We start from the raw sequence: 72,089 nt of genomic DNA on the forward strand, positions 1-72,089 counted from the left end.
TGTGTCATAGCCACTTTTCATTACTCACTAATAGAAGGCAAAGTACCTTCTAATCAACCAATATAGAGAAATTAATTTTATAAACATTGCCTTTTCTCCTAACTTTGAACACTATGGACTTGTCATACTCATTCATGACTATACAATTATTCTTATTAAACATGACTTCATAACCACTGTCACTAAATTGACTAATGCTCAGTAGGTTATATTTTAGTCCACCTACTAACATATATTACTAATAGAGATAGAGTAATTACCAATAGTCTTCGTACCAATGATATTTCCTTTTTGGTTTCCTCAAAATCCCACAGTTCCTCCCTCTTTTGGAGTTAGGGTTTGGAATATAAGTTTTTCTCCTTTTTATATGTCGTGAGCAGCCACTGTCCAGGTACCATGATTGCTTCTTTGCTTCTCCCTAGAAGAATATTTGTTACAAAAACAATTTCAGATTTAGGTACCCATAGTCTTATGGGTCCTTTGGGGTTACTTCTGACAGGTTTGTTATTACTTTGTATCTTAGCTCTCATATAGTAAGGCTTAAGATCATTCAAGACTTTTGATTTAAAAGTTTAATATCTTGAATGTATCTTGGCCTTTGGTTCTGATCCTTTCAGAACCTTATATCCCGATGTCTTAGGTTCTGGTTTCTTTGGAACCTTTTACTTTAGATTCTTTGGTTCTGGTTTCTTCAGAACCTTTGACTCAACAGTTTTATGTTCTGACTGGTTCGTAACCTTTACCTTATCAACAACAGGTACAAAATAGGAATCTAGCCCTTTTTAGTAGAGCTTTAAGAAGAAGGTTTTATTGGTTTAATCAAGGTTTCAAGCCATGAATTAAAATGTTTTTGAGAATAACCAAGACCTTCTCATTTGCTTCTACCTACACCATAAATCATGGATGCAAGTTTTGTTTTGTAAAAGCCAGTTATGATAAACTCCCGAAGAGTCATTTCATGCTCATCAAAAGGTTTAGCAGACATTTATTTTACTAGAGAAATATAATCTCTTTCTAAATATTCATTTATGTTTTGAGAAGATTTGAATTCATCTTTCAATAGATCATATTGCTTTTTCAAGATTTTCATATGTCTGCCTTTTTCTTGACACCGACCCATAAGGTATTGAATAAAAGTAATCAAATAAAAATGAGATAGTTTATAAACTATCTCATCCTCTTTTTTAGAATTTGAACCAGAATCTAAGTCAGATTCCATGTCTGAAGATGTAAGAGCCATCAAAGACATATTGTCTTTTTCCTCATCTTTTTATTATTCATCTTCTTTATCAAGTTCATCCCATGTTTCCATGAAGTTATCCTTCTGATTGCTTCCTTTCTTTAAGTTTTCTTTTTGTAAGTCTAGACAGTCAGTAATAAAGTGACCAGGCTTCTTGCAGTTGAAAAATCCCTTGTAATCATCTTTCTTGTCTCTTGAACTTGATCCTCTAAAACCAATTCTTCCTGAGAATCTTTTGTTCTCCTTTTCCAGATATTGAAATCTTTTAATAATAAAGACCATTTCCTCATCATCTGAATCTTCTTCAGAACCTTCTACATGAGAAGCTTCTTCAGACTCCCAGACTCGAGGAGCCTTAGCAGATTTAGCAATAGATTTCAAAGCAATAGACTTTGACTTCTTTGAAGGTTCATCTCCATTAAGCTCCATCTATTGGCTATGGAGGTTGCTTATAAGGCTTTAAAGACTTATTAGGTTTAAGTATTTGGCCTCCTGGATAGTTGTCACCTTTGGTCTGTATTCGACAGGAAGACTCCTAAGAATCTTGTTTACATGATTAGAGGTTGTGTAGCTTTTGATTAGAACCTGAAGTCCATACACCGGAACTTGAAATATTATTGAACCAAGAGATAAGACTTTGTTTCCTTTACTTATTGATTTCCTTAATATGTAGCATATAGGGTTTCAAAATTTATTTTAGAAGTAGAATTGTCAATAATCATGATGTGCTCAGGGTGAGGTAAAGCATAAACCAAAATGCCTCTAACTCTATGATGTTTCCTATAAGTATTTTTCTGAGTACGTGTGAGACTTTTTTGGTCAGTTACCATTCCAATTCCATTAACTAGAATATCAATTCCATCCTCAAGAATGTCCCACAACTCATCATCAAGACCTATGATGTGAGTTTACATATTGCTCTTCCACCATTCAAACTCTGTAAAGTCTCTACCAAAGGTTGGAGGTCTAGTTGCATAGTTATTCTTTTCAGAAATACTATAATCATGACTAACATTAACATGTGGGGTAGGAGTACCACTACCAGTCTTAGATAATTCAGACATGATTTAATATATTTTTCTCTCGGGATCTTTTATCTACCACTATTAAGTGTTTAGTGCAAATCGGGCTCTGATGCCAATTGAAGGTGAGAAAAACAAAAGAAGGGGGTTGAATTATGTTAGACTTTTTATTTATTTTTAAAACTCTAGTCATATTCTAAACACAAATATAGAGTCTGAATCAGAGACGAGTGATAAATAGCAGATAAGGAATGAAATACAAAAGGAGACACACAAAGTTATCCTAGTTCCTCTTATAAACCGAGACTAGTCCAGTCCTCTTTTACTTCCAAGGGATTTCACTATAATCACACAAGATTACAATTTGCTCAAGCACATAAACAAGAGACTTTTAATACTCCAACACAAAGTAAGAGGCTTCTAATACTTGGAAAGAGACTTTTAAAAAAGTCTCTCTCTTTCAAAGAATAAAAGAAACCATGATCATTTTAAGAGAAAACTTCAAAAGCATTAAATAAAACCATAAATAAGGAGATGAGATTATTTCCATAAGGGGGGTGGCGTTGATGGTGGCAAAAGTTGCAATGGTCAGAGTGATGTTATTCTTCTAGTGTGTCGTAGTTACGTCGGAGGAAGGTTTGTGTAACGTGTTGCAGCATGTTTGAGAGAATATTTACATGTGTTTGTCGGCATGGTGCGTGTTGTGGTCCTATGGGTGTTTGGATCGATGTTTTTTTATGAGTTATGGGGTGGAAGTTTGAGGTTGTGCAGCGAAAGTATAAAGGTTGATGTATGGTCTTTGTTGAAGTTTGTGTTCGTATGGTTTTAAAGGTGGTGAAGGGTGGTGAAGGAGGAGTATGAGAGATGTGATTTTTTTCATGAGTTTTGGTTATTAAGTTATATAGTAAAAAATGTGAGATAAAGATATAGTGTACTAGTTATATTATTAATGTGTATGGTGAGGTGAGTGATGTTTGTTTTTATGAGAAAAAATGGTTAAATATGAACTTGTTGTTGGTTTTGATTTATGGAAAGTGGAGTTTATGGTGGTTTTACATGAAGTTTGTTTTGAGTTTATATGAAGGTTGTAAGAGAGAGTGTTATGTGGAAGTTTATGTTTGAAAAGAGAGAGTTTTTATGGTTGTTGGAATGGTGATGCTTGGTGGTTTGTATGAAATTTGTAAGGGTAGTCTATAAAGGTAGTAGAGATGTGTGGGTTTATGCTATGGTGAAGAAGTTTGTATGATAGAGGAGAAAATACTAGGGTGGTGGTGTTGAGGATTTTGTTGCAGGAAGTGTTTTTGTTTTTGTTTTTTATGAAGAGGCTATCAATTATAGTGATGTATGTGGGTTAGAAATATAATGAATTTAATGGTAGAAGTTGATGAAGATGAAGTAGGAGGAAGAAAAAATGAGATTGATAGAGAGAAAGAATATGATTATCCATGGTGTCTATGTCTTGAATCATCATTCTGCATCTCAGTTTTTTCAACATGAAAAAAAAATTCTTTCTTTCCAATTTCAATTTCAATTTTCATACTGAGAGAGAACAAGTCAATGGGTGGGTGTCGCTCATATGCGTGATTGGTCTCCTACCCTTATTTATTGCAAGCATTAATTTATATATATATATATATATATATATATATATAATATATATATATATATATTATATATATATATATATATATATATATATATATATTCCTATTAAGGTTATTAAGTTTCAAAAATGTCAATAATGTCCTTAATATTTATTTTAGAGACAAAATCAATTAAAACTAGTTATAACTAAATAAAATTAAGCACCTTAAAATAATTAAAATAAAATAAAAATAAAAATACCAAGTATTCCATTTATTTTTCTAAATGCTTTGACAAAAACACAAAATGATCGAAAAATGCTCGAATAAATAAATTGAATGCATCAAAATGATTAGCACGAAATAAACTTCTCAGAAACATACATGTTTTGACCAAATTTTGAAATAAAAAATGATCGGTTAAAATGCTCATACTAATCAAGATGTGATCGAAAAAGTAGTCAAAAAAATAAAACGAGCACGCTAGGTTAAACTACGCAAATCATAGCTTAATAAAATTAACATCTAGAAGCTCGACTTTAAAAAATTTCGCCCGATAATTTCACGTACCTTTGAAAATTGATTCAACTGGTTTGTTTGTAGGTCCAAAAATTTATTATGGTTGACATTTCAAGCATTATGCAAAATGAAATGCATGCTATGATGTGCAGATGATGCGGATGTCATGATGTATGTATTGATTTGTTGAATGAGAGGCAAAATTGGGGTATGACAGTTGTCCCTATTTAAATATCTTCGACCAGAGAATATGAAGAACGTTACTCTTCATTTGATCATGGTAGGAGATGGTTAAATATTAAAAGACTAAAACTTTTTCTCTGAATGCAGATGAAATGAGATGATATGAGATGTAATGAATGCATGAAGGACTTTTTTTTTGCTTTACTAGGAATATGATGTGGTATGAGATGAACACTAGCAGGATGTTTTATAATTGATGAAGAATGAAAGGTGGACAAATGACAAAGATAATGAGAGTGAAGACTCACTAGGGATAACGAATTAGGGGAGAAAAGAATGATAGAATGCCAGAAGGTGCTGGACTTTTAAAATGAAATTCGAGATGAAACTGGACTTAACCGAAAGTGTAACATCCCAGATTTTTATCCGAGATATTAGTAATATTAAAATTTTACGGGTATTTTTTTTAATATTTGTAAAATAACTAGAGAAAGTGAACTTAATTAAAATTAAGAAGTCATTTGAATATTCATAGCGGAAAGATCCATGTCCGCATTTCTAAAACGAGTTTAAAAGTCTCAATATTTATTCAAATAAAAATAGTGTACCGTCACATTTTATTTATTACATAAAGTACTAATATTTTGAAAATCTCTGTTTGCCCCTGTGCACGCTTCAAGAAACATATTCAATAATTCCTTTTTCCGTCTTTACCTAAAATCATAATCGTAAAGGGTCAATTTCCTTATCCATATTGATTCATACTCACCATAAAAAAAAGTCATAAAATAAAAACAAAACTTCATCAATTCAAAATATAATTATTAGTTCTTTTATCTAAAAGATGATTGTTGTTTATGTCATATGAAATGTAATGTGACTATAACAACTACATGAGACACAAATGATCCAGATAAATAAAACCAATTCCAATAGGAAAACTGTCACACAGGATCCTGCCACAAAGGCCGAAAAGCATCAATATAAAACTCATTCCAATGGGAAAACTGCCACAAAGGTCGAAAAGCATCAATATAAAATCCATTACAATGGGAAAACTGGCACAAAGGACGAAAAATATCATTCTTTCCACAAAGGCTACTGCCACAAAGGCCGGAAAGTGTCAACTTGCCACAAAAGCATAACACAATGACACCTCTATACATATCATATATGATGCATGTCCATATAATATAAGGAAATCATTTCCAACAAACCACACATGTGACCATAAACTAATCTTCTTGACATATATTTTTTACAGAGCAAAAGGAAAATATAACTTATTTCACAAAGATCAATATCGTGTCTATCCATAGCAATATATAAAATAAAATGATTATATTAGTTATCTTATATTTGCCATGAATATAAATAGATCTTAGATATTTTCTATATGCTTATTTATTTTGTTTCTTTATAATGCTATCTATTTCCTTTTTATTTACAAAAATGATACTTTGACTCAGTTAGATAATATTATATAATATTTTTCTAGTATGTCAACCACCGATAGAAACAAAAAATAGAGAAAGTACGCCCATTAAGATAAAAAGAGTACTTACATAGTGAAAGTTTTAAAAAACACATAGTAGCAATTTAGTGACTAAATAATAACAATAATGATAGTAATATCGTAACACTAATAAAATAATTTAGATCAAAGAATTCACTATATCATTTGGTAAGGATATTTGATATTTGCATTTTTATTATATTATGCTAAAATTTATAACACTCTTACTATTAAACTGATTCATACAAATAAAGTATAATAATATCCTAATAAAATAAAGTTAAATATAATGATTAATTTAAACCACAATTGATAATGAAATCTACATGTATTAATGAAATCATAAAGTATTATTATTTTATTTCTTTTTCTTTATTTGTTTATAAATGTATTATTATTATTACTTTAATTTAACAAAGATTCTAATATCATCTCACAACATAAGTACGTAGTATGAGTGTATGGAGAAAAAACATTTACCTTGTGCGCTTTCTAACTTTAAACGATCAAGTGCTTAGTACTCCATTTTATTAAGAATTTCCGCAACATAGAAATGCACAAGATAGGTGGTAGTAAAAAGAGAGTAATTATTTTATTTGTGTAATATGTGCAAGATAGGTGGTAGTAAAAAGAGAGTAACGATTTTATTTGTGTAATTTTTCTTTTCTTTTCGCATGTGATATATGAGATGAATTTCTCAGAATTTATAGGAATGAAAGTTTGATAAGAAGAGGAATATGAGTGACTCCTAATAAAAGAAGCACTAGAAAAAACTAATTAATTAAAAAATTTATGATAGTGGAATGTGTATAGTACCATTTCATTAAATTAATTCAATATTACTTTATTCTAACTATTCAATTCCTAGGGATTATAACACACCTATATAAGAATTAATCATTCTCACTCATATGATGTTTCACGTTACTTTTTTATATACATGTTATGTATCATTTTATTTTCCCCACTCATAATTGTTCATTCATAATTCATATAATAATAGCATATGCACTACTTAACTCCTTCAAACTTAAATTAGGAAATAATAAGACACATATTCTTTTATTTTAGAACTATTGAATATATTAATTCAAACTTAATTTATAAAATGCTACTAACAACAACACACATATTCTCAAGTTTTGAATTATTTGTTTTCCCTTAAACTTGTGAATAATTTGATTATTTATTTATCATATTCACACCAAATTGACTAATTTAAATAAATGAATAAAACATGGGTTTTACTTATTCAATAAAAAAATAGAGATATGTAATTCTCACTAAATTAATTATTATAAGTGATTAAAATATGTACTTTTACTTAAACAAAACAAATGGTGTTTCAATTTACTAAATTAACCATTTGTAAAATAATTCTAATAATTCTAATTTCAAGTACAAATAAATCATTTTGAGAAAAATATACATATTTTTAAATCAATTTATCATAATATAATAACTTATCAAATAATGTATTATGTTAGGAAAAATATTGTATCACCACCACTCTGAATAAAATAATAAAATACATATAGTGGATAGCTTTGAATTTAAATAAAAGTCAATTATTGTAGAATTCGTATTTTTCATCTCATGAATAAATAAACACAACGTATATTAATTTAATAAACTTGATGGTTTAAAAATTTGTTTAAATTTATTACGCATAAAATAACTCATCTAATAAATAATAAATCATAAAAATTACTGAGACAAATATTTATAATTTAAATATCTAAAATTTTGGGTGTTACAGAAGGCATCAGTAAAATATATATCGACTACAAATGGTGAAATGTCAGAAGAGATTCGACTTAATCGAAGGCATCAGTAAAATATATACCGACCTCAAATGGAGTTTTCCAGGCAAGACGGGAATTAACCGAAGGCATCCATAAAATATATATTGGCTTCAAACAGGGTTTTCCAGAAGAGATTGGACTTAATCGAAGGCGTCAATAAAAATATATATCGGCTTCAAATGGAGTTTACCATATGAGACTGGACGGGTGCTTGCGAAAACCAAATTATGGTTTAAGCACGCCAAACAAAATTGCACTTTGAGGATGAACTGTCAGATGAGAACTAGACTTGAAGGGTAGACTACCATACGGGGACTATTATTTTGTTTTTTGTTTGTCAGATGAGAACTGACTTTCAGATAGTCTACTAGATGAGAACTGGTTATGAAAAGAAAACTAACCACTAGACAGGAACTTGAGTTAAAGATAAGCCATCACACGGGAATTGGTTTACAATCGGCTACCAGACAGGAACTAGTTTTAAGAAAAAGGCTAGCAGGAGGGAACTGGTTTTAAAAAATGACTATCAGACGAGAATTGACTTTCGAAAAGCCTACCATATGAGAACTGGTTTTTTGATGTTTGATTTTTCATGCTATGGCCATATGCTCGATGAATGAGATGATATGCATGGTTTAACGCTAGAGCGAAATGACATGATTAATTCATGAGAATGATTTATGAAATGACTTGAAGGTTTCCAAAGATACCAGTGTGATAGGTAATGGATGAAAGGTTTCTTTTGCAGCAAAGCTTCTTTATCAAAAGGCAAAGGGTATAGGATGGGGTGCTAGCATGATTTCCTGACACTTGTCTCGAACTTAACAATATGGATAAAAGGTTTCGTTTGCATTAAAGCTTCTTTGTCAGAAGCTGAAATCTTCATTTTGATGAAACGGTAAAATAATATGTATTCATTGAAAATAAAGATGAGCCTTGTGTCTACAAGGTTAGTGGGAGCATGATCGTCTTTCTGATATTATATGTAGATGACATATTACTCATTGGAAATGATATCCCTACCTTATAGCAAGTGAAAACTTGGATATGGAAATGCTTTTCTTTATATTAGGAATTGGGATCTATGGAGATAGATCACACAGACTTCTTAGCCTAAGTCAGAGTATATAAATAGATAAAGTGTTGAGACGCTTTAATATGCATGATTCTAATAAAGGATTCATATCTATTAAACATGGCTTACGTTTATCAAAAACACAATCCCCTTTAAATAAGGAAGAAAATGGTCGCATGAATAAGACTATGTATGCATCTTCAATAAGACCTATCATGTATGTCATGTTATGTACTCGACCATATATCTTATATGCTTTAAGTGCAACGAGTAGGTACCAATTTGATCTTGGTGATGCTCGTTGGGTTGATGTTAAGAATATCCTTAAGTACTTAAGATGGACTAATGATTCATTCTTGATATATGAAGGTCAGGAAGAGCTCGTTGTAATTGGATACATCGATGCTAGCTTCCATACAAATAAGGATGGCTTTAGATTGCAATTTTCTTATGTGTTCTACTTAAATGATGGCGATGTGAACTACAAATAGCAAGATAAAGTTATTGATTCTACAATCGAGGTCGAGTAAATTGTTACCTCAAATGCAGCAAAGTAAGTTGTTTGGATCAAGAAGTTAATTAGTGAACTTGGCATAGTCCATAGCATTATGGATCCCATTGATCTCTATTGTGATAACAATGGTGCCATCGCATAAGCTAAGGAGCCTAGATCTCACCAATGATCCAAACACATACTTAAGTGATATCACCTCATTCGAGATATAATAGATGGAGGGGATGTGAAGATATGTAGATTACCAACACTTGAAAATGTCGATGACCCACTAACAAATCTTCTTGCGCAACAGAAGCATGATGGTCATACTAGATCTATGGGTATTAGAGGTATGCCTGATTGGCTTTAGTGCAAGTGAGATATTGTTGGTGTAAGCCCTAAAGGACAATAGTTTTATTAGAACTTAATATTTGTATTGAATTATTTATTAATAGTTAAAAGGCATTTCTTTATTATGTTTGTTTTTCCAAAATAATAAAGTCACTAAAATATCTAGCACGTTTAATGAAATATTAAGTGTAACTTAATCATGAGATCTCAATAAACATAATGACATTATTCTTAAAATATTCTTAGTTGAGATTTATTGTGAAGTGGGATAATATTAAAGCACTAAGAGTATTATGTGGATAAACTGATGATCACATATCATGGATCATGAATAAAGACTTATCAAGTCTTAACATAGTTATGAATATTATGAGTAATATTTAAACCAGGTTGACCTGTTATGAGAACTTCACATAGAATGTTATGTAAAGTTTCATAAGTTATTCTCATAGCGATAATGGTGTATGTCACCCTTCGACCTGAAACTACTATGGACCCTAGATATTTAGTCAAGTGCTTTATTATTAATCAAATGTTATCTGAACTGAATGACCATAAAGACAATTGATGGGTACTCCACAAAGCATGCTGAGAGACATGAGTGACCTAGATGGAATTTTCCCATAATGTCTAATAGGATAAATGTCTAAGGGCCCAATATTGAACTAGACAAGGGTGACACGGTTTATGTCTAATGTGCAATATAGTCTGAAGGGAAAAAGGGGAATTTTACACAATAATATTATCCCGAAAATATTTTGTCATATCATATGACATTTTCGTGACTTGGGTAGTGATGTGTACTAGATACCGCTCACTATTTATTATATTAAATATGTTATTTAGTATAATTGTCAACGTCACACGAACCTAGAGGGTCACACACATAAGGATAAATTGAGAGATAGAATGAATAAGTGAAATATGGTACACTGTAAAGTATGGTGTACTTGAGAGAATTATGGAACACCGTAAGGTACGATGTACTTAAGTGAAATATGGGACAACGTATATTATAATATAATAAGAATAGTTATTACTATTATTATTATTATTATTATTATTATAGTTATTAATTATAATAATTATAAAAGTGTGTTTATTATAATAATAGTTATTATAATAATATAGTATTATTATTATACATATGGTTCCCTTAAGTTGGCTTTTTTAGCTTATTACTCATACAAGTGGTTCTATAAATAGAACCCTTGTGTAGAATCTTTCACACTTGATAAAATTAGGTTTCTGAAACCCTTGTCGTAATCTCTCTCTCTCTCTCTCTCTCTCTCTCTCTCTCTCTCTCTCTCTCTCTCTCTCTCTCTCTCTCTCTCTCTCTCTCTCTCTCTCTCTCTCTCTCTCTCTCTCTCTCTCTCAAAGTCTTAATTTGTGGCAGATAGCACTGAGGATTGAAGGATCCATGTTTATGTGGAATGAGTATAGGCGTTGTTTTTCATTTAACACTCGTGATCATTACTTCGATTATGCATAAAAGTTGTTAATCACCACAAGAGGTAATTATTCCATCACTAATCATGAATCATTAGTAAGGATCAACTTAAGAGGAATTTTTGTTTTCCGATGCATTTTATACCGCGATTTCCCTTCACATAGGGCTAGCACCTAATAGCCCAAAGAAGGGGCGAGAGCCCCTGGGCTAGCACCTGATAGCCCAAAGAAGAGGCTGGAACCTCCCCCCCCCCCCCCCCCCCCCCCTCCCAGGGCTAGCGCCTAATAGACCAATAAAAGGATAAGCCCTCCTTGCTGGACTCAAGTTAAGATACCTAAAGGGCCAGTAAAAGGGAGGACCACTTCCTTGGTTATGGAGTTATGGCTAACCTCCCACTAATTCTACAAGACATGCCTAAGAGAGCCTCTATAAATACATCTCCCCCTAAAGAGAAAGGGGGACATATCATAGTTTATACTTATCACACCCTTCTTACGCTTACACCTAAGCATATCATTCATCTATAGAGCCTCTCACCACACGTGAGCATGACTCTTATAAACACCACCATTATACTATGATATACCTCATGTGAGCAGGGCTTCTCGCCGTTATGGGTAATCCATAACAACCATTATTTGTTATACAACATAATATACCTACTAAGGCCTCTGAGTCCCCCTTCCCTTACAGGAGGAAAACACATACTTATTCATATTAACAAGTACAATGACGTCCACCGTGAGGCCCCGATAAAACTAATATGGGCGTCACATATTGTTACCATCACCAAATTCATCATCGATGGCTACTAAGTATTGGTTTTGCATTTCTGAGAAGGGAAATAAGTTCTCTCACTCCTTTATTATCCTCAAATTATCATGTCTTGGTTTTAATTGATATTGATGTTTGTAGGAGGAACATGCACATGTACTTTTTAACCAGTACAACGTTTTATGCATTTTACTTTATGTACATTAAATTCATCCTAAGAACATACCACATCAATAAATTCCAAAAATAATATCAAGTTAATAATTTTTGCGCGAAAATGAGAAAAATTGGGCAATCCTAATTCACCCCCCTCTTAGATTGCATCTCATAGCTACATGAGACAAGCCTCAGCCTTACTAACCATGTGATGCACATTTCTAAAATGCTATTTGTTCAAAAAAAATAGATTGGCCTTCAATTTCTTGAGTTTTTAGACAAGAAAAACATAGGGTACCCTACAATCTTCACTTTCCAGCTCTTCTTAATGACATCCAAGCAAAGAGGATGTGCAGACAAAATTTAAAGGAACCTCTACTAGGAAGGGATTGTAATATTTGAAAACTTGAACTCAACCTTTAAATCATAGTTATTATATCTGATCTTGGGGAGAGTTTGGCAAGCAACCTGTGTAATCTCTTGCTAGTATGAGCAACTCTAAACTACCATTTGACCAAGTGTGGAAAAAGCATGAAGTTTGCAAGTGGAAAGCTCTTTGTTTTTTTCCAATCCTAGAATTCCTGCATAAGCAACCTGTTAAGGGTTTAAGATCCTTTATGCTCATGAGCACCCAAAACTACATTGAAGTCTCCTATCAAACACTATGGGATGTGTTGATTATCAAGAATAAGATAGAGCTCTTACCACATGTATCTTCTTCTAATGTAATTAGTTGAATCATATATGGAAATCAACCCAAAAACCTTATCTTCCAAAGTAGCAAAAAAGGCCACATACTGATCACCTACTGCTAAAATCATAGGGTTAAGGGAGCATCTACAAAACCACTATAAGTTAGGGGGTCGAATTAGGTCTTTTATTAAGAGATACTAACTTCATACCAAGTCATAAAATCCAAGCCTATGGAAACATGTCATAGCTCATCCAAGGTTTAGGGACAAAAATAAAATCAGGTTTATTAGTTTGGATCATTCTTCTTAGACCTGGAATTCCAATATATACAAACCCTTTCAAAGGCATGGAGTGACCAACCTTTTACCTAGTTCTATATCTACTTCTATTTTTCAACATGTTTCTTTTTTCCCTCATAATAGTGAATCCCAGTTCACTATGAGGGATGGAATCACCATCAATCATTTCTACTTCATTACCTTCACTCTCTACAAGGTTGGCCCAGGAATCATGAAGGAATTTATGATTGTTTTCTACCTTGGTTGTAGGGGAGTTTTCAATTGAATATGTTTCTTCCTCAATTAATTGAGTAGCATCAAAAAATTTGTTACCTAAAAAATTGTCATTTAAATCTTCAACTGCTTCATCCACCATATTGAGAAGAGCATTAAATTTTTTCTTCAAAGTTGGAGTCTTAACCACCCCACTAGACTCAGGTTCACATCCTTTCTATGTATTGATTTATTGTTAGTTGCATTCACCAAGGTATCATTTATGTTCTCAATGAGTTTCTCTTTTCCCTTTCCAATTGTTTCCTTCTTCTTGTTACCATTATTAACTTAGACATATGCCTTGTAGGTGTCATTCTTGCTCACAGTGGCTTTAGCATCAAGGTTTATCTTTTTACAAGCATCTATAGTATGGCCAATCATATTACAATGAGAGACGAATTTGAGTATATTTTCATACTCAATGTTCACAAAGAAAGAAAAACCTTTCCTCCCAGCTAAGACATTATATGCACGTGTTATAGAGAAATCCATGTATATAAGCACCCTTATATTTCCCAAAGGTTAAATAAAACATGGGTTTTAAAGCAATATAATTCATGCAGATTGGGGTTATCACGCTGTTAGCAATTGTAAAAAGGATGTTTGGTCTCCAATGTTTATGAGCCAGGCCAAACAATTGAATCCACACATACGTCTTTGACACCCTTTGCAAATTAGGGTTGAAATCTAGAGTCCAAAAGAATAACTTCAAAGTCCCATGCTTTAAACTCCATGAAAAATTTGACCTAACATCATCACATTCTCCAATATTGAGAATGAGAACTCATTGAAACCCTTTCCTAAGGATGTGATTCTCCAGCCTATATTTTTCCACATAGGGAATAACTTGTTCTTTAAGGAAACCACGTTGACCCTTTTGGACATATGACACGACTAGGAAGATTGTGTTTGCATGATTCAATACCTGCAAGATATTCCTCTTATGGTATTAAAATGACAATATGATCCTTTGTAACAAGGTTGCGGTATTTAGGAAGTCGGAATGCGACAAACATTATTATTGGTGTTGATTGCTTGCGTACAAGTTTTTTTAGGTATATTGTTTATGTTATTCTCTAAGCTATTAAAGAATTCCTTGGTGGTTGGGAGGCATGACCAAGATATTTGGAATATTGACATTATAGGGACCACCGCTCAAAAGGCTACTGATTGACCTAGATCGGTGAAGCAAGAAGATGATGAACATTGCTTTACGAAAACTAAAACAAAATATCAATGATAAAAAAGACATATATATTCACAAGAAGATTTTTTTTTTATATAAAAACTAAACAAATATAATATATTGTTAAATTGAATATTCAAGTGAAATTTTATCTAGATGTCACTTTATTTAGATTAAAGAAACCTTTGGATAGCTTAAAGTTATATTTATTAATATATAATAATAATAATAATAATAATAATAATAATAATAATAATAATAATAAATAATTTATTATTATTATTATTTATAATTATTATTATTATTATTATTATTATTATTATTATTATTATTATTTGTTCTTGGCCAGCCAAAGACCCAAAGAGCTAAGGCTCATATTATTGTCAATACATTCTAAATGACCCGGGATATAAAGTAATTCCATACGAAAAGATAAGATATACTTTATGATCTCCACTTTTTATTACACCCATCTTGAATTCTGAACAAACTTGGGCGTTGGAGTGCTAACCTTGCAGGTTCACCCTGCACTGCCGTATTGGAGATCAACAACATCAGTTCAAGATTCTTCATCATATATTATACCTGATTTGAGGTTTAAGAACAAAATATTGGTTTTGTATATGGGGAATAACTTCTTATTCCTGCCAAACTCCACGAGCAGATAATATTCAATCGAAAATTAGATTTATATTAGAAACATTAAAATAGAAGTAATGTCTCCATTATCCATGTCAAGGAGATCAGTTGAATCATTTGATTCAAATCTCCGCCAATTATCACCTATGAGTGAGAATTGTAAGGCAACGACATCCATTGTCGATCCTCCATTAGAGTTCCTTTCGCTGATGTTAAGTATTGTTGACCAGTGAAATAGAGATTGATTGGCGTTAGAATTTCTAGATTGTGATAAGATTGATTGAACTTCAAACTTTGACCTACCATTAATCTTGGTTGTCATCATTGTTGATCGTAATATGACAGGATTCCTTGTAGATGATGGAAACTCTTACAACATCCTCTACATGGATGCATTAGAGAAATTAGGCCTTTAACAGCCAAATCTAAATCTGTACTGCGGTGGAAATATGTTTGACTATAATGATTTGCTAACTCGTTCTTATCAAGCGATAAATCTTACACTCTCATTGTCAAAAGGAAAGCGGCAAAAGAAGATAACTTTTAACTTCCTTATAATTTTGTGTAGAAGTGCATTCAAAGGTATCATGGGGAAATGCTTCTTGGAAAAGCTAAATGGGATGGCTTCCCCAGTCCACCTCAAGATAACATACCATGATATGGAAGTGAGGTCGATTGTGACCAGCGTTGACGTTGAAGAAGCAAGGCGAATCAAGGAAATTATTGTGAATGACATCCTCACGTCATTGGCAGAACCAGAGGAAGGACCAGGGGGTGTTAATATGTTCGATCTGGACACTCTCAAGGGTGTAGTTAGGCTTATCCCATATAGTGAATTCGAGACCGTCCAGTACTGTGATAATCATGTATGATCGGTGAAGATAAGATATGTGTCTCCCATGAAGGTAAGGTCCACATTAACTGAATGTCTTCAAGACAAGATAATTTTTTCACTACCTCGCTGCACAAGATGCCCAACATTTACCCCATTGTGGCTTGTCATCAGCTGAACATTGACCCTAACACCTGTTATGTCTCCCAACGGTGAAGAAGGTAGTCCCTTAGATAAAGTTGAAGCCACCATGAGCATGGTGAAAGGCCTATGTAAGATTAATTTCCGAGGTGAAGTATATATAATGGCTATCCAACGTCGTTCTAGTAAAGAAAACCTCGTGGAAATGGAAGAGGTGCGTTGATTATATGTATCTTAATATAGCGTTTCTGAAGCACTCTTATTCGATCACGAACATCGATAAGCTTGTAGAAAACTTATTTTATTACAAATTACTATCATTTATGAAATATTACTTTGGGTATAATCAAATACATATGTTCGGGCCCAACTAGATAATGATAACATTCATGACAGAGCAAGCCACTTACCAATACAACGTCATGCCTTTCGGATTGAAGAATGATAGTGCGACATATCAGAGGATGATGAACAATATATTTCAAGAGGAGATAGTGGAAACATTGGAAGTATACATGGACGACACGATTGTAAAACCCAGTTAAGAGGAATTCCATGCTCAACACCTCCAAATGGTATTTAAGAGTGTCTAGTAGTATAACATGAGACTCAATCCAGAGAAGTGCACCTTCGAGTTAAGAGTTGACTATTGGAACAAAATTGGTTTGTATCATATCCCTTAGGTTTTGATGATAACAAGGTATTTAAAGAATAATTGGGTATACTAATAATTGTTCAAGGGTGCAGGACCATAAACTAAAATCTTAGGAATACTCTAAGTATTGGTTCTGTATTCAACATCTAAAGAGAAGCTTATAGATCTCAATATGTAAGATCAAAAGTCAACTTCTGAAGATCATACTCTGAAGAGGTCAATGCCTGAAGACCGGAGTCTGAAGAAGTCAGACTCTAAAGACCATAATTTTAAGAAGTTTGTCTCTGATGATCAGAAATTAAATCCAGTCAAAGCGTAAAGACCAAGGTAACTCTGATAGGTCATTATCAGACTCTGAGCCTACTCTGTCTTCGTCTCTGATCACGTGAAGACCTAAGTTATTTTTCTTCATAAAGTCAGCTAAGATGCAACTGATAATTCCATTTGTAGCAAAGAGATTTCAAACAAACTTTCAACGGCATTAAACATTTGAAGAAATATCTCAACATCTCTATTCAAGCTTCTCATGGAATCTCTTATGCAAGCTCCCCAATGACTCTTTTCCTTCTCTATTTAAGGAGGTGAAGACTTGAAGAACAATAACGAGCCAATTAACATTCAAAGAGCAGTTACTATGTCAAAACATAATCACAAGTTTAACTTAAGATTTCTTACCTTTGTATATTCTAGAAATTTCTAAGTCTTAAAGAGGTCTTCTTGTGTTGTATTTTGTCTTCACCTCTGATTATATATCAAGTGTATTACCCCAAACAATATTTTATATGTTAGGTAGATTGTTAGAATCTCTTACTTAGTGTTTAGGAATTTAAAGTCTCTTGCTTGTGTGTTTGAGCATAAAAGTATCTTACCTGTGTGCTCGAGAATTAAAAGTCTCTTGCTTGTGTGCTTAAGCATAGAAGTCTCTTACTTTGTGTTTAAGCATTGGAAGTCTCTTGCTTGTGTACTAAAAAAATTGTAATCATGTGTAATTATAGTGAAAATCACTTATAAGTCCAAGTGGACTGGATTACTCTCGGTTTGTGAGAGGAACCACGAGAATTTTGTGTGTCTCTCTTCTTTCGTGCATTACTTATTTGCTTCCTATCTCTTACCTTATATTCATATTCTATACTTTGTGTTTAGAATCTTATAAGAGATTTAAAAGAAAGAAAAAGTCTAACACAATTCAACCCCCCTTCTTGTATTTTTCTCACCTTTAGTTGGCATCAGAGCAAGGTATGTGCTAAACACTTAACAATGGTACATAAAAGATCCTGAGAAAAATATATTGAATCACGTCTAGAGTTTTTGAGTCTGATATTGGTTCTTCTGAGTGTCATGCTGCTATTAACCATGATTATAGTACTTCAGAAAAGAATAATTATACACCTAGACCTCCAACTTTCAATGGAGACTTTACTGAGTTTGAATGAGGAAGATAAAGATGTACGCACATATCATAGGTCTTGATGATGCGTTATGGGATATTCTTAAAGATGACATTGATATTCTAGTTAATGGAGTAGGAATGGTAACTGACAGAAAAACACTCACACCTGCTCAGAAAAAGATCGATAGAAAACATCATAGAGTTAGAGGCATTTTGGTTGATACTCTACCTCACTCGGAGTATATCAAAGTTATTGATAAATCTACCGCTAAAACCATTTTTGAATCCACATATGCTACATATGAAGGAAATCAACAAGTTAAGGAAGCAAAGGCCAACCTAAAGGAGAAGCAAACACAAGAAATGGGGGTTTGAATTGGGTTTCCAGTATGATAAATTTTTGCTTCCCAAAACAAACGCAAGAATAACAACAACAATGATAAAAGATACAAGTGTTTTATCTTGTTTCACCATTAACTAGGCTACTTCCAGTCCACCCACATGGGCGATTTTACTTAGCTAAGAACTTAATCCAATAATCAACACTAATTACAAATGCAATGACAACTTGTCACTAATTCCTTAAGAGCCAGACCTACCTAGTCGCTTAAGTAACCCCAATGGTCATTGACTCCTTAAGATCCTGACCTCTTTGACTACCTATCAAAGCCCTCTCAAGAACCTGACCAACATGGTCACTTGAGGAATATAACCACCTAGGTTATAACAATTATGTGTTTACAAGTGTGCTTCTTGAATAAGCTGATAGCATAAGATAAAGACCAAATTAATACACTTAAGAGATATACAATGAAAGTTCTAAGTGTTTCTATCTTTGTTGTGTTATGGTGTTGTAGCTTCAGGGTCTGGTAAGATTCACACACATCCATGTGCATGCTTGTGTCCACCCACTCTCCTTTCTATGATCTTCTCTCTCACTCTTGTTCTTGTCTATGTGCACACCTTATATGTTATTCTTCCTCATAATATATAAGAGATGACTAGATCCATTGGAGTAGATATTTGTTGAAGGGTAGAAAAGGAAATGACCTTAAAGTATTTGCTGTATGAAGGTCACTTCATATGCAGCAATTGAGCGGAGCTTGTAGTAGACAGTTGTTGATGATGGGACGTGAGAAACCTTCTTTACTTTGAAAGTAGATTTGATTTTTTAACTTCTATCACATCAAACAATATCGACCTTTAATTTAAATCTATTATTCAGAGGCTTCTTATGCAAGTGGATTGAAGCTTGAGTAAAGATAAGAATTTGTCTTCATAAGGAAATCTCTTTTTGGTTGTTGTTTCCTTGAGTATACTTCTTTGTCATAATAAGAGGCTTCCTACAAGATATGAGGTAAAGCTTGACCAAAGTATAGATCCTATATGATGTTGACTACAAAGTTTATTCACAGTGAGGCTTGAAATTACTATAGTCTAGAGTAAATGTGAACAAGAAATGCATAAGCATTTACTAGTTTGTTTAGATCATATGCAATGCCTATTTGAGAATATTTCCTTTGCTTACCAACCTATAGTCATAGGCATCTAATATAATTTGATGAAGCTTGACTAGAGTTCTCATAATTTGTCTTCAGCACTTGGAGAGACTTCAGAGTCCTTTAAGTATTGGGTTCTGAGAGTTACACACACACTTGTAGTCAGAGCTTTTATCAGAGCTTCTCTGGATGGTTTATGTTCATAAATGTTTATTTGATAATTGTCATACCCCAATTTTGTCCGAGCATATTTAAATTTTCATAGAATTGATTTTATTTTTATTTTGCATCATATGTACAGCATGACATGCATATCGTTCGGCCATACAAGTTTGTTAAAACCTAGTGTGATTAAATTCAAGTGCTGATCATGCCTGTTTGATTCAGGATTGGTGGTTCATTAAGTTTATAGCTTGGTTCATTAATCATGTTCATGTGATCAGTTTGGATCATGTTCAAATATATCATATACATATCTAGTCAAGGCTTGGTCCAAAATCCAATTTTATACTTTTAATCCATCATCCAATTCAATTTCTTATTGTATTTTTAATCCAAATAAACTCAAGTTTTCATCATCCATTGTCCATAAAGCATCTTATCAAACCTGTATTATAAGCCAAACATTCATTTCACATTCCATAACCATTTTCTATTTACAGTTCACTTCACAAAACAATTTCATGCACCCTTAAAAAAATCACACAATCACAATTCAATGTTCAGAAATTCCATACAACTCATCCATCCTATCAAAATCACATAAAAATTCCACTCATTTACATTAACCAAAATTCAATTACAAATTTAAAACTAAACCATTCAATAGGCCCTACGCATCATATTCTATGCAACAACTCATTACAGTGTGTTAAACCAAATACATCCACCAGGTGACTCCAAGCCACTATTCTCAAATGCATTCAAAACCCAAAGCTGAAGTTACATCCTAAGTTCCATCGATACCGCTTCAGTAATTTACATTTCTCTACAATGCATAACTGTCATAAGACATTGAAAGGGACCTATGGCAATACTTTGGATTACAATTTGCATAAAGTTCGGTTGCCATGGATTTCACGAACTCTTGCTCTCCCGTTAGAAGACAGAGGTTCCGCAGTGTGGCTTGTTCTTCTGAAGGTTTATGCATTTTGCTTTCCATAGCCAGCATTGAGCATAACCTGTGGAATAACCAAAACAACAGCATGCACAGAACTAAGCAGTGGCACATCAGTGAAAAGAATCCAAAGCTGCGAGCGAAGCCACAACACCGAGCCACTGCACAAAACATAAGGCCAAAAGTCAGACGCCGTTGCAAGCACAATTCATTTACAGTTTAGTTTTGGGTTTCCATGAATGAGGCCAAATAGCATAAACCAAATGTAGTCACCTGTTGGTAATTCAAACATCAGTAAATCCACTGCATCGTTAACCTGCGACATATCCACAAACAACAATGAACAATAAAATGCAAGAGTAAATCGAAATGAGAAATTCAGTTCCAAAGGGATAATTCACATGGTCACAATTTACCTAGCTGTATGAATATCGCATTACTTGTTATCGCCTGCTATCGTTATTGGTGATATTGAGCACAGGATTGGCAATACTATGGTGAGTTGGAATGATAGCATCCCAATGCACTAAACTGCAACGCTTCATGTTGCGCATCCGTTGATTAACTGCTAAGATCAAAACGCAAATCCGATGACAGTTTGCAAAAGGCAGCATCCCACGTGATACAACAGCGATCCAAGCCACAAGCGAAACAACCAACGAACCTGCATAAATAGCAAGACACAACAAGAAGCAACTTATGTCTTATTCATACTAAGCAAAGATTCATAACAGCTTTTGAATGGCATTGGTGCCAAGAGTTAAAAGCCACACCACGTATTGGCCAAGTTGAGATCGACTTCGGTTAACTCATATACAAGTGCAATGTCTCGGTGTACCATCAAATGTAGCATTGTTATCAAAGTTAATCCAAAAAATTTGTAATGAAGTTCATATTCTTTTCAAATATATACACATCTGCTGACCAGAAGGGTGAAGGAAGTGTGTCTGATTCTTGTCCCTCTGAAAAGAATCGAGTTCAATAGTCCAGCGAATCCAGTTTACCAGTTGAGCTACCTAATCCAATAGAAACACCAAGGAATGATGAAATTGTGCCTGACTCCATGCTCTCAGATAGCAGCAAGCTAGAAAACGACTGTCTACAGAAGCAGACTCAAAGTCTCAATTAACTTCTGCAATGGATGTGGATGAAGTTTTCTACTTCATTGCCGGCAAGGATTGACTCCCAGTCAGTAATATCTTCCCAAGGGGCAGTTGGAGATCATGCAGGAAGTGTTATAGAAGTGAAAAAATGATGACACAAAGACCAAATAGGATAACAGCCAAGTCCAACCTGCAAGCAACCAAACTAGTGAATCAAGATCAACCTTGTTGCAACATTGTTAATTTCAGCAACACAAAGAAGCAATTGAAAAGTGGAAGGAACCACAACTACAATACAAACACATACACAATCACATCCTAGAAATGTTTTATCCATTCCACAACAGACCGACATGGACTGCATAACAGCTTCATGCGAGTGCAATAGAATCACGTTATTTGCATAAACCAAGAGAAGCTTAAATTTCTGGAAGTTGTGAGGAAATGCCCTGTCATATCAGTTGACAGAAAAAGAAGACCACAATGGCAAAAAGGAATAGTTAAGGGCCATAAGTGATTTGAGGATGAAATTACATAACAGTAAAAATAAATTTTTCTTACCACAACAAGCATACATTTTACTGCATCGAGGGTTTAAGAAAGGAGTCAGCGGAATGGGTCACATTTTTGAAGCTTTCGCTACAGACAAAACCAAATGCTTAATATCTTCATTTTGGGACAACTTCCGCTTGGAGGAACCACACAGAATCTGTGAGAGATTTTCTCTAACAGAAAAATCTTGATCCACTCGCCAGCTCATAGGGGGTGATGAGGAAAGAAACCTCGTACCTAAAGGCCCTATATAAAGAGCATCCCAATCGCTGCAGGGGAGGAGATTATCCGGTACCGTTACCCTGCACGAAAATTGACCAAAATCCAAATCAAAAATCATCACCAAAGCTCGATTAATCTCCGTTTCAACTCTGATTTTCATACCGAAAATCAGAACTTGAAGAGCTTAACTTCCATTACCACCACTACAAGAAGCTATGCAAGAACGAAAGAGAAAGAGAAAGGCGAAGCGAATCGGAAAAGAATAGCTACCTGTGAGTCATCTCGGTAACATCTGAACTTGGTAGAACTTTGTTTAAACGATGTTGTATTGTGATTCTTTTCCTTCTGTTCTTCTGATTGTACATGTAATACCTTGGAAATCATGAAATTGGGGTTCAAGGGTGTGGATTGGGGATAAGTTTTTGGTTTAGCTTGTTTGTGGTCTACATTGATTACTGTCTCGTTATTGTTCTGTTTGCTTGTTAAATTTTGTTTATGAAATCCGTGTGTGCGTATGATATTTCCTGGGTAGAGTATTTGTTGGTTGAGGATTTGCATCAGAATTTCCATATTGAATGAGGAAAGTTAAGGTTTTGAAAAGTGGGTGAGGAGTGACGTTTTTAAGTTTTATTGAGTTGGTGATGATGAACACCATGAGGTGTTCATCCGTGGTTCTGGAGTTTGGTATGCGTTTCAATTTTTCGTTGGGTTTTCAAATGGGTTTAGGTTTGGTGTTTGTTGAGAGAAGATGAATGAATGGCTTTTCAAAGAAGGAGGAGAAAAGCATGATTTGTTGGGTTTTTGTTTCTTTCTGCAGATGCGTAGGTTTGCCTTTAGGCATTTTGATTGTTTTAATTAGTAATAGTATTAATGAATGAATGACCGTTTGTTTGGTCTACCCAAAGGTTGATTGTGACTGAGCATTCAAAGGTTGGTTTTGTGGTTCCCAATCATAAAATGTTTTCTATTATTGGTCATTAAGGGTTAGCCTTGATTAAGCAAAGTGTTGGTACATTTAGGGGTGGACAACGGGCCGGGTTGGGCGGGTTCGGGCCCAAAAGTGTCACCCAATCCAAACCGCGGTTGACTTTATAAGACCCATTACCGCCCAAATTTGAAATCGGATTTGACGGATTGGGTTTAATCGGGTTGCGGGTGCATCTACACGGTTCGTGCGGGTTATGAGATTGACCACATTTTTAGGCCCAATAAGATTTTTTTGCCTTTTGAAACAGTTTTAATATACTTATAAATTTAAAACTAAGTAAACTTAATATTAATAAATTTGTAATATACCAAATTATATAAAATTTAAATAAACTATTTACTCATTAGGCTCGAATAAGTAAATTTAACATTAGAGAACAAAAAAAAATCATTACTTCTATCAACATATGAATATAATATAAACAGGTTAATATGAAAGCAACTATTCATCTTTTATTGTATATCTATGTATCCAATATTTTACAGAACTTTTATGATATATCTTTTTCAATTCCAAGAATGTTGCTATGCAACCATATCTTCATGAGCCCTGTCATGTACATTTATTAAAAAGAGTATATGTATGAACTAGCTAAAGGTGACCAATTAGATACCAGCAGAGTATATGTATGAACTAGTTAAAAGAACAAAGTGTAAAACCATATATATAACTGAGCTTTTTAAAGTTCATGAACCATCAACAAGTAATAAACAAAGAACAAAGAACAAAGTGGAAGTTATAATTTTTATAAATAATATATGAACTAGCTAAAAGAACAAAGAAAAAAACTGCAATTAAGAAATCCAGAAACACAGTAGTAGCACCTTCAGGTTTTAGCTTTATTTATCTCTATATAACATTGTAAAAATGCCAGCCATTTCACACTACATGGAATGGACCCTTAAATTAACATGGTATAAAAATCTCTTTGGACACTCCAAAAGGTAAATCAAACATCCTGTTTAGCTACTGTCATGCCAAATATTTTGGAATCCAAATCTTGATTTAACGAAGAGTGATAAAGTAGCTTTTGCACTGAGTTGGATATTTTACTGTAAGTTTTACATCAAACCAACTGTTTAAGTATAAAATCACTTGAACATTAATTACTGTACTTTAAACTCAATTGTAACCAAATCAATTTGGCAAAAATAATTCTAATCAAAATCACATTTATAGAGCAGTTGCCCAAACAAACATTATTCCCATGGGAGTCTTTACCTTTATTTCGTCTACTCCCCTCGTTCCTAGTCTCGTGTCAACATCACATAGCAAGCTACAGATGAGATCCTTAGCTTCAGCTGATATCTTAGGTTCTTCGGGGAATTTCAGGCATGCTCTCCAATTCACAATCTGACACAATACAGGAATATCAGCTTGTTAGAAATAATTAATTTAGAAGTTATAGAAAAGATGGATAATTCAATCAACCGCAATACCTTCCGGCAGGTCATTCTTGGATCATCAGAACAAAATGGAGTATATCCAACAAGCATCTCATACATGATTGCCCCAAGAGACCACCAATCACACTCTATTCCATACCCCTTCTTGAGCAAAACTTCTGGAGCCATGTAGTCAAGAGTTCCAACAGTTGAATATGCCTGATGAAATGCAAAAGTTGATAAAGTTAACAGACTTCGTAGTTTAAACATCAAACAAAATTGCCACTTAATATTAGCGGAGGCGTGATAAAATTTGAATAAAAGTTAAAGCATTTTTGGATTTGATTATTCTCTGTTTTTAAAGTAAAAAGTGTTCCCTAGAAGATTTTGATTATAAACAGTTTCCAGTGCCAAATAAACTACTTCAAACAAATATTAATCCATATACTTCAACTATTTGTCAGTTACACCAATAGGTACACATTACATACTGTGGAACTTGAATGGGGGAAACTCATACCAATGCACGGCGATTACGTTTCCACTACTGTAATTTTTCCTTTGGCATCAACCAAGGGGAGACAAAATATCCTTCAGTTTCACTAGTTGATTCTTGACCGTTAAAATCTTCATTTTCTAATAAAATTGTTGAATACTTGTCATCAAGAGTCTTACGTAAGCCGAAGTCTGAAAGCTTCAAATGACCATTTTTATCCAGTATAAGGTTATCTGGTTTTATATCCCTACAAGCAAAATACCATCAACTCGGCATACAATACTTAAACTCAATAAATTTCGGAATATTCCTCCAGATACATGTCAATATGTTAAATAAAATGTTATGTAAGTTAGGTAAATGTGCCTTTTGTCATTCTATTCTGATCACCCGAAGACCATCTTAACATTATTGGAAGACCAGTTGGTTGTACAGTAATTTAATGTAAATCATTCACAGCAGCATAAAAGTGGACAATGACTGAAGAGTGTCCCTAAATATAGTCCTTTATAATCTGATGACAAGCGAAATATAAATTGCATAAGCTATACTCCACATTTGCATTCCTTATTAGCATAGTAAGCTGCTTACATGTAAGATACTGTTTTTTGACTAATTTTAAAGAAGACGGTGTTTTATGTTTGTTAGACCAATCCATAAGCTAAGCTATACCTTCCATGTTTTCTCTGCCCACAATTCATAGTTTGTTGTGCATAAACTGGCTATTGCCAACCAATAGAGCAAAATTTGTACAGTTCAAAAATAGTCATACCTATGTACGTAGTTGTGTTGATGTATTGAGTGGATAGCAAGAATACTTTCAGCAATGTAGAAGCGAGCAACATTTTCAGAAAGAATATCTTCTCTCATCAACAGTGTCATAATGTCGCCGCCAGGCAAATATTCTATGATGAGATATAGGAAATCTGAATCTTGGAATGAATAATGGAGTTTTACTATGCATCGGCTATCAACCTCTGCCAGCAAGTTCCTCTCAGATCGTACATGTTCCACCTAAATTAGAATGACATCAAAATGTAAAAATAAGCACCCTAATTGATTCCAAATAACAAAGGAGAGAATAACTTTATAGACCATTCTTTTACCTAGCTTAAACAATCAAACAACACATTCAAATGAAATGTCAAGCCCATACAAAACTGTGAACTAACCAATCATCCATGCTACTTTGACCTTGATCCATCATACAAACAATATTGAAAGGAGTTTAATACACTTACAGTTACATTGCCCCAACTCTAAAACTTTTTCCATACTGCTACTTTGACCTTGAGCCATTTGTTTAAATCAAAACAACAATATCAAAAATCAAAACAACAAATTAGATCGAAGATCACAACTTCAATTTGGCCCTCTGTTCAACCAACCACGGGAATACAAGCCCTCTTCAATAACTGCAATATCTAAATCAGAACCAAAACCAAGAACTACTATCAGATGAATCAAAACCAAACCCAATTCAAAACCCTAAATAGAAAAATCTAACAAAACAAAACACTAAAACTGAATCAAAACCACCAACCTTGCAAATGAAAGAAGAACAATGGTAGACCGAAGATCTTAACTTCAAATGGTGTTCATGAAGGTCGGTGAGAGAAGGAGATGGTGTGTGTTCTTCTTGTTCGAGTAGTGGAGTCGGTGAAGGAGAGTAACTGTGTGCTATGGTGGTTGGCTAGGGGTTCCTTGTGGTGGAGTTGAGGGTGAGCAACGGTGGTGGTGATTGATGAAAATAGAAGAGAAACAGTGGAGATCGCTCTAATAGGGTTTCATTCATCTGAGAGACAGAGAGAGAGTGTTTGCGTTAAAGTGAAAAAAATGAGGGAACAGGGAAATGAGAGCTGAGTTATGAAAACAACATCTTTTGGAAAATGGGCTTCGGGTGGGTCAGGGTACCCGCGGTCCAGTCATTTCTACCCGGACCGCCCATTTAAAACCAATTGAACCCGCAATTTTCGCCCGTTGGGCCCGTTGGACCGTTTGGGTCCGCCCATTTACATTTTTTCTTTCGGTTATTCCTGGGTTGGGTTGGGCCATCGGTTGCTGTCCACCCCTAGGTACATTCCAATAAAGCCGTTTCGTCCTCCAGGTTTGGTCCAAAGGCCATGTGATTATTGTTTGGAATTATCTTCCTGTTGGGCCGGTTCAGTCATGGGCTTCTGGCCCAACGTGTTTAAAAGGGAGTATCCTTTGGTTTACTGTTTTTTTTCTCTCTTCATAAACCAAACACCTTATTTAAACTATGCACCCCCAGCTCCCTATAATATTAAATAAGCCTTATATTTATATCATTTTTTACCATATTAGTTAATCAAAGTTATTTTAATCATTTAATATTGACCAAATTACTTTTTCCGACTAACTTTGTTTTAGATCGAATCCAAATCTTTTTATCCATATACTCTAAAAGATTTATTTTAAATTAATTTTTGGATGAAAAGGGGAATAGTAAGCCTCCGCTTCACTATCTCTCGATTATTCGAATAATTGGCGTACGCCATATTGCTCGAATTTTCGTCATTCAATTAAAACCCTAATAATCATACAATTTCAAATCACTTTTCCAAATTAAATATAATTTCTAAATTCAAATCATTTTTAAACTTCAACCATCATATTCAAATCATTTTTTAAAAAAAATCAATTACCAATTCTAAATCCGTTAAGTTCTAAATTTTCAGATAATAAGAGGATAGGAGGCGTACGCCTCACTATCTTTCGATTATTCGAATAATTGGCGTACGCCACATTGCTCGAATCTATGTCATCAAATTAAAACACAATCGAATAAATTCAAACTATTTTCGCAAATCAAATACAATATCTAAAAACATATCTTTCTTAAATTAAACTTCGGATGACAACAGATGAGAGGCGTTCGCCTCACCATCTCTCGATTATTTGAATAATTAGCGTACGCCATATTGCTCAAATTATCGACTTCCGACTAAAACACGCTAACTAAACTTGGATAAAGGAATAAGTGGCGTACGCCTCATTATTCTTTGGATGAGCAAGTAGGAGGCGTACGCCTCACTACCGTGCATATTCAACATCCGCAAACAAACTTTCGATAAAAATTCGAACGAAAAAGGAGTAAAAGGCGGTTGCCTTATTAGTCCTCGAAAGAATTGAACGATTGGCGTACACCACATTGCTCAATCTTTCGTCGTTCTCCAAAAACATCTCCAACATCAAACTAACCTCGCCCCCGCGCGATTGAAACCAACAACATCAAACACATCAATTCAACTCGTCACCCCCGCGTGACCAAAACTCCTTCAAAAAGAACACTGTCAATCCTTTCTAATGCGCACAACAAACCAGTGCTAGAGCCTCCACCGAGAGTAGACAAGCCAACGTTTAGTCGTTAGAACGCCGACCTACACAGTCGTTCGTCAAAACAAACACACCAAATATTCGTAGTAGCCCGAACTACGAATGCTCTAATTTCCTTATTGCACCATAAGGATACGTAGGCAGGAGATTGTTGTATCTTCGTGAGCACACTAATAAAAAACCTCCCATTTCCCCCTCCCGGGGTCTTCATCCATATCTATCATCAATTCTAATCACTCGAAGCAAGCAAATAACATTCAACTAACAGTCAAATAGCAAAATCAGACTAAAAGGTTCTCGTTGAGTACAACGGGCGTGAGGGGTGCTAATACCTTCCCCTTGCGTAATCAACTCCCGAACCCGAATATGGTTGTGACGACCATTATTCTTATTTTTAAAGGTTTTCTCGATATTTTCCTATTCCTTCATTGGAATAAATAAAGTTCGGTGGCGACTCTGTTCGAACAACATTTTTTTCCGCATTCCATCGCGAGGAATTGCATTAGCATTTTTGAGGTGCGACAGACTGGCGACTCTGCTGGGGACCCTGCTCCAAGCAAGAGAGAGTCTACCCTAACTTAGTCTGATTTTTGCAATGACTGTTGGAAGATATTCTTTCTTTCCCTGTTTATCTCTCTGTATTTTATTCTGATTACTTGTGTTGTGTTGATACTTTGATGTGGGACTTGGTGTATGTTGTGAGATAAGCTTCATACCCGAGCTTCGAGAAAAACTTAGAACCCAGAGTTGTGTAGTATTGAACCGAGGGGTGTACACCTCATTGGGACAATACGAAGACTCCACCTAGAGTAGATCTGTTTGGAGTTTCCATCATAATATGGCTAGCCCATTATTGTGGGGGAGGTTCTAAACACGATCCGTGACTCTAGGGACCTCGCCTTAAATCCAAGTTTTGTTTTCATGATTGGCGATTATGTAGTATTGAACCGAAGGGTCTACACCCTGTTCGAACAATACGAGAATCCCACTTAGATTAGATCAGTTCAGAACTCCCATCACGATGTGGCTAGCCCACCATTGCGAGGAAGTTTTGAACTTGATCCGTGAGTCTAAATTCCTTCCTCGAAAGCATAACTTTAGAACCTACCCTTGGGGAATTTCTAGTAATCAGAGGAACCCGGGCTTCTTCCTTTTATCCTGATGTACCCGACGCATGATTGATCTTGAATATTGGTATTCCTCTGCCGAAAAACATGGAACAATTTCATGCATTTGCATATCATCAACATGCGTTGTATATCATCTCCCAGAAACAAAAACTTACACCATATTCTACCCTTTGTCCAGTAACGCTGACTACTCGACACGTGTACGAGATACGACGCAACTACAAGATGACACTCGAACAGCTGGAAGCAAACCAAGTCTCGATGAGAGCAGACATTAATTCCATGCAGGCAAAGATGGATCGCTTGCTAGAGACTGTAGCGGTGTATTCGTCACTTTATGATTTATTGATTAAACCAAAAGCAAAGCATACAAAGAATCGAGTCGCCACCGCACTTCTATTTATCCAAAGGAATGGCTAAAAAGCGAACAAAAGCCTAAGAAGTTTTACACATAGAAAACTAATGAAAGATCAGAGAGTTTGGGTAAGGGGTAAATTACGCAATGGGAAGGTGTTAGGCACCCAAAACGTCCTAGGTACTCCTAGGGAGCCCTTTTCACACTTGTTGTATATAAAAAAGTTTATTTGTTTATGACATATTGTGCAAACATGATTGGGAAGATGAGAAAAGAATGTACAATTTATTATTTTTGTGTTTGAACGGATAAACCCATTGCCTACGTACCTTTCCATGGAAGGTAAGGATCAAAACGCCGTAGTTCGGATAAAAGATTTCCAAAAGGTAGGTGAATTGATTTTAAAACAAGAGCACTAAGGCTTTTCATTATCAACAAGAGAAAACTCAACCAAGACCAACAATCCACCATGCGAGGATAGCTTCAACATACTAGTGAGGGGTTAACCCTATAATAAGTATGGAAGACTCACAATCAACTCACTAAGGATGTGGTGAGATTTATATCAACCACTATGATAATTGAAACCTATGGCTAATGTATGAAAACATATCAACAATGGACAAAGCCATAAAACAATTGAATGGGTGTGATTAACCAATTATGAGTATTTACAAAATATGGTCAAAGTATGATTAGAATTCAATTCAAAGAAGTGTTATGAAATGGAGTTTGAAAAAGTCAAAGGCCTAAAGCCTAGGTTTCTAATTTGAAAAGAGATGAAAATGTTTGCACAATATTTGTCAAAGTTTTTGAATCAACATGTGAAAAGGGAGTTTTGGAAACACACACAAAAATGGGAGGGTGAGGAAGTAAAACTTCTTAGATGTTCACCTCTTGAAATCATATGGAAGATGATTCAAGTGTGTCCTTTGGAATAAGCAACAAAGCAAGTAAGCAAATGAACAAAGCAAGGTGATACCGGATGCCAATCAATGGACTTACACCAATCTCACAAACAAAGGTGGATACCGGATACCAATCAATGGATTTACACCAATCTCCTAAAACAAAACAATGATACCGGATGCCAATCAATGGACTTATACCAATCTCATAAACAAAAAGCGGATACCGGATACCAATCAATGGATTTACACCAATCTCCTAAAACAAAACAATGATACCAGATGCCAATCAATGGACTTACACTAGTCTCACAAGGCAAAACAAAACATGGATATCAGATGCCAATCTATCTGGGCTTATACCAATCTCCAAAGGATGATCATAGGAGTACAAATGCCAACAACATGGACTTACAATTGCATCCTCACATACAACAAACAAACAAAAGCAAAAGGCAAAGAGGATACTAGTTGCCAACAAATGGTCTTACACTCAATCCTTTCCAAATCATAGGATCAATGGCCAACAACTGGACTTACAACTGATTCCTCAATGGACAAACAAAGATGTCACAGAGATATGAAATGATGATCATGCAATAATGAACAATTAATGATGATAAATGCACAAAGCACACAAGCAAGCATGCACAGATGGATCAAGCAATCAATCAAACAAAGTCATTTAGCACACACTATACACAAGTAATTAGGCTCAAGCAAGGGTTAGACTTTAAAGTCAACTGGAATGGGGTAAGTTGTGCTCTTAACCTTAACATTGAGAGTTAAGGTGAAGCAGATGAAATGGAGATGAGGGGTGTGCCTCATAGCTCTTATCCCTGGTCAGGGAGAGCATCGAATGATAGAATGTGTGGGAGTTCAGAAAGTTGGAACTCTCTCCACAAGTGAATGACTCTATAGATCTTGGGTTAAGATCCACAATGCATCAACATGTAATGTGAGCAAAGGGATGACACACTGAATAGTAGGAGATGGACTACACATCTCTTTTATCTACCAATTGCCTCACATGAGGACTTTTCCTGGTTAGGACAAAGATAAACAATCACAAGCATTGCCTCTTAAGGAGGACTTCAGACAGGTGTCTGGCCAAATAACAGGCCAGGTCTTCCAGACTACATGAAGAAGAGAAATTATACCTAAAGTGGTTAAGAAACCAAGCAAAAGCAAGTTCAAAGTGAACTTAAGCAACTAATGTACCTGTGGAAACATCAAACAAATCAGTACAACTATACAGACAAACAACCAATAGTTAATGTAACAGACAACCAATATAGGCAAAGGCATAAGCCACAAGTTGAACTCAAGAGAGTCAACATCAACCTACAAAACACACATTAGTAACCAAGAGCAAATATCAAATGCTCTCAAGATGAGGCATCATCAATTGTGTAACTTGTATGTGTAACCTGAAACAAAACTTCAAACATGAGAGGCAAACCACTAGGACAAGGCCTAGGGTCAAAGGGGGAGAAATAATTCAAAACAGAACATGAAAATTGACATGAATCAACTTCAATCAAATAAGAAACTATTCCAAAAGGTCTCATGTCAATATCATTTATCAAATTCATTTCATAAATCAAATAAGGCTAAGTATGCAAGTTGGAAACACATTGGAGCAATAGAATGAACAAATCCACATCAATTCAAAAATGGTTCAATAAATCTCAAGAAAAATCATGGCTAAACAGAACTCATAATATGATCAACACACCAAAAATCAAGGCATTTGGATAAGTATAAGCATGGTAAATAAATTCCATAAGGCAATGTAAACACAAACAAGCTCAAAGGAGGCACAAATTCATGCATCAACTTAAGGCAATCCTAAAATAGAGATGACAAATGATAAAGGACTCAAAACAAAGCCACAATAAACTTCAATGTGTCTAGAAAACATGTGTAAAATTTCAAAGTCATATGACAAAGCATAAGCATTTCCTAAATCATTGAAGTTCAACACTCATCAAAAGTTCAACAATGGTCAACCAGCAAAGAAAATCTCAAACAAATCAGAAATGGATCCAACAATTCCACAAAAATTCATGATCAATCCTAACATCCAGAAGAAGCATCATGCAAAAAATCACATCATTTGGCATTTAGTTGGCATGGGAAAGAAAATCAACAAATTGATCAAGCAAAGGTGTGACACACATTGTCACACCTACATTAAACAGATCATATCTCAACAACCAGAAATGCTAAAAATGCAAACTCAATACCAAGATGACCAGCAAGATGTCTAGTTTAAGCATGCCAAATTTCACATTCATTGGACCAACCATCATTATTTCACAAAGAAAATGGCAAGCAAGGTACAAGATAGCATATGCATACATAAACCCTAGGCAAATTTAAATTCCAACCGAGCACAAATTCTGGAAAAATAACCATAAAATAGTAGACATCATGAGGAGCAAAGTGAAAAAAATCTCACATCAATTGGATCATTATTTATGGAATTATGATTTTTTAAATGAAGAGAAAAATTAAAAAATCATGAAATAGCATGGCATGAACATGGATGAAGGAAATGAGATAATTCAGCAAAGCAAAATTGGCAAATGTCCATCAGTAGGATCGAACCGTGCGCCATTTCAAATTAGGCGCCAGTTAAGTGAAACGCACCATTTCACTTAACTGAGGTGGCACGGCAAATCAAAAGCAACCAATCAAAAGGTCATGTGGATGCCTCGCTGGACCAGTACATGGCCTCTAACACCAAATCACATGCAACACGTGGGGAAATGGATCAAATGCAGTCTGGGAGCTAAAACCCTAAGTGTTCAACCATGTTCATCGTGTTCATCATCATCAAGAACAAACATGCACAGAAATTCACCATACGCATATCAATGGACTCGTCTTCCAACATACATCATCATGCCATGATTATTTTAACCTAATTCTACATGTATCAAGCAAATCGAGCAAGAAAAGATTCACATGCCAAACTTCAAATCACTATAACTATCACAATACTGCATGAAAATTCATGATCCAAAGCTCAGTATAACCAGTGATGAAAGATCTACAATAAGCACATAATTATTTCAAGAATTGAAGCATTCGAATTCTGACCTTAATTGAAATGCAGAAACGAAATCAGTGGATCTAGGCCTGGAAAAGCTGAAACAGATCTTCCTCAACTCTTGAATGAATGAATGGATGAAGAATTGTAGCTCAACAGTGCTTAATCTGGCCAGAAACTTCAACTGCCATGGATGAGCATAAACTTCAACAGCTTCGATTCTTGATGAATTCTTCTGGATCTTGCTTCAATCTACTTCCACGATGCTTATGGATGATGAACAAATCAAGAACAAAGCAATGTTTATGAAGAAAATTGAAGAAAAGTGAGAGAGAAAATTATGAAGTTTAGATCTAGATCTGAATTCTGGTGTTGTTAATCCCCAATTCTGTTATGCTTTGCCTTTTATATGGTGTACTAAACATGTTTGTTAATCACAATTAAGCTAATGCCAAGGGATTAGTGAAAACCAAGTGTAATGCCAAATTGCAAATTCACCTCATGCATGGCAAGGCAATGCTACAGTGCACGAAATTTGAACCCAATTTACTCCAAATGTTGTTTAGAACCAAGTGCAAGTGGAAAAATGTATGGACAATGCAATATTTTTGAATTTGGATTTTCCCTCCAAAATTCCAATGAAAAATGCAAATATTTTTGTGATCAAAATGCATGGCTTATGATGCATGAGTTGGATAGTAGAGATCAAGAGAGAAATGTTACAAAAAGAACCACTTCAATTGGCCTTATGGTTCAAAAGTTATGCATGCTTGAAGTTCAAATTCACTTGGCCATGTTTTGATCATAATTCCTTAACCATACATGAGAAATTCATGTTCTTGGACTTTTTGGAAAGGGGAGAGAAATATCTTCAACTTTCATGTTGGACAAAATGTCATTTGAAGCTTGCTTGATGATGTAAACTTGAGGAGAAGACCTTTCCATTTTTGACAATTCCAAATTACAGGTCACTTACTATTTTTGGAAAGTTTTCATCTGACCCCAAATTCTTCATTGTTGATGTTTGAAATGTTAAATGAGACTTGTATGGACATGAATGAGGTCTCTCTAACCATCTCCCACCTTCAAATCCATGATTGAATGCACAGTTGACTTGTGTTGACTTTTCTAGGGTTTCAGTTGACCTGGCTATGCTCTGATGAAATTCAAGCCTCTACCACTTGAGATCTTGATTCAAAATGATATCACAACTCATATGAACTCATGTGAATGATCATGGTGCCCAAATTCTCAAGAATGGCCACCATCTATAGCTCAATGACTGCCTTGACCTGTAATTGCTTCATCTGTAAGTAACAAGGTTAGATGACATATTTTTGTACTTTTGGGTTATTAAACAAATGAAAAGCAATGATATACAAATGCAAAACATGCTTGGTGATCAAGAACCACTCTCAAAGGATAACCCACCCACAAGGAAGGAAACAAGGTGTACAATGATCCTTGAGGCAATGATATGATATGATGCCATGAGGGATCTTAGGGACAAAATTGGGGTCTTACAGATGCCCCTATTTAAGGTCATTCTACCCGGAGAAATGAAGTTTAGAAATATTCATCTTGACGTGGTAGAATGGGCTTAAATAACAGTAATGAGACAAATTTTGGTCCCTAAGAGACCTCATGATGCAAATGTATGCATGCAAATACAAACTCTGTGGGGATATGGTTCTCACAGAAAAAGACGATCCATTGGAGTAATACACTCACCAGGAACAGAGACTCTAACAAGACTCTCACGGGGACTCTTATTGGGGATAGAAAGACAAAGAATGCGTGAGCAGGACACGACTATGAATTAGGGTAAAACTGACATTGTGTGAACAAAACACGACTGAACTAGAGACCTCAATGGGGAATGAAGGACTCAAACAGGGAAAAGACGAATTCCAAAGGAAGACACATCCATTGGAAAGACACAAGCTGACTCAAACTATCCACAAAGGATACTTCGGATAAAAATCCGGACTCAGACCAAGGAAAAGATTCACAAAGAACCTCCCTGCCGAGGAAAATTGCATATATTGGGGAAAACGCCAATACAGCAAAAGGGTAAAATCACAACAGGAAATTCCACTGGAGAAGGTCTAACAAAGAGACTCTCACGGGGAAGCAACAAAGAATGAGGTGTCACCGGTATAAGGGTAACAAACTCAGGAAGAATGAATATCTAAGACTGGTATAAGGGTGAGAGATATCAATCAACCAAACATCTGAGAATGACCTGAAAAAGGTACATCAACTCAGGAAAATCTGACTCCACAGGGGACCAAGGTCATAATAGGGAGTAGAAAGGAAGGAACACCAGGGATACCGGTTAGGGTATATAATAGGTGACCGACCGAAGCGTGAATTGGTATATATACCAAAACACTCATCATCCGAAAGGAGGGCTTGAAAAAGCAAATCGACTTACAGGACGGACATTCGAATCCGCAACGGGAAAACGAATCTTACTCAACTGGGGACACAAACCCAAAGAGTGCACGAGATATAATATCCATTACCGTAAGAACGTGGATAGAATACTCGCATGAGATATATTATCTATTACCGTCAGAACGTAGATAATATACTCGCATGGAAGAGACACCAGAGATACCGGGGTATATAATAGGTGACCTACCGAAAACGTGAATTGGTGTATATGCCAAAACACTCATCATCCAAAACACAAACTTGTTAAAGGATGGGTATTCGATTCTACAAAGAATACGAATCTTACTCTACTGGGGAAGATCAACAAAGGATTCCAACCAAAGAGCGAAAGAGATATATCATTCATTACCGTCAGAACGTGAATAATATACTCGAAAGGAAGACACCAGAGATACCGGTTAGGGCATATAATAGGTGGTCAACCGAAAAGAGAGACAACTGTTACCACAACAACAAGGTAAACGAAAGACAACTCACAGAGGATGAATTGCAAGCATCCGGCAATTATCCAAGAAACAAAGAATATTCGATTCAGCAAAGGAATAACGAATCTTACTCGACTGGGGAAACACAACAGGCTTCGACTAAAGAGTGCATGAGAATAATTATCCATTACCGTCAGAACGTGGATAACATACTCGCATGGAAGATTATCCATAACCGGTTATTGGGTTAATAAAGGATAAATCGACCGAAAAGAAAGGCATCGGGATACCAAACTAGGTATATAATGATGACCAATCAAAGGGAGCAACAATCATTACCGAGCAAACGGGTAAATGAAAGAAGACTCGCTGGGGATACACTGGTACAAAAATCAATGATCCGAGGATAAATTGCATAAACACCAATTATCCACAAGGACTTGTTGGCGACTTCAAAGGGGATAACATTGCAAGCATACGACAATGATCCAGAAGACTGCTGGGGATACAATTGCTAGCAACCGGCAATTATCCAGAAGCAAGGGAGGAATATCAACATCAAATATTGAATGAAGATAACCACAAAGGGGAGAAATTAGGGTTTACAACTACCGAATACGGGGTAGAAAACCAAACTCTGGCTGGGGATAAAATTGCTAGCAACCGGCAATTATCCAAAAAAGCACAGACTCCGTTGGGAAATAAAACCACAACAGCACAAAATCCACCATCAACCAGAATGAACCACAAAGGTTACCTCTGCTAGGGGAAAAGAGATAGGACTTACAACTACCGAATACTGGGTAGTAGCCAATAAACTCTGATGAGGATAAAAGGTAGGGTTTACATCTACCGAATACGGGGCAGAAAACCACAACTCCGCGTGGGGAATGAAAGAATCACAATTCCGCACGGGAAACAAAAAAGGGTTTGTAACAAACCACAAACTGCCGAAGAGCAGAAAAACTAGGATTTACAACTACCAAAAGCTGGGTAGAAAACCAAATCGACTCTTGCTGAGGAATAAAAGGTACATAACCACAAATTCCGCCAAGAAGGCAAGAAACATAGGACTTACAACTACCGGTATGAGGGTAGAGGCCCAAAAAGATTCCGCTGGGGATAAAAAAATTAGCGCCTGCTACTGGGCAACTCATTCATTTACTCCACAGGGAAGCACGAGAAACAGTTGACAAACGCCAATTCAGGGTCAAACTGAAAAGACAGACTAGATCAAGACTCTTCCTATGAGGATATAACTCAATAGGAAAATCCATCCCAATATATGTGTTGGGAGGAAACGGAAGAAACCGTCATCCACGAGGATAATCTCAGTGGGGAATTGCAGAAGGAAAGACAGACACTTTCTGCTTATGGGGCTGACTCTATATGGAGAGATTAGACACCCGGCATCTGCTTGGGGAGATCTATTGGAGATCTACAAAATCCATAGCAGGAGACAACAAACAAAAGATATATGGCAAAAAATGCAACATGAATATCTGAATGTTTTTATGATTATGCATGAATATGCGTAATTTATGTTTGATGAATGTTGACAAAACAGACATATCAAACACAAACAGGGTCCAGGAATCAAACGCCCGGTACTATACTTCCAGGGGAAAAACCAACTGGAAAACCAATCTGCTAGAGATCCACATGCTGAAAAGCAAAGATCTGCGAGGAGGCAAAAAGATCAGAGATACCAAAGAAATCACAAAATCTCTGAGTAATGGATCAACAACAACCCAAATGGCGAACAAAAAGTCACAACAGGCATAAACAGCCACAAAGACAAATCTTGTTGGGGAAAAGGAGAAATCCCGATATATCTGCAGGGGAGTCCTCAGTATCAACTGAGAAACAAGAGTTCATTGCACAAGCGAGAACTGCTATGAAAGCAAATCCACGCAACTCCACTGGGGAACAACCCTCTGAGGGAGAACAGATCATCCATGTAGAATCTTCTGCACAAGCAACTCTACCTGGGGAGAACACAAATAGCCACTCCATCGGGGATACACCCACTGAAGGAAGAACAGATCACACAAGTAGATTCTGCAACAAGCCACTCTACTGAGGATCAAAAGCAATCAGGAAATCAATCACATCTCTGGATGCTGGACCACCAACTGACCCTACTGGGGAAACAGAGATTTCAACAAGCAGAAACTGCCACAAAAGCAACTCTGTCGAGGATACCAGCTCTGGCGGAGACTCTGAGGAGATATCACAGATGCAATCCTGATTCTGTTGGGTATACCAACTCTTTTGGGGATTTTGCATAAATACAATCCACCAAACCACAAATCTACTGACGGCTAGGGAATCCACCGAGGGACCCACTGGGGATATGGAGGAGAGCTGGGGAATCAACCACTGAATGCTACTCCTTCCAAACACAAATCAACAACTGCTGAGGAGGAAAATAATCACTTCACTGCTGAAGGCTAAACGCTCTGATGGGGAGATAGCAACAAATCTGCAGGTGACTGCGCTGAGGGAAGTGGTAAAGTACCGGGATATCAATCCACCCACCACTGAATCTTCAAAAAGAAAGCAACCATGCTGAGGAGAGAAACAACAACTCCGCTAGCGACTGCACTGGAGAGAGACGGGGTACCGGGGTTTCAAACCGCCACCTATTGAATCTTCCAAAAGGAAAACACCCATGCTGGGAGAGAATACTGCTGGAGAAGAAAACGAAGTCTTCAACCAGCACTCTGCTTGGGGAACAACCCACAACAACAACTCTGCTTGGGGAACAGCCCTAACAACAAAGCAGGAGAAAGAGGATACAACTAAGCCAGGAATATGAACAAATGTCTTACCTGTTGGAAATCATGCCACCCTTGGGAGAGCACTGAGAAATTCTTGAGTATCCTTCCATCATTGTGAATGTTCACTTTGTTTAAAACAACAATTTGAAAATTTTATTTGTTTAAAACAATGACATTTTATCAATTAAAACACGCAAAACATTTGTTGAATTGAAACAAATAAGAGTGCAAATAATTGGATAAAAAGCTCAAATTGATTTGATGGAATGGTAGCCTGCAAATGGCAAGACTCCATAGATCTGTACAAATTTGAAATCAGTGATATATATTGGAAGAGGGCTACATTGAACATAATGATCCTTTCTCTACCAATTTGAATCTCGATGTATTCGAAGCTTCAGTCGACGACGAATCGAGAATCTCTGACGAAAAGACGACTGTGGAACAGAAAGTCTTGTCAGGATGCAGTTACTTGACAAATCCCTAATTTTTGCCTAGATTGCCCCAGGGTGAGGTACTCAATCTAGCGGGATGCAAATATTCTTTTTTTTTCAAGTCTCTAACTTTTGCCTGGATCACCCTTGCGGGTTCTCCACCGAGACGCTCTTTTTTGCCTAAGCCGCCCTTTCGGGTTTTCAACTTAGCGAGCTATTCTGTTTTTCATTTGCATATACTTTTTTTTTAGGCAAAGTATTTCTTGACTGCATCTGAATTCACAGGACGAGTGAAATCCTCCCCATCCATTGTTGTAAGCATCAAAGCACCGCCTGAAAAGGCTCTCTTAACAACATATGGACCCTCGTAGTTTGGAGTCCACTTGCCCCTGGAATCGGACGCGAAAGACAAGACTTTCTTGAGCACGAGGTCACCTTCTCGGAACACACGAGGCTTGACCTTCTTATCGAATGCTTTCTTCATTCTCTGCTGATACAACTGACCATGGCACATGGCAGTTAATCGCTTCTCTTCAATCAAATTCAACTGGTCATAACGACTCTGAATCCATTCAGCATCAGTCAACTTGGCTTCCATCAAGACTCTCATTGATGGGATCTCCACCTCTACTGGGAGAACAACCTCCATGCCGTAAACAAGAGAGAAAGGGGTTGCCCCTGTTGAAGTGCGGACAGATGTACGATAACCATGCAAAGCAAATGGCAGCATTTCATGCCAATCTTTGTACGTGACTGTCATCTCCTGGATAATCTTCTTGATATTCTTATTAGCAGCTTCAACAGCCCCATTCATCTTTGGTCTGTAGGGAGAGGAGTTATGGTGCGCAATCTTGAATTCAGCGCACAACTCATCCATCATCTTGTTATTCAGATTAGATCCATTATCAGTAATGATCTTATCTGGCACACCATAACGGCAAATCAGCTGGTTCTTGATAAACTTCACAACCACCTGCCTAGTCACGTTTGCATACGAAGCGGCTTCAACCCATTTGGTGAAGTAATCAATTGCTACGAGAATAAACCGGTGCCCATTGGATGCTTTCGGTTCAATCTGCCGATCATGTCAATTCCCCACATAGAGAAAGGCCATGGTGATGAAATCACATTCAGAAGTGTCGGAGGAATATGAATCTTATTCGCATAAATCTGACACTTGTGGCATTTCTTCACATATTTGCAGCAGTCAGACTCCATTGTCAGCCAATAGTAGCCTGCTCTCAACATCTTTCTAGCCATGGCATGTCCATTGGAATGAGTACCAAATGAACCCTCATGGACCTCAGTCATCAACAGGTTTGCTTCGTGTCTATCCACGCATCTGAGCAAAACCATGTCAAAATTCCTCTTGTACAGCACTTCACCACTGAGGTAGAAACTGCCTGACAACCTTCTCAAAGTTTTCCTATCTTTCACAGATGCCCCAGGTGGGTAGACCTGGTTCTGGAGGAAATTCTTGATATCAAAATACCAAGGCTTGTCATCATTCACTTCTTCAACTGCAAACACGTGAGCTGGTATATCCAAGCGCATCACGGCAATGTTGGGAACTTCATTCCAATACTTGACCATAATCATGGAAGCAAGCGTAGCAAGAGCATCTGCCATCCGATTATCCTCTCGAGGAATATGATGAAAGTCAACTTCTATAAAGAATGTTGAAATCCTTCTTGCATAATCTCTATACGGAATGAGACCTGGCTGATTCGTCTCCCACTCACCCTTGATCTGATTAACAACTAGGGAAGTCATACTGAACAGACTGATGATCTTCAATCGGCTGGTGCGCTAAATGGTCAGCCAAGATACTACCTTTGATAGCTTTCTGAGCTTGATACTCGATATCATACTCAGACAACAACATCTGCCAACGGGCAATCCTCCCAGTTAAAGCAGGCTTCTCGAAAATATACTTAATTGGATCCATTCTGGATATCAACCAAGTGGTATGATTTATCATGTACTGGCACAAACGCTTAGCAGCCCAAGCCAAAGCACAGCACGTCTTCTCAAGCATAGAGTATCGAGACTCACAATTAGTAAATTTCTTACTGAGGTAGTAGATAGCAGATTCTTTCTTCCCTGATTCATCTTGTTGACCGAGTACACAACCCATCGAGTCTTCAAGAACAGTCAAATACATAATCAGAGGTCTTCCTTCCACAAGAGGAGACAAGATCGGAGGTTCAGACATATACTCTTTGATACTGTCGAAAGCTTTCTGGCAATCCTCGGTCCAATCATGAGACTGATCTTTCCGGAGGAGCTTGAATATCGGCGCACATGTGGCAGTCATGTGGGATATAAATCTGGAAATATAGTTCAAGCGGCCAAGAAAACCTCGGACTTGCTTCTCAGTTTTGGGTGCAGGCATCTCTTGTATTGCTTTGACCTTTGCAGGATCAACCTCATTACCTCTCTCGCTGACAACAAAACCCAACAACTTGCCGGAACGGACTCCAAATGTACATTTGTTCGGATTCATGCGAAGTCTAAACTTCCTCAAACGCTGAAAAAGCTTCAACAAATGCTCAACATGTTCAACATCCGTTCGAGACTTAGCAATCATATCATTAACATAGACCTATATCTCCTTGTGCATCATATCATGAAACAAGGTAGTTATAGCTCGTTGATATGTGGCTCCGGCGTTCTTCAGACCGAAGGGCATCACTCGATAACAGAATGTTCCCCAAGGTGTGATGAATGTTGTCTTCTCCATATCCTCGGGTGCCATCTTGATTTGATTATAACCGGAAAATCCGTCCATAAACGAAAAGACTTTGAATTTAGCTGTATTGTCTACCAACATATCAATGTGTGGTAGAGGAAAATCATCTTTTGGACTAGCTTTATTCAAATCTCTGTAATCAACACACATACGGACTTTTCCGTCTTTCTTAGGCACAGGCACAATATTGGCCACCCATTGAGGATATGTAGAAGTCACCAGAAACCCCGCATCAATTTGCTTCTGAACTTCCTCTTTGATCTTTACTGCCATATCTGGATGAGTTCTTCTGAGCTTCTGCTTCACAGGCATGCACTCAGGCTTCAAAGGCAGGAAATGTTGCACAATATCTGTATCTAGACCCGGCATGTCTTCATATGACCAAGCGAAGATATCTGAATATTCTCGTAGCAAACTGATCAACCTCTTCTTGACAGACTCCTCAAGAAGTGCCCCAATCTTCACCATGCGAACACAATCTTCAGACCCCAGGTTGACTGTTTCCAGATCTTCGAGATGCGGCTGAATGATCTTCTTTTCGTGCTCAAGGAGACGGGTAATCTCATTAGAAATCCCTTCAACATCATCTTCCTCTGCCTCGAATACAGGGAATTCAAAATTGGGAGATGGCGTTGGATCATTATGTTCAATGGGTTTTAGGATCAACCTGCATAATGATTTTGGATAATAAAACTTTAGAATTTAAACAAACAAATCATTATGCAGATGAAAAGATTGCTTTTATCCTTGTTTTTATGTGTTTTTTGTGATCACTGATTTCATGCAAAAGCAAAAAGTGAAAACAAATGGAAAAACAAATGTTTAACAATGCATTAATTGAATGAAATATCATTGTATAAATGCTGCCAACAATATCATCACTTCTCCTTTTGGCATGGGAGAAGGGTTTTGAACAAAGTGAACCATTACTCTGATCTATGAATGACTATAGGAACATCTACAGTGACCCAATTATGGCAGACACCACCAGGTATGATGAAGTTGCTCAAGTCCTCTGCATCCTCTTCTAGAATAGCAGCAGCCTCTTCAGGTTGATCAGCATGGATGAATCCTGCACTCTTGAACAAACCTTGCTCGTTGAATGCCCCAGAGGAATAACCAATGCCAGCCCGGGATCTGTTGTCTTCAAGCTCAATCATCTTTCCTAAACCAGCAACTACGCCACATTCAATGGCCAGCTTCGCATCACGATAGGAAGCAAATGAAGGAGACTTCTTCTCAATCGGCTCAGCAATAGATAAAGCTTGGAAAGGAGTTCCAACTTCATCCTCAACATCAATGTATGAGAAAGAAGACAAGTGGCTAACCAGGAGAGCCTTTTCTCCCCCTACCACAACCAGTTTCTTATTCTTCACGAATTTCAGCTTCTGGTGTAGGGTGGATGTCACGGCGCCAGCCTCGTGAATCCCTGGTCTACCAAGGAGACAACTATAAGATGGGTGGATATCCATAACCTGGAAGGTAACTTGGAAATCACTAGGTCCAATCTTGATCGGGAGATCAACTTCCCCAATCACAGTCTTACGCGACCCATCAAAAGCCTTCACAACAACACCACTCTGCCTCATAGGAGGACCCTGATATGACAATCTAGAGAGTGTGGTCTTTGGCAATACATTCAAAGATGATCCAGTATCCACCAGCACGTTGGACATGGCATTAGTTTTGCAGTTCATAGAGATGTGTAAAGCCATGTTGTGGTCTCTTCCCTCCTCAGGGAGATCAGCGTCACAGAAACTCAAAGTGTTGCAAGCAGTGATGTTTGCAACTATACTATCAAACTGTTCTATAGTGACATCATGATCAACATATGCCAGATCCAAAACTTTCTGCAGAGCCTCCCTATGGGGTTCTGAATTCAAAAGCAGAGATAATACGGAGATTTTGGATGGCGTTTGTAGCAGCTGGTCTACAATATTGTACTCACTCTTTTTGATGAGCCTCAGCATCTCATCACTTTCTTCATTCACAATGCCACTCGGGCCAACAGAAGAATCAGGAGTCTTTTGTACAGAGGAGGGTTTGGCAACAGCAAGTGCCGGGTTCTGAACATTCACAGCCGTCCCAACCGGATGCTCGGCAGAATCAGAAGCAACAGCTCTAGCCTCAGGCTTAGGAGCAGAAAACACACGACCACTTTGGGTCAAACCACTAACATCAGTAATATTAGTAACAGAAGTTGAAGGCAGCGACACTTCTTTCCCATCTTCCACAGCAACAGGATTATACCGGAAGGGGATTGCTTTATCTGAAGAATAAGGCACAGGGCCTGCGGGCTTGATTACCAATGAAGGAGAGACCTTCGGCTTGCTGCCATCATAACGGATGACAACAAGCTCGGGTAGCTTGAACACAGGAGAAATAACATTGACTTCTGGTTCATCTTCATCAACATTACGGTTCTGAAGAATCTTTATAGTACCTTCATCTAACAGCTCTTGAAGCTCTCTTCGCACTTGGCGACAACCCAGTCTGTTGACGGAGCAAATGCGGCATCTGTCATGGTCATGCTCCATATGGCTGTACTTACACAGCAAACGATGCAACTCGACCAATGACTGTCGAATATGACTCACATATTTGACTTTGTACTTCCCAGGGCACCCCTGGACCATGTTCACTGATTTCCCATGCTCGGGCAATGGGTTCTTTGTAACATTGGGGCCTGAGTCCTCGAAGCTCAGGATACCGCATCTCATAAGGTCTTGCACCTTAGTCTTCAGCGGATAACAATTCTCAATATTATGTCCCGGAGCACCGGAATGATACACACAATGTTGATCTAGTTTATACCACCACTGCGGGTTGGCAGGCACAGCTGGAGGATCCCTGGGAGTAACCAGCTTCCTTTCCAACAAGGAAGGATATAGTTCAGCGTATGACATAGGAATGGGATCGAAGTTGATCTTCTTCCTATCATAATTCAGGTTAGCTTGGTTACTTGTGCTGCCACGAGGCTGGTAAGCCTGTTGCTGTGGACGATGTTGTTGTTGATACTGAGGTTGTTGCTGATGCTGATGCTGATTGGGCTGCTGATACTAAGCACTATCTCTGAAAACAGGTGCTATATGAGCCACCTGGTGCTGATTGCTGGCACGTCGTACTAGCTTCCTCTGCATAGAGGGTCTTCTTGGTTTAGCATGGGATTGCACAACATGCGCCTCCCCATCTTTCTTCTTAAACGCCCCATACCATTTAGAAGAGCTCTCATCTTTCGACAGACGTCCTTCACGGACTCCTTCCTCCAGACGCATCCCCATGTTCACCATCTCGGTGAAATCAGAGGGAGCGCTCGCAACCTGTCGCATTACGCGAAAAACCGGCGGGAAACGAAAACAACAGAGCCGCCACCGTGCGTTATTTATCCCAAAAGAGGGAAAGGAAACGCTCGAAGTAAACCTGGAAAGAACATGGTCTCGCGACCAAAGAGAATGGGATCGGGAGTCGGTTATGCGAAGGGAAGGTATTAGCACCCCTACGCATCCGTCGTACTCGACGGGATCCACGCACAAAAGGAAGGAATATGGTTGCTAAAACACTGCTCACAAACATCAAACAAACACCGGCTGAAAGAGACACAAGAAAACAAACGGAACTGACTCGGCAGGATATCGCATCCTGGGCCTACTTAGTCTATCAAGCATAGACATCAGAGTCGAAGTAGTTCGGACTGGGGGAAAAACATGCTCGCGAGGATGTCGCATCCTCGGCATACGTATCTTCTTGGACAAAGAAGAATCAGAGCATCCGTAGCTCGACTCACGCACACAAACAAAACAGACACAGGCAAACGTGGAATCCGAATGCCAATCGCTGGAATTACATCAGATTCCGAACCAAAACACACACACACTGGAAACCAGATGCCACTTGATGGACTTATACCGGACTCCAAGCACACAACAAGAGGATACGGAATGCCAATCGCTGGGCTTACATCCATCTCCTAACACACACAAAGACAAAACAAAAAGGGCGCCCGGAGAGATCTGCTCATCTCCTGCCTACGTACCTCATCTGGTATGAGGATCAGGGCGACGTAGTTCCCCTACGCAGGGACAAAGGACTAGCCTAACCAAATAACAGGGGGAGACACAACTAGGGAGACTACGACTCGAGCCTAGATGTTATCATGCATTATCATCCCTAAGTCAAGGTTGCTATCTAACTTGCACAGGGAGCAAGCTAAACCTAAGCACAGGCACTAGCAAAGCAAACAATCACAGATAGCACACACTATATACACACCAAGTGGGGCTCAAACAAAGGTTAGGCTGCAAGAGCAAGCCAACTGTATCAGGGTGGTGTTAGCTCTTAACCTTGACATTGAGAGTCAAGGTGAAGCTGATGAAAGGTGAGTGAAGATTAGACTTCACAGCTCTTATCCCTGGCCTGGGAGAGCTTCAGACAATGAAGTGTGGGTCCAGAAAGTGGGAACCCTTCTACACTTATGACACTGACTCAACATAGATCTTGGGGTTAATGTCCACAAGGCATCAACATGTGATGTGAGCCAAGGGACGACTCAACAGAATAGCAGGAGATGGATTGCACATCTCTTGTGTCTGCCTATTGCCTTAACAAAGGTCTTTTCCTGCTTGGGGACAAAGATAAACAAGCACAAACATTGCCTCTTAAGGAGGACTTCAGACAGGTGCCTGGCCAAGTAACAGGCCAGGTCTTCCAGACTACATGGAGAAGAGATCATTATACCTCAATGCTCAAGCTAGCAAGCAAAGCACAAGCAAGTTCACAAGGGAACTATAGCAAATAAGGTACCTGAAATCAATCCAACATAATCAGTACTCCAGACAAACACAAGTCAAACAGACAATTACAAGTCCACAACACAAACAGATAACAAGTATCAATGCACAAAGGTGCAAGCCACAAGGCATAAGCACAAGTCTCAATGCCTACAAAACAAACTCAAGGTTAGTCATAAACCAGCAATAAACCAATCCCAATTGAGTGCACATCATCAAGTATAAGCAATTGTGCTCTTTGACCTGAAACAAAGCTCAAATGTGAGAACACAAACCACTAGTACAAGACTAGGGTCAAAATGGGAGCAATAAACCAAAACAGAACATGAAACTTATCAAAAATCAAGATCAATCAAATAAGAATCAAATCCAAGTGGTCTCACATTCATATCATCAACCAATATCCTTTCATACATCAATCATGGTCAAACATGCAAGTTAGAACCTCATAGAACCAAATAGAAAGATTCAACTCAAATCAACTCACAAACATTTCAATAAATCCCCAAAATATTCATGGTCAAACAGCATTCATAACATGACAATCATACCAAATTTCAAGTCATTTGGACCAAGGGAAGCAAGTCATTTAAATTCATCAAGTCAAAACAAGTTCAAACAAGCTCACACAAGGCACCAAAACATGCATCAACTTCAAGCAAGCATAAAACAGAATTGGCATAAGATAAATGAACCAAATCAAAGCCATGGCAAAATTCAAGATGTCTATAATACACATGCCAAATTTCAAGTCCATCCAATAAACCACAAGAATTTCACAAATCAAATAAGATCATGACTCACAAAAAGTCCACAATTGGTCAAACAGGGGAGAAAATCTCAATCAAATTGGAAATGCACCCAAAAGAATCCAGAAAAATTCACAAGTATTCTCAACATTCATAAGTATCCTCATGCAAAAATCCAGCTCATTTCATGTTCAATAGGCATGGCAAATAAAATCAAGAAGTTAGACATGAAATGGTGTGACACAAATTGTCACACCTCTAAAGATCATAGCATATCTCACAATCCAGGAATGAAAAAAAATCACAAACCATATACCAAAATTCTCCTCAAGGTGTCTAGATTATGCACACAAAATTTCAGCTCCATCCAATTAAGCATCATTATTTCATGATCAAAATAGTAAACAAGGTGCAACAAATGACATGTTCACATAAACCCTAGCCAAAACAGAAATCCACACGTGCACAATTTTCATAAAAATCATCAAAAAATACTAGACATGGCAAGGATCATCATGGAAAAAATCTCACATCAATTGGATTAATGGTTCAAGAGTTATGCAATTTTGAATGAGGAGAAAAAATAAAAAGAATGAGAAATAAGCATGGTGAAACATGGATACATGAATGAAATAAATGCCAAAGCCAAAAAAGAAAAGCTGGCGCCTGGATTCGAACTGTGTCTCAATTCAAATATGCGCGCGTTTCAAGTGAAACGCCGCGTTTCACTAAAGGACGTGGCGTGTTCTCATTGGTTACATGGCTCATAAACACAAATCTCATGCAGAAACACGGGCAAATGGATCTACACGCTTCTGGCTAGGGTTTATGCGCGCATTCATCAAGTTCTTCGTCCAAAATCCAGGTGATGAACAAATCTCACAGAAATCGACAAATGATACACCAATAGATTCATCTTCTCAAGCACAACAACAATCCTAACATGACTTGTCCTAATTCATACTAACAAATCCAGATCGAGCAAGGAAAGTTTCAACAATCAATCTTAGATTCATGATAACTCAATCAATTCTCAATGAAAATTAAAACCACAAAGTGCAGCATACTCCTGAATCCAAGATCTATCAAATGCATGGCTTAATTTCAACAATTATAAAGATCGAATTCCAACCTTCAAATTGATGCAGCTTTGGATTTGATGTTTTCAGGACTTGTAAGCACGAAACAGAAGTTTTATGGTGCTCCAGGAGATGAATGAATGGAGATTCGAAGCTCAATGATGCTTGATCTTGCTCCAATTTCCAGTTGCCATTGATGGAGCTCTATGTAACAGTGCTTGAAACAGCTTGGAATCCTCGAATCCTAGCTTGCAGAACCTTCAAGATTGCTTGTGGATGATGGCACAATGAAGAACTAGGCAAGGAAATGGAAGAAACTTGTAGAAAAATTGAGAGCAAAAGTTGAGAGAATTGTGCAATTCTTTATATAGATCTGTTCAAATGAGATGTTAATGATGAATTCAGTTAGGATTAACTATTTATATGTGCTGTTAATCAACTTTGTTAATCAAGCTTAGCCAAAACCAAAATGATTAGTGAAAATGCAAGTTTATGCTAAATTGGTCATGCCACCCTCATGTTATGCAATGCCTTGCTACAGTGCACGTTTCTCTTGCCAAACACACTCCAATTTTGATTTTAGACCAAGTTCAAGTGGTGGGAAGTGTAGAAAATGCACATTTTGGAAAGTCACTTTTTTCCCTCCCTTTTTTAAATTCAATCAAGTGAAAAAATGCCATTTTTATGTGATGATTTTTGATGAAATATGATGAATGATTTGGATAGAGCATGTTAAATGGAGATTGTAGCAAGAAACCCCACTCAATTTGGCCAAATGGTGTGCAAGTTATCCCTTGTTGAAGTTCAAAAAATCTTGACAATGATTTGATCATAACTTGCCAACCACACATGAGAAATGGATGTTCTTGGCCTTTTTGGAAAGGTGAGAGCAAGATCTTAAACTTTCATGTTGGACAAAATTCCATTTGAAGCTTGTATGATGATGTAAATTTGAGGAGAAGACCTTTCCATTTTTGGCAGTTTGAAATTACAGGTCACTTACTATTTTTGGAAACTTTTCATCTGACCTCAAATTCTTCAATCTTGATCTTTGAAATGTCAAATGAGACTTGTATGGACATGAATGAGGCCTTTCAAACCATCTCCCACCTTCAAATCCATGAATTCAGGCACAGTTGACCACAGTTGACTTTCTAGGGTTTCAGATGAAATTCAGCTTGACTGTTGAGCTTTGATCATCCAATCTTTGGCCAAACCACTTCAAAATGGTCCCTAGGTTATATGAACATGTTGAACCAACCTTGGGGCTTTGCTTCAATAGGATAGGCACTTGCTTGCTTGATTGACTGATCCTCCTAACCAGTCTTGACTGATGACTTGCACTTGGGCAAATGGACAATGCAATGCTATGCAGTGGACAATGTTATGTTAATGACCTAATATGAAATGAATGTACAAAAATGGGAGGTGCAAATTTGAGGTGCTACAACTGTCCCTATTCAATCAACTGGGAACCCGAACGGATGAGAGCAACGGCTGTCAGACTTTCAGGGTAAACAGGGATTGAATACCGAAGAACCGTAGAAATTTGCACAATACGGGGATCCACCAACGGAAACGTCCACTGGGATCTGATATTTATCACTGGGGATTTTGATTTTTTCTGGTTTTTCTCTCAAGGGTACAACCACCTCCAAACATCTCAAGACGATGAATGGGAACAGAAATCACAACTAGACGTCAACGGACGACCAGGAAAAAAACTCAACGTTTACCGAAACCAACGGAGAGGTAACCAGACATCAACGGACGAATGGGAAAGAGATACAACCACATGTCAGCGGACATAGTGGGAAAAACTCATCGTTTACCAAAACCAACGGAGAGGTAACCCTACTGGAGGACGACCAGGAAAAACTCGACGTTTACCAAGACCAACGGAGAGGTAACAAGACATCAACGGATGACAGATGAACTGGGAAGACTCGACCAGACGTCAACGGACGAATGGGAGAAGCTCGACGTTTATCGACACCAACGGAGAAGGAGAAAACTCGACCAGACGTCAACGGACGAACGGGAGAAGCTCAACGTTTATCGACACCAACGGAGAAGGAGAAGACTCAACCAGACGTCAACGGACGAACGGGAGAAGCTCGACGTTTATCGACACCAACAAAGAAGGAGAAGACTCGACCAGACGTCAACGGAAGAACGGGAGAAGCTCGACGTTTATCGACACCAACGGAGAAGGAGAACACTTCACTAAGGAAGCGGTACAACAACCGAAAACCGAATAGGACGCCACCGACGACTCTACTGGGGATTCTGGCTGGGAATCAACCAGACATTAACGAATGACTGGGGAATAGGATACACAATCAGACGTCAACGGACGAATGAGAAAAACTCAACGTTTACCGAGACCAACGGAGAGGTAAATCCGCATGGGGAAGGGTACAACTAGATGTCATCGGACGACTAGGAAAAACTCGACGTTTATCGACACCAACGGAGAGGAGGAAACTCTGAGGGGAATCATATGGTATTACCAAATGATCTGTGGGGAATAAGCAACTATACGTCAACGGACGCATAGGAAAAACTCGACGTTTATCGACACCAACGGAGAGGAGGAATACTTCTGGGGATAATGAACACAACCAAATCATCAACGGATGATCGGGAAAAACTCGACGTTTATCGACACCAACGGAGAGGAGAAATGCTTCACTAGGGAAGGAGGACGACGTTACGAACATCGAAAGATGATGTTTACCGACATCAAAAGAAGACCAGACACTACGCATGACTGGGAAAGCACCGAAAGATGGTGTTTATCGACACCAAAGAAATAACACACGCGGGTGCTGATAGGATAATGACATCTATATATGTCAGGGCAAGGCTAAACACTCGCTGGGGATAAGGTTGCTGACTCGGAGCAAATATCCGAAAGGAGAAGGAATATCAATACCGAAACTAGATAATGATAACCACAAAGAGGGGATTACATCGACCGGTTAGTAGGTAGAAAACCACGGAACAGTAACCGTCATCACTAGGATGAGCACAAGGGTTGACTCCACAAAGGGGAGAAAAGAGGATTCACATCTACCGGTTAGTAGGTAGAAGACCACAAAGATAGGACTTACAACTGCTGGTTTGTAGGCAGAGGCCACCAAAATCTGCTGAGGATAAGATGAATGAGTACCGGTTAGTGAGCAACTATTCATTTATACCACAGGGAAGCACAAGAGACAGCCACAAGGAAGCCAATTCAGGATCGATCCAAAAAGGCAAACTGAATCAAGACTCATCCTAATTGAGGAAAGAACTCAATAGGGAAAACCCATCCCAAGGGGAGGGAACGGAAACAACCGTCATCCACGAGGATAAAACTCAGTGGGGAGCGCAGAAGGAAATGACAGACATTTTCTGCTTAAGGGGTCGACTCTATATGGAGGGATCAAACACACCCACATCTTCTAGGGGAACAAACCAAGCTTGCAAGATGCTACCAATTCTGGGGAGTAGCAATGCTGGGGATACCCGCTCCACTAAGGAGTCACTTGTTGGGAAAACACCTTTCTACTTTGCTGGGAACCCAATTCCGAAATCAACCCAAAGGCACGAGGCTAAACTCCTTCCAACAATCCATTCTTGGTTACCACGGCTTTAGGGCTAATGGATATGTTTGCAATGCTAATGCATGAGTTTTTTTTTAGCGCAATGCCCCATGATCATGGAAATGCTACGCACTAATGATGCAATATGCTATGCTTATCTAAATGATGAATGCATAAAAACATGTCTCCTCCAGAGACAACACCGGGGAGCTCCAGGAACTCTGCTGAGGATCTCAATACCACGTCCATTTCCACCCTGCTGGGGAAAGACAACCCTTGCTGGGGATGAACTCCATCGAACCCGAACTGCTTAGGGATTACTCTACTATGGGAGGCAACCAATGTTTACCTCTACTGGGGATGATTTCACCGGACTCGGTCCGCTTGGGGACCTTGCTAGGGGAAAACCAACAACACAAACCCTCCACTATGGAGATCCACTAGGGGAAAACACTCCACACCCTGATGGGGGAAATGCATAACTCCGTTGGGAAAGGCCTACACCACTCTGCTGAGGAAATAATACACTAGGCCTTACTGGGGATAGACATCCACAACCCTGCAGGGGACAAGCATTTACAACCACACTGGGGATACGTCCTCAACCCTGGGAAACAAACCACCCACTGATACTCCCACTGGGGGACATGGCGACCTTCAAGCTCTCTGAGGAGACACCGATCTCGAATCGGCTAGGGAAAACCAATACTTTCAGACCCACTGGGGAGATACGGCTTATTCGACACGGAACACCTGTCGACTCGTCGAACACTGGCATTCATCTTCCAACCACAGTGTTGACTTCCCACTTTTAAGAATTCCCAGACTCGTCTGGACTTTTCTGATTCATCACCTTGTATTCCCAACTCCTTCATGCCTTTACGGGGATCGAACCTCTGGGGTTCATACAAATTTCCCAGTCTTCAGACTTTGAAGAGTCTTCTTGATTAACCTCTAGGATCGTCGTCCTTCTTTCGTCGTCTTTTCACTGTTCTTCTATCCCTTGCCCCTGGTTGGACTCTGTGGGGATCTCTTGTCAAAAGGCTTCATATCACAACCGGTCAGGGAATGAAGATATCTAACAGCACCTGTACAAGAGATCGTTAGATAAAAGCGTGCCCCAGGCGCGCCAACATTTCAACACCCATATCACTCAAACTTACGAATAAGATTTCACGCTTTCAACCTTGTAAGCATGCATCGGAAGGGATCTCCATGTTACAGAATGCAAGTATTCTTATCAAAAATAAACGGATGTTTTCGTAATCAAAGCGGTAATGAAAACAAAAACAAAATTATTTGACTGAACACGCATTTTACTGACTGAAAAAGACGGCTCAAAACCGAGCAACACACAGGAAGCAAACCCTGAAAAGAGGTGATTGCACATAAAAAGGAAAAAATCTATCCTAATGGCAATGTGAAACCGTGATCTCATCGAGTTCCAACTCAGTTACACCCCATATGTCCTCAAGACTTTCCTGCACTTTCTGTTTTCTGAACAAGACGCTTCCGATCGATCTCTGACGGAGATTATCCATGTTATATCCGAAGCACAAACGGTCATGCTGGACGCAGCTGTTCGTTTCAATCCCTCTTTTTCCTGGACCGCCTTTTCGGGTTTTCAGTCCACCGGGATACCCTTTTTTGCCCAAGCCGCCCTTGTGGGGTTTTCGACTTGCCGGGTGTACAAATTCTTTTCATTCTTTATCCCTAACTTTTGCCCGAACCTTTTCTTTTTTTTTTCGGTTCGCCGGGATGCCCCTTTTTGCCTGGACTTTTTTCTTTTTTTTGTCCAGCGGGTCAATTTTACGAAGTATCTTTTAACTGCATCCGCATTCACAGGGGATGGAAAATCTTCGTCATCCGTGGTCGTCGACAACAAAGCTTTGTCAGAGAAACCTTTTTGACCACGAATGGACATCCATAACTGTGTGTCCACTTGCCCCACGATCGTTGAGGAGGAAGGATCCTTTTCAATACCAGCTCTCCCACGTGGTACGCACGAGTTCGCACTTTTCGGTCAACAACACGCTTCATTCACTGGGTACAACTGCCCCATGACAAGTAACCGTCAGCCTCTTTTCCTCAGTCAGGCTCCATGCGTCATACCGAGTCTTTACCCGCCCAGTCTTTTCCAATTTCTCATCCATCAAGACTCTCCACAATGGGATCTAGGCTTCAGTAAGTAATACCACTTTTATCCCATACACAGGCGAATGCGGCGTTGCCCCAGTAGGCGTACGCATCAAGGTTTAGTACTCGGGACACAAACTTTGTACTCAGCCACCAACGTTGGTGTATTCAAAGGTTATCTGGGACACACCAGCTCATTCACCTTAAACTCCCCATCAGACATCAGAATCCGTTCGGATTCAGGGTCAGGCCCCTCCTCCGGGATCGGTTCCTCACAATCTTTCGATTTGAGTACCTCGAGATATCCTCATCAGGGAACTCAAACTTCCTTGGTTGATAATCCTTAATGGTATACTGTATATCATGAATCAGTTAGAATTACTTTCCATCTTGCAACCCGTCCGGTCAATCCTAGCTTCTCAAGCACATACTTGATTAGATCCATCTTGGAAATCCACAAAGTGGTATGAACCAGCATACTGTCTCAGTCGGCGAGCAGCCTATGCCAAAGTACAACAAGTTTTCTCGAGCAATGAATGTATTATTTCACAGTCGATAAACTTTTTGCTTAGGTAAATTGCATGCTCTTTTCGACCAGACTCGTCATGCTGACCCAATACGCACCTCATAGACCCCTCGAGGGCCGTCAAGTACCAGATTAACAGAATCAGAGGTTCCTGCAACTTATTCTTTTTCCAATGCCCCTTGGCAATCATTATCCTACCTGACCGTTTGATCTCTTTTTGTTTTCGATTCAGGCATTTCTTGCATTATTTTTCTTTTTCTTTTCTTTTCTTTTTTCTTTTCCTTTTTTTTTTTTAGCAGGATCGACCTCGACTCCTCTTTCGTTCACAATAAGCCTCGGCAGCTTACCGGACAGCACTCTACAAGTGCACTCATTCGGACTCAACAGTATGAGTTATCTCAACCGGTCAAACAACTTGCCCCGGTCTACCGGATGCCCCTCTCTCGTTTGGGACTTTGTCATCATGTCCTCAACATGGCATTCGCTTTCACGATGAATCATATCATGAAACAAAGTCACCTTTGACCTTTGATACGCGGCACCGGCCTTCTTCTTCACCTTATAACAAGAAATGTGCTCCTTAGTGTGATGGACATTGTTTACTTCATATCATCTGGCAGCAATTCCACTTAATTTTGGCCAGAAAGCCATCCATGAAGGTAAACACCGAGAATTGAGCTGTACTATCAACCAATACATCAATGTGAAGTACCGGGAATTCATCTCTCGAACTAGCTCTATTCACTTCTCAGCAGTCCACACACATTCTCATCTTATCACCCTTTTTCGGCGCCAACCGCTTCTCTGGAGGACAGTCCTCCCTTAATGGTAGCTTGTGCCCCACACCATGGGTACTCCTCCCTGGTGTATCTTGATACAGACAGGAGAAGATAGCAACACGCTCTTTCAACAGGGCTACCATTCTGCTCTCGACTCGCCTTAGACCTCGGCGGTACCCGGAGTAACAATCTTGACTCACTCCTCGTGCGGTTGAATCACCTTCTCCTCTTGTTTCAACAACCTGGCTAATCCCATCAGATCACAATCTTCTTCGCCTTCTTCTTTGGCATGATAGCTTGGATTGTCGAAGTCATACAGAGGTGTAACCGAATTGTTATCAACGAGATCAGGAGAATGGTCACTTTTGAGGTTGGAGCGAGACAAGTTCAAAAGAAAAGAGAATGAAAAAAAAACATTGCCATTTTTATTTCTTAAAACTGCAAAAATAAGTGAAAAACAGGGAACACCGCTTTTAATCACAAAAACATCCATTTATTACTGATGCAAAATGTTGCATAATGAAACACATGAGATGACCCTTACAATGGACCACTACGTTTCGGGCAAAACGTATGGCTTTCATGCAAACAAAAATTGAAACACAGAAATTCTACTCTTCTGGATGAGTGACAGTGGCGATCTTGGAGGCCTTCCAATTCTCTGGTACACACGATCTTATCCACGCCTCGAGCTCGCGGTCACGGTTTATCTCTTCACTCACTGAACGAGCATGATCAGGATCCAGCATTCCTGCACTGACAAAGGTGTACGGTGGACGACATCCTCTGTTTGGTCTAGCCGACTTTTGATCCGGCTGATAACCGACCCCAAACATGTCTGCTTTTACCACAATATCAATGATCCTTCCCCAGCCTCGGGCCTCTCGGTTCTTCACCACTTCCAGGGCTTGTTTATAAGAGGAAATGGACAGCCTTTTCTCTTTCTCAGCAGCAAGGGCATTCTCCACCTTGACGGTTTCAATAGCTTGACTTGGTGTTTCAACCTTTTCACTATCCGTTTCTACTTCCTTCATCTTCTGGATCGTGTCTCTCATCACTACACATCCCTTTGTGGCGACGGCCGCACAACAAATATCAGCACTAGGGAAAGCTTCATCCTTCATCAGAGGTTTTGGAACCACAGACATTGGAACCTTTAACTGATCCTCCTCAGTCACCTCCATTCTTCTCTTGGCCTTTTTCACCATCTTCACTTTTACAGGACCCTTCCTGGGTACGGGGTTGACTTCACCATTCATTATCTGTGCCAAGCTGATAGCCTTAGAGTCCACCATGTCCTGGACGACATGCTTGAAAGCTCTACAACCCTCAATACTGTGCCCCTGTGCCCCATAATGGAAATCGCATTTAGCATTCTCATCATAGTTTGGAGGCCTCCGATGCCGTTCCACGGGAATCAATATCCTTGGGCGGACTAACCCCAGATCCCTCAACCTTTTGAACAGGAGAGTATAAGTCACAGGTGGCTCCTCAAACTGACGATTAACCTTCTCCTTCTTCACCAGGCTCTTAGCTTTCAGTGCTCTCTGTTGAGGTGGTGGTGGTTGCTGTGGTACAGTTAGGTTATCAACAGGAGTGACTATAGCGGCAGCATAAGGGTGATAACGATCCTTACCGCGTTCTTTCTTTGTCTCCACACCTCCTGATTCAACCTCCTTTTTGAGTGGACCACTGCCAGATGGTTTCTTTGCCACAGTACCAGAGGGGTTGTTTGCTTCGGCTGACAGAGCCTTTCCCCGAACTTTCTCCTGGATCATCCAACCTTCAATTCTTTCCAATCTCTCAGCCATTGCTTTCTGCCCCAGAGCAAGCCCTTGCACCACACTGAAATCCTCCTTTATCATTTCTTTCAACTCAAGAAGGTCAGCGTTGGGTGGATCCATCAGTTTGGATTTGTTGCCCCTAGCAGGATATTTGAACAGACGAGCTATGCGCACCGGTTGACACCTACAAAACAGCAAATGGGTTAGTATGACTCACGCATGCCATGTCTATCCGTACCAGGAATATTTTGTCCCTTGATTCTAGCGTCACTGAGACAAATAATTTTTCATCAACAACATTCTCACATATGTATGTCTCTCAACCAGAATCTTAATCAAAGATGGACCCCGGGTACGGGTAGACATGAGTTGAATGCAGATGGATGCGGAATGATAATGATGCAAATGCATGAATGCAGGTCACTGTGTCACCAAGTCATCTGAAGACCCATCAAGTCTCTGAACCAGTCACAGTCATCTGAGGGACTAAGTCACCATAAATCCGACTTGGGGAGTTCCGAAATAAACGGAACCGGAGATTACATCTCATCATCACAGGAACATCCACTGAACGGACGACAACCAGATCTTCTGAACGAGTACTCTCAAATCCAACCCGGGGATCCGAAATAAACGGAACCCGCTGATAGATATCACTGACAGAATTCCGGCGTGACAGAAGTAAGTATCCACAAGTTCATCGAAACCAAAGTCACCATCAGTACTCATAGTCACCAACAAGTCACCATCAAGCCAGCAACAGTACCTGTAATAATGATCATTCCCTCCCCACCCACGGGTGTCATCTAGGCCATGGTAAGGTCGAGAGAAACGCAGGATAAACAACCCTTTCAAGAATATCATCCTGTGCACACCCGATGTATGCACTGATAATACCCCATCAGAGTCTGAACTGCTCGTGATATCAATGTTCCGCTAAGTGGCGCATACCACCCGCTTCCCATGAATCACTCTATTCCTAGGTTTCCTAGATTTCACTCATAGCCTGGGTATTGGGCCTTTTACCTCGAGTAACTCCCGCCCCAAACAGAGAAACACAGCACAGCCAGCACAGATGAATATGAATGAATGCAAACATTAATGCACACATAAATGCAAACAATAAATAAATGAATGCAATAAATAACAGCAAACAGCAACCAAAACCCTAACCTAGAGAGCGCTAGGAGAGACTCGCTTAGGGAAGATGGACCAGCAAGAGGTCAACTTCTCCCTGTCCCCAGCAGAGTCGCCAGCTGTCGCATTACACGAAAAACCGGCGGGAAACGAAAACAACAGAGCCGCCACCGTGCGTTATTTATCCCAAAAGAGGGAAAGGAAACACTCGAAGTAAACCTGGAAAGAACATGGTCTCGCGACCAAAGAGAATGGGATCGGGAGTCGGTTATGCGAAGGGAAGGTATTAGCACCCCTACGCATCCGTCGTACTCGACGGGATCCACGCACAAAAGGAAGGAATATGGTTGCTAAAACACTGCTCACAAACATCAAACAAACACCGGCTGAAAGAGACACAAGAAAACAAACGGAACTGACTCGGCAGGATATCGCATCCTGGGCCTACTTAGTCTATCAAGCATAGACATCAGAGTCGAAGTAGTTCGGACTGGGGGAAAAACATGCTCGCGAGGATGTCACATCCTCGACATACGTATCTTCTTGGACAAAGAAGAATCAGAGCATCCGTAGCTCGACTCACGCACACAAACAAAACAGACACAGGCAAACGTGGAATCCGAATGCCAATCGCTGGACTTACATCATATTCCAAAGCAAAACACACACACACTGGAAACCAGATGCCACTTGATGGACTTATACCGGACTCCAAGCACACAACAAGAGGATACGGAATGCCAATCGCTGGGCTTACATCCATCTCCTAACACACACAAAGACAAAACAAAAAGGGCGCCCGGAGAGATCTGCTCATCTCCTGCCTACGTACCTCATCTGGTATGAGGATCAGGGCGACGTAGTTCCCCTACGCAGGGACAAAGGACTAGCCTAACCAGATAACAGAGGGAGACACAACTAGGGAGACTACGACTCGAGCCTAGATGTTATCATGCATTATCATCCCTAAGTCAAGGTTGCTATCTAACTTGCACAGGGAGCAAGCTAAACCTAAGCACAGGCACTAGCAAAGCAAACAATCACAGATAGCACACACTATATACACACCAAGTGGGGCTCAAACAAAGGTTAGGCTGCAAGAGCAAGCCAACTGTATCAGGGTGGTGTTAGCTCTTAACCTTGACATTGAGAGTCAAGGTGAAGCTGATGAAAGGTGAGTGAAGATTAGACTTCACAGCTCTTATCCCTGGCCTGGGAGAGCTTCAGACAATGAAGTGTGGGTCCAGAAAGTGGGAACCCTTCTACACTTATGACACTGACTCAACATAGATCTTGGGGTTAATGTCCACAAGGCATCAACATGTGATGTGAGCCAAGGGACGACTCAACAGAATAGCAGGAGATGGATTGCACATCTCTTGTGTCTGCCTATTGCCTTAACAAAGGTCTTTTCCTGCTTGGGGACAAAGATAAACAAGCACAAACATTGCCTCTTAAGGAGGACTTCAGACAGGTGCCTGGCCAAGTAACAGGCCAGGTCTTCCAGACTACATGGAGAAGAGATCATTATACCTCAATGCTCAAGCTAGCAAGCAAAGCACAAGCAAGTTCACAAGGGAACTATAGCAAATAAGGTACCTGAAATCAATCCAACATAATCAGTACTCCAGACAAACACAAGTCAAACAGACAATTACAAGTCCACAACACAAACAGATAACAAGTATCAATGCACAAAGGTGCAAGCCACAAGGCATAAGCACAAGTCTCAATGCCTACAAAACAAACTCAAGGTTAGTCATAAACCAGCAATAAACCAATCCCAATTGAGTGCACATCATCAAGTATAAACAATTGTGCTCTTTGACCTGAAACAAAGCTCAAATGTGAGAACACAAACCACTAGTACAAGACTAGGGTCAAAATGGGAGCAATAAACCAAAACAGAACATGAAACTTATCAAAAATCAAGATCAATCAAATAAGAATCAAATCCAAGTGGTCTCACATTCATATCATCAACCAATATCCTTTCATACATCAATCATGGTCAAACATGCAAGTTAGAACCTCATAGAACCAAATAGAAAGATTCAACTCAAATCAACTCACAAACATTTCAATAAATCCCCAAAATATTCATGGTCAAACAGCATTCATAACATGACAATCATACCAAATTTCAAGTCATTTGGACCAAGGGAAGCAAGTCATTTAAATTCATCAAGTCAAAACAAGTTCAAACAAGCTCACACAAGGCACCAAAACATGCATCAACTTCAAGCAAGCATAAAACAGAATTGGCATAAGATAAATGAACCAAATCAAAGCCATGGCAAAATTCAAGATGTCTATAATACACATGCCAAATTTCAAGTCCATCCAATAAACCACAAGAATTTCACAAATCAAATAAGATCATGACTCACAAAAAGTCCACAATTGGTCAAACAGGGGAGAAAATCTCAATCAAATTGGAAATGCACCCAAAAGAATCCAGAAAAATTCACAAGTATTCTCAACATTCATAAGTATCCTCATGCAAAAATCCAGCTCATTTCATGTTCAATAGGCATGGCAAATAAAATCAAGAAGTTGGGCATGAAATGGTGTGACACAAATTGTCACACCTCCAAAGATCATAGCATATCTCACAATCCAGGAATGCAAAAATCACAAACCATATACCAAAATTCTCCTCAAGGTGTCTAGATTATGCACACAAAATTTCAGCTCCAGCCAATTAAGCATCATTATTTCATGATCAAAATAGTAAACAAGGTGCAACAAATGACATGTTCACATAAACCCTAGCCAAAACAGAAATCCACACGTGCACAATTTTCATAAAAATCATCAAAAAATACTAGACATGGCAAGGATCATCATGGAAAAAATCTCACATCAATTGGATTAATGGTTCAAGAGTTATGCAATTTTGAATGAGGAGAAAAAATAAAAAGAATGAGAAATAAGCATGGTGAAACATGGATACATGAATGAAAGAAATGCCAAAGCCAAAAAAGAAAAGCTGGCGCCTGGATTCGAACTGTGTCTCAATTCAAATATGCGCGCGTTTCAAGTGAAACGCCGCGTTTCACTAAAGGACGTGGCGTGTTCTCATTGGTTACATGGCTCATAAACACAAATCTCATGCAGAAACACGGGCAAATGGATCTACACGCTTCTGGCTAGGGTTTATGCGCGCATTCATCAAGTTCTTCGTCCAAAATCCAGGTGATGAACAAATCTCACAGAAATCGACAAATGATACACCAATAGATTCGTCTTCTCAAGCACAACAACAATCCTAACACGACTTGTCCTAATTCATACTAACAAATCCAGATCGAGCAAGGAAAGTTTCAACAATCAATCTTAGATTCATGATAACTCAATCAATTCTCAATGAAAATTAAAACCACAAAGTGCAGCATACTCCTGAATCCAAGATCTATCAAATGCATGGCTTAATTTCAACAATTATAAAGATCGAATTCCAACCTTCAAATTGATGCAGCTTTGGATTTGATGTTTTCAGGACTTATAAGCACGAAACAGAAGTTCTATGGTGCTCCAGGAGATGAATGAATGGAGATTCGAAGCTCAATGATGCTTGATCTTGCTCCAATTTCCAGTTTCCATTGATGGAGCTCTATGTAACAGTGCTTGAAACAACTTGGAATCCTCGAATCCTAGCTTGCAGAACCTTCAAGATTGCTTGTGGATGATGGCACAATGAAGAACTAGGCAAGGAAATGGAAGAAACTTGCAGAAAAATTGAGAGCAAAAGTTGAGAGAATTGTGCCATTTTTGATCTAGATCTGTTCAAATGAGATGTTAATGATGAATTGAGTTAGGATTAACTATTTATATGTGTTGTTAATCAATTTTGTTAATCAAGCTTAGCCAAAACCAAAATGATTAGTGAAAATGCAAGTTTATGCTAAATTGGTCATGCCACCCTCATGTTATGCAATGCCTTGCTACAGTGCACGTTTCTCTTGTCAAACACACTCCAATTTTGATTTTAGACCAATTTCAAGTGGTGGGAAGTGTAGAAAATGCACATTTTGGAAAGTCACTTTTTTCCCTCCCTTTTTTAAATTCAATCAAGTGAAAAAATGCCATTTTTATGTGATGATTTTTGATGAAATATGATGAATGATTTGGATAGAGCATGTCAAATGGAGATTGTAGCAAGAAACCCCACTCAATTTGGCCAAATGGTGTGCAAGTTATCCCTTGTTGAAGTTCAAAAAATCTTGACAATGATTTGATCATAACTTGCCAACCACACATGAGAAATGGATGTTCTTGGCCTTTTTGGAAAGGTGAGAGCAAGATCTTAAACTTTCATGTTGGACAAAATTCCATTTGAAGCTTGTATGATAATGTAAATTTGAGGAGAAGACCTTTCCATTTTTGGTAGTTTGAAATTACAGGTCACTTACTATTTTTGGAAACTTTTCATCTGACCTCAAATTCTTCAATCTTGATCTTTGAAATGTCAAATGAGACTTGTATGGACATGAATGAGGCCTTTCAAACCATCTCCCACCTTCAAATCCATGAATTCAGGCACAGTTGACCACAGTTGACTTTCTAGGGTTTCAGATGAAATTCAGCTTGACTGTTGAGCTTTGATCATCCAATCTTTGGCCAAACCACTTCAAAATGGTCCCTAGTTTATATGAACATGTTGAACCAACCTTAGGGCTTTGCTTCAATAGGATAGGCACTTGCTTGCTTGATTGACTGATCCTCCTAACCAGTCTTGACTGATGACTTGCACTTGGGCAAATGGACAATGCAATGCTATGCAGTGGACAATGTTATGTTAATGACCTAATATGAAATGAATGTACAAAAATGGGAGGTGCAAATTTGAGGTGCTACACAACCATCCGCTCATAATAGAATGAGCTAAGAGTCTTCAAAAAGATCTTAGTCATTTCTTTCTCTTCCAGCGGAGGAGTAATCTGAGCTGCTAACTCTCGCCACCTCTGGGCGTACTCCTTAAATGTATCCTTATCCTTCTGAGACGTGGCCCTGAGTTGATCATGGTCAGGCGCCATATCAACATTATATTTATATTGCTTGACGAAGGCTTCGCCAAGATCATTGAAGGATCGGATGTTTGCACTAACAAGGCTCATATACCAGCGAAGAGCCGCACCGGACAAACTATCCTGAAAATAGTGGATCAGAAGCTGATCATTATCTGTTTGCGTAGACATTTTCCTGACGTACATGACCAGGTGAGCGAGAGTGCAGGTGTTCCCCTTATATTTTTCAAAGTCAGGCACTTTGAATTTGATTGGAATCTTAACACCGGGAACAAGGTAGAGTTCAGCAGCAGACTTGCCAAACAGATCTTTCCCTCGAAGGGTCTTCAATTCCTTACGCAGCTCAAGGAATTGATCATTCATCGCGTCCATTTTCTCATTGACATCTGGGCCCTCAGACGACTCAGAATGATAGATGGTGTCGTCTACCCTGGGAATGGTATGCACGACAGGAGGAGCAGCAGCAAGGACCGGGCTAGATGCCGGTATAGAAGCAAAAGTCGGAGGTGGAATATCTGGCATGAAACCCGGAGGCATACCCCACGGAAACCCGGCTGGCATGGCATGTGGCACAAAGTGAGCATTGGCAGCTGACACAGTCGGAGCAACGACTTCAGATATAACCGTCCTCTGGGGAGGAGTTGCAGGAGGTGGAGAAGGTTGGTTTTGGGCAGACAAAAACTGCTCCATCAGAGCACTCAGACGAGCGACCTCTTCCTTCAGCTCACGGTTCTCTTGCTCAAGTTGATACATTACTCTTGCAGAATTGGCTCTTGTATAGTACCGGTGAGTCAGCTTGTCTTCAAAATAAATGAAGAGCACAGAGTTAGGCCACAGACAAGAAGACCAAGAACGACACCTGCTCATGCAAAATGATGCATGCGATGCTTGTGCATATGCTTTATTTTATTTTCAAGGAACTTTTAGGGTTCTTATTTGCAAATTTTAATTTTTAAGCATTTAATAGCATATGGAAAATATCTCATCAAATATATGTTTGAAACAAAGAAGTACAGCATTTTTGATTATTACAAGGGAAAAGGAAAATAAACATCCTATGGATCCCTAGAAGCTCGAGATGCTGGAAGACGAGATACACACAGCTTCTTGATCTCTCTCTCATAGGCTGCTTCCATATCCGCTTTCTCCTTTGCAAGTCGATCGTACTTCCTCTTCCAGAACTTGGAAGACTAAGGAAGCAGAGAAGTCCAAGTATCATTCGGATCATCGATCACCTGATGCTCGAGAAACTCAATCAAAGCATCCTTCTCCTTCAGCTGTTGAAGCAACTCCTCTCTTTCACGGATCCAGGCACGTGAAAGGTCTTCTTCTCTCAACTCCTCTACACCTTGGTTAGGGAGGGTTGAAGGCCCAGCCACATCCAACGGTGTAGGTCTCGGATGATCATACGGCATAAGGTACTCAGCAGCTCTCTGTCTGACCCAAGAGGTATATGGCTCCAAAGCAATGCAGTTCTTCGGACCCAACTCATTCCTACCCTTCTTCTGAATCTTGCGCCAAGCGCGGACAAATCTGGATTTCAGGCCTTGGGGATCTTTACCCTCCTGAAAGAACACACCTTCTAACAGAATGTTATGAGGTTTATCCTTTAGGGGGAACCCAAGCTGACGACGTGCTAGGATAGGATTGTAGCTGATCCCACCACATGTACCAAGAAGAGGCACATTAGGGAATTCACCACAATAATCAATAATCTGCACAGTGTCGCATCGCGCGAAAAACCGGCGGGAAAACAAGAACAACAGAGCCGCCACCGTGCGTTATTTATCCCAAAAGAGGGAAAGGAAACGCTCAGAGTAAACCTGGAAAGAACATGGTCCCGCGACCAAAGAGAATGGGTTCGGGAGTCGGTTATGCGAAGGGAAGGTATTAGCACCCCTACGCATCCGTCGTACTCGACGGGATCCACGCACAATAGAAAGGAATATTGGTTGCTAAAACACTGCTCAAACACACACACACTGGCTGAAAGAGACAAGAGAAACTGACTGAAACTGACTCGGCAGGATATCGCATCTTGGGCCTACTTAGTCTATCAGGCATAGACATCAGAGTCGAAGTAGTTCGGACTGGGGAAACGACACATGCTCGCTAGGATATCGCATCCTATGCATACGTATCTCCTTGGACGAAGGAGAATCAGAGCATTCGTAGCTCGGCTGACACGCACACAAACAAACACGGGCAAAGGCAAACATGGAGCCCGAATGCCAATCACTGGGCTTACATCAGCATCCGAACCAAAACACACACAAGAAGGCAAACGTGGAGCCCGAATGCCAATCACTGGACTTACATCAGCATCCGAACCAAACACACGCACACTGGAACCTAACTGCCACTCGATGGACTTACATCAGCTTCCAAGCACACAACAAGACAAAACAAAGACACAGGCGCCCGGAGAGATCTGCTCATCTCCTGCCTACGTACCTCATCTGGTATGAGGATCAGGGCGACGTAGTTCCCCTACGGAGGGATACAGGACTAGCCTAACCAGATAACAGAGGGAGACACAACTAGGGAGACTACGACTCGAGCCTAGATGTTATCATGCAAAATCATCCCTAAGTTAAGGTTTCTAGCTAACTTGCACAGGAAGCAAGCCTATCCTAATCATGACTTGCACAGGAAGCAAGCCACACCTAACTTGCACAGGAAGCAAGTCAAACTAAACCTAACTTGCACAGGAAGCAAGCTAAAGCAAACACACAAGCACAAGTAGCACACACTATATGCAAGCAATGGGCTCAAACAAGGTCAGGTTTTAGTCGAGGGGTCATATCAACCTCAACAAACAAACCACTGGAACTGGGTAGTGTTGGCTCTTAACCTTGCCATTGAGGGGCTAAGGTGAAGCAGATGAAAGGTGAGTGAAGATAAGACTTCACAGCTCTTATCCCTGGCCTGGGAGAGCTTAAGACAAGAATGTGTGGGTTCAGAAAGTGGGAACCCTTCTACACATTTGATACTGACTCAACTGTACAATTGTACAAGATCTTGGGTTTGTATCTGCAATGCATCAACACAGTGGTGTGAGCAAAGCAGATGACACACAGAATAGCAGGGGATAGGTTGCTTATCCCTTGGGTTCTGCCAATTGCCTCTTCACTTAGGAGGTCTTTGACTCTATGCAAGGACAAAATTAAACATCCACAAACATGGCCTCTTAAGGAGGACTTCAGACAGTTGCCTGGCCAAGTAACAGGCCAGGTCTTCCAGACTACATGAAGATTAGAAATATACCTCAATGCAAATTGCTTATATAAGCAAAGCAAAGCAAAAGTTCACAAGGAACTGAGCAACTAAAAGCACCTGAAATAGTCAAGCAGACATTAGTATACAACTTCAAACAAAGCAAAAGGAAACAGAAGTCAACAGTCAACACAGGCAAGTGAATGTGCAAGGCACAAGGCTTAAGGCATGTGAGCCAAGCCACCTACAAAACAAACAAGTTAAACAATGATATTCAAGCAAGCTCAATCAAAAAGAATTGGTCTCATTGGTCATTTGTTGGTCAACCTGAAAACATGAACTCAAAGGTGAGTAACAGGACCACTAGGGCAAGCCTAGGGTCAAAAATGAATGAGAAAGCCAAAACAGCAAGCAATGTCCAATCAAAATCAAATTCAAACATTTAAGAAGCAAGCCCAATTGGTTTCATGTTCATATCATGCATCATCATCATTTCATAAGCAAAAGAAGTCAAAGCATGGCAAGTGAGAGCACATAGAAGTCAACAGAAAGACTTGCATCAAAAGTCAACTCAAACATTTCCAAAAATTACCAAATAAATCATGATCAGTCCTAACACGTAGAATGATAAGCATGTCAAATTTCATCACATTTGGACAAGTGGAAGGCAGTCAATGAAAATCAGAAAGTCAAAGCAATTTTGAACATGCTCAATGAAGTCAACCAAACATGCATCAACTTAGAAAAATCATAAATCATAGATGGTGTATGATAAATGAATGGGATCAACACCATGATAAACCTTAAGATGTCTACTAATCACATGTCAAATTTCATGTCCATCTAATAAAGTATGAGCATTTCACAAATGATATGGGAACATGTGTCACAAAAAGTCAACATATGACCAAACAGGGGAGAAAATCTCAAACAATTAGGAAATGCCTCAAATAATTCCAAGAAAATTCACAGGTAAACTAGACATACAAGAGGAGGTTCATGCAAAAAATCAATTCATTTGGAGGTCAAGAAGCATGGATACAAAAATCAACAAGTTGCACATCAATGGTGTGACACAAATTGTCACACCCTACTTCAAAAATTCACAACTCGCAATCCAGATAAGATAAATTCACAAACTCTACACCAAAATCACCATGAGTGTGTCTAGTTTAAGCACAAAAAATTTGGGAGCCATTGGATAAAGTATCACCATTTCACAATTGTTTTGGCAAAAGGTACAAAATATGAGCACATGAACAAAACCCTAGTACCATTTAAAATTCACTCATCCAAAAAATCAGCAAAAATCATGATAAAAAAGTAGAGATCCAGATGAACACAATGCAAAAATTCCCATGAAATTTGGATTTAAAATGATGAACTTATGATTTTTTGAAGATAGCCATGCCAAGTGAAATAAAAAATGAAAAAAACAACATATTCAATGGGACAAGGGCACGCTGGATGGCAGTTTTGTAATTACTCGTGCCACTTAATGAGACACAGTCGTTTTGGCCACGAAAATGAAATAATCCTATTGGTTGTTGACTATAAGACCATGCCATGCACGTGAAAGGCAGAAATCCTGGGCAATGCAAGAACAACTTAGGGTTTAACGCTATAGTGAAGCTTCATCTTCAACAATCAATTCGAAAAAATATTTTTTCCAGAAATTCAAATCGACTATATCGTTGTGACCAGCAAACCAAGCACATCAAGAATCCATCATTCATTTTCGTTGAATCAAGCCAAGCAACAAGAATCGAGCAAAAACATATTTCATCATCAAACTTTAAAACAGCATAACTCCTAAACTACTTAACCAAATCAAGTGATTCAAAGCTTAACGTGCTCAGGGACAAGAGATCTACAAAGTACATATCATGGTTTTGGAAAAAATGAGGGTCGAAAATTTACCAAGAGTGAAGAGCAGCTGAGATTTTGATGTTATTTGGCCATGTTAAAGTGAAACAGATGCTCCTTAAGCTCCCTAAGGTTGAATAGTGAAAGAAGCTTGGCTCAAGGATGTTCGAGATGGCTTAAATCAAGGACTGCCATGGATGAGTGCTTGGAGAAAACAGTAGTGAAATGGTTGTTACAGCTGCGCCTCCATGCTTGCAATGGCTTCCAACATGATTGTGAATGATGGCACAAGCAAGTGTGGCTCGAGCTCTTTGAGGTTTTCTCAAGAAAAATGCCAAAATGCAAAAAAATGGATTTTTGAGAATATGAGTTTTTTTCTGTTTAGACCAAGTGGCTGCTAGGGTTTCCAAGTGACAGAAAATGATGAATATATCTGCTGTTTAAGGGTACAAATCAAAGTTCATGAAAAGGTGGGATGGAGTTGGTGAAAAGTGTACTTTTGTCCAATTTTCAAGCAAGTTAGGAATGGCTGTATGTACTGCACGAAAATGGCTTTGTAACATGACCAAAATGCAATTTCAGAACATGTTTGATTGGTAGAATTGGTTAGAAATGATTATCTCACAAATTCACTTTTGTACCACACTTGAAATTAATTCATGCAAGTCCAAAAATGCCATTTTGATTGGTGAAGTTTTGGTACATGAAAATTACATTTTTGGAAAGAGGAGGTCAAATGTGACTTGTTGGAAAAAACCTCACCAAATTTGGCCAAATGGTTTGAGAGATATGGCCTTTTGAAGTTCAAGAATTTCTGAAAATGATTTGATCATAACTTGCCAACCATACATGGGAATTGAGTGTTCTTGGACTTTTTGGAAATGGGAGAACAAGATCTTCAACTTTCATGTTGGGCAAAAATTCATTTGAAGCTTTTATCATGATGTAAGTTTGAGGATCAAGACTTTCCATTTTTGGCAAGTTTCAGTTACAGGTCCAGTTTCTATTTTTGGAAATTTCTGATCTGGCTTCAAATTCTTCCATGATGTTGTTTGACATGATACATGAGGCCTATTTGGACATGAATAAGCTCTCTCAAACCAAATCCATCCATCAAAACCATAAAATCAAACACAGTTGACCAAGTTTGACTTTTTAGGGTTTCTGACTGACTGTGCATTGACTGATGACTTCTGAACATCTAATCCTTGACCAAAACTCTTCAAATGGATCCCCAAGTCATGTGAACATGTTGGACCAACCCTAGGGCCTTGGCTCAATGGAAATTGTACTTGCTTGCTTGACTGACTGATCTCCTGACCAGTTTGACCTAATTCTCTTGATTGGCTTGCACTTGAGGCAGAGGGGACAATGCAATGTTATGCAGTGGACCATGTTAGGTTATGACCTAATATGAGAATGTACGTACAATGATAGGTGCAAATTTTGAGGTGCTACACACAGTATCATACACGCGATCATACCAAGAGATATCATCATTAGTGAGAGACATAAGTCTCTGAGACCACCGTAGACATCCCTTGTTCTCCTTGAAAGCAACCGTCTGCGGTAAGTGAGAAATAAACCACTTATACAGCAGAGACAGACAACACACAATAACTCCTCCACCCTTCGCATTCCTCAAATGCAAAGAGACATAGGCATCACCCAACAGAGTCGGAACGGGATTAAGAACCGAGAAGATCCTGATGGCGTTCACATCCACAAATTTGTCGATGTTGGGGAATAATACCAAACCATAGATGAGCAATACAAATAAAGCCTCAAAGGCATCCTCACTCCTGGCCTTCCCATAAACGGTAGCTTGAGCAATGAGGAACTCGGAAGGAAGACCCTGAATTCCACCTTTGGTAGTCAGATTAGCTTTAATCAGAGATTCATCTATGTGCAACAAGTCTGCGATCTCTCGAGCAGTCGGAATACTCTCTAAGCCACTAAACGGCACCTGATCCAGAATTGGGATCCCAATAAGATGAGCATACTCCTCAAGCATGGGCAACAACTGGAAGTCCGGGAAAGAGAAGCAGTGATACAGAGGATCATAGAACTGAGCCAGAGTACTCATCAAACCCTCATCAACCTGAGTAGTCAACAGAGGCAGAAGCTTC

General features: G+C 38.7%; 1 long non-coding RNA gene and 1 pseudogene across 1 annotated transcript; both read right to left on the minus strand.

The window, feature by feature from the left end:
- Nucleotides 1–20,470: 20,470 nt before the first annotated feature.
- Nucleotides 20,471–22,488, minus strand: LOC127128600 (uncharacterized). The gene is made up of 5 exons (XR_007805977.1): nt 22,284–22,488; nt 21,647–22,166; nt 21,290–21,537; nt 21,147–21,189; nt 20,471–21,034 (listed from the first exon to the last, which is right to left on the minus strand). It is a non-coding gene; the product is annotated as an uncharacterized LOC127128600 (long non-coding RNA).
- Nucleotides 22,489–24,742: 2,254 nt separating this feature from the next.
- LOC127100909 (uncharacterized) lies at nt 24,743–58,831 on the minus strand (annotated as a pseudogene).
- Between the last annotated feature and the right edge of the window lie 13,258 nt (nt 58,832–72,089).

This window comes from Lathyrus oleraceus, chromosome 1, assembly GCF_024323335.1.
Source record: "Lathyrus oleraceus cultivar Zhongwan6 chromosome 1, CAAS_Psat_ZW6_1.0, whole genome shotgun sequence".
Lineage (NCBI taxonomy): Eukaryota > Viridiplantae > Streptophyta > Magnoliopsida > Fabales > Fabaceae > Lathyrus > Lathyrus oleraceus.